General features: G+C 42.9%; 1 protein-coding gene across 2 annotated transcripts; it reads left to right on the top strand.

The window, feature by feature from the left end:
- Window positions 1–16,593: 16,593 nt before the first annotated feature.
- Window positions 16,594–59,854, top strand: TMIGD2 (transmembrane and immunoglobulin domain containing 2). 2 transcript variants are annotated; one of them, XM_077279162.1, is made up of 5 exons: window positions 16,594–16,731; window positions 26,118–26,498; window positions 47,224–47,325; window positions 55,658–55,756; window positions 59,191–59,854. In XM_077279162.1, exons 1-5 carry the CDS (start codon window positions 16,689–16,691, stop codon window positions 59,214–59,216), a joined length of 651 nt encoding a protein of 216 aa, XP_077135277.1. In that variant the 5' UTR covers window positions 16,594–16,688; the 3' UTR covers window positions 59,217–59,854. The 2 variants fall into 2 exon arrangements, with proteins under 2 accessions (XP_077135277.1, XP_077135295.1); XM_077279180.1 differs by having other exon boundaries at window positions 47,236–47,325; window positions 59,191–59,363.
- The last annotated feature ends 12,235 nt before the right edge of the window (window positions 59,855–72,089 follow it).

The raw sequence follows: 72,089 nt of genomic DNA, 5'->3' as shown, positions 1-72,089 counted from the left end.
TGAAAAAAATTAAAAAAGTTGGGACAAATATAACAATTTCAATCACCCCTCCATTTTCCTTCATAAAAACCAAATACATAAATAGGCACATTTTATATCACCGCATCCATAAGTCAGGCTTATCAAAATATAAATTTAATTAACTAGTATGGTAAACACCATAAAGAGAAAAATGCCAGAATTCCAGTTTTTCAGTCACCACATCTCCCTAAAAAATGCAATAAAAAGCAATCAAAATGTTATAATCCAATGAAACCATCTGCTTGTTTTGCCAAAAAACAAGACCTTATATATCTTAACTGAGAATTCAAAATGGCGGAAACAAACCCAAAATGGCTGTACAAACCCCAATTTTTTTTTTTTACGACCTTCTGTATTATTTTTACCATTTAAATACCAAACTTGCATACACTTTTTTTTTTTTTTTTTCAATGTAATGGTACTGAATTTAGAAATGTTGCCAGGTGATTTTTAGCATAAAATGTATCTCGGGAAAAAAAATAAGCGATAGTGGTGGGGTATTTTTTAGCAAAAATGTATAATTTTTATTGTACCATAAATGGTAAAATGCATAGTATCATTCAAAACTACAACTTGTCCCACAGAAAACAAGCCCTTGTAAGTCTTTGTCAATAGAAAGATAAAACAAAATTATGACTCTTAGGGTACGTTCACACAGGACTTTTTCGCTGCTTTTTTTTGCTGCGTTTTTTTATGCTAATTTTCAGTTGCTTTTTACAGTACCAGTAAAGCCTATGAGATTTCAGAAATCTCATGCACACACGTTGGTTTTTTGTTTGATCAGTATTTTCTGCTTTGCTGCTTTTTTTGGACATAGGGCATGTCACTTCTTTCAGCGTTTTTGCTGCGTTTTTGCAGCGTTTTTTCACCCATTGACTTGAATGGGTGATGAAAAAACGCTGCAAAAACGCATGTAGCATTATTTGCTGAGTTTTTTGTGCAGAAAATCATGGCCAGCAGGAAGGGATCTCACAGCCAAGAGCTTAGGGGTGTGGTTAGTGAGGTGTGAAGAGCCATTGTGAGCCATTGTGAGGTGTGAAGAGCCATTGTGAGGTGTCCTGATTGTGATCTATTGTGAGGGAGTTCCTGGTAGTAAGGGTACCTTTACACAGTGCAATTTTGATCGCTACGACGGCACGATTCGTGACGTTGCAGCGTCGTATGATTATCGCTCCAGCGTCGTAGACTGCGGTCACACGTTGCAATACACAGCGCTGGAGCGATAATTTCATGACGTATTTGCGATGTAGAAGCCGTTGGTTACTGTGCGCACATCGTATACAACCTGTGTCACACGATGCAATCATGCCGCCACAGCGGGACACTAGACGACGAAAGAAAGTTTCAAACGATCTGCTACGACGTACGATTCTCAGCGGGGATCCGGATCGCAGTAGCGTGTCAGACACAACGATATCGTAAATGCATCGCTGGAACGTCACAAATCGTGCCGTCGTAGCGATCAAAATTGCACTGTGTAAAGGTACCCTAAGGTGTGAAGAGCCATTGTGAGGTGTGAAGAGCCATTGTGAGGTGTCCTAGCAGCTGAAAATTGGCATAAAAAAAGCAGCAAAAATCTGCAGCAAAAAAGTCCTGTGTGAACGTACCCAAAAAAAGCACCAAATACGCACCAAAAAAACGCACCAAATTAGCATAAAAAAACGCAGCAAAAAAAAGCAGCAAAAAAGTCCTGTGTGAACGTACCCTTAGAATAAGGCGGTGGGCTCAAAGCACAAAAACGAAAATTGATTGCTAAAGCAAGAGGCTGATGGCTTGAAAGTAGTGATCCACATTATAAATGTGGTAAAATATCATTGAAGTTTGGAAATTATATTTTGTGAAAAGATGAAGCTACTTAAAAAGCACATTATGAAATAACAGATTAAACTATATACTATTATCAGCTATAGAAAGGATAAAGGAGAAAGGGAATACACTGCACCAGAAAATGGAAAGGAGAACGAGGGAAGAGAGATGGCACGGCATACAGTGAATGAAAACAAGAGGAAGGTGTTTGGTGAGGGGAATTAGAGGGAAGAAATAAAAGGCTTCAACTGACCAATATAAAAAAATGAGAAAGGTAACTGTGAAGCTGGCCATGGTCATTTCTCACAAACAAGCCATGAGGCAGGAGAGTTGAGAAGTCCGAGGCAAATATATCAGTGTACATCAAAGGCAGAGGGGCAAGACAAAAGCATAAACTGGTCACAGTCCAAAGTCAGCAGTCCAAAAAAGTGCGGATAGAGACAAAGGGTCTAGGCAAACAAATAGTCAAAGGCAAGATGTGAAGTCGGGCATCAAAACATTAAAAGATTAGAACATTAAATCACAAGGCACAAAGTCCACCAAGCAAAGGTACAACTGGCAATGGTCTGACCATTTGCCAGGCGATTACTCTGAAAGAATGACATCTGGAGGAAGTCCAGCAGTCCCAGTCTGTGATTAGGCTGCTGGGCAATCCTAAACATGCATAGATGCCAGCTGGAGAGAATTCTTCACCTATCCTTATTACCAGTGGCCAAAAATTCTTCCATGTGCATAATATTGTACCCACTGTGCTGTGGTAGGGGTTGTGAAAGTCTTCGGACAATCAACCTCATGGCCATCAGAAAATGCCTAAGTTGTCTCTTCTGAGTGGATGGAAATTATGCCAGAAGCTTAGATAGGAGAATTTACTACCCAACCCTTGAAAATGGAAGCAAAGAATAAAGATAATGATCATGTATGATAGGACTAGCATATAACTTGTGGAGCACAGTGCCTTGATCATTGGATCATTTCCTGCATCATGCGGAAACCAAAGAAACTTTCACATGAAATTTTTTGTGCCATCTGGAGAGAATTTTCTGTATAGTCTCCTATGTTGATGTCTGTAAAGCACTGTAAGTGAATAAAAAAGTATAAAAATGATTGGTAAGAAACTAAAGTGAAGCTCAAGGGATGTTGGGGCTCATGTCAAAGAAGTGGAACTTGGAACTGTGTATCACAAAGCTGAGGTCTGCCAGGGCGTTTGTTCTCTTATATTGGTTTTGTAGTTAAGTATTTAAGAATTTAGGACATGCAACTGTGCAAAGTACTTATACAATGTGGTTAGTACCACATTTGCCTGCCAATACAGTTGATTTCTTTTTCTATATACGCAGAATTACATAAATGGTCCATAGTTCTTTGTTACTGGCCAGAAGTTGTCCAGCGAGAGGATCTTGTGTATAGCCCCCTCAAAACTACAGGATCTCATTTTTTTGAGACTTGTGTGATCTGGAGGCTTCTGGTGTGGTGGGAGGTTGCCCTGCTCTCAGGCTTGATATTTCAGATTAATATGGAGGGTGTACTTTAAAATTTCGAAAGTGACTACATATTTTTGTGGCTTCCTGTGCCAGAAACACTGTAACCACAACTGTATTAGTGTCACTAATATATACCAAAATGTGCATCATCTAACAAGCGTAACATCGTTTGTTTTTTTTGCTATGTGTTAAAACCAAATGTTCCACAATTAATGTCAGGGTAATTTTCCATCCATAAGGACTTGAGGAGTACAAAAATGGCACCTTTTTGCTTTGATGACCTAGAGCAGAGGTGTCAAACTGCATTCCTCGAGGGCCGCAAACAGGTCATGTTTTCAGGATTTCCTTGTATTGCACAGGTGATAATTTAATCACCTGCACAGAATGATTCCAGCACCTTGTGGAATGCTAAGGAAATCTTGAAAACACTCATGGTTTGAGGCCCTCAAGAAATGCAGTTTGACACCTCTGACCTAGAGGACACAGAGGTTGCTGCAAAATTTGTTTCCTCTTTAAAAAAAAAAAAAAATTGTATATATCGTATATATTCCACCAAAAACTTAATGACCTATAGAACTCAAAATGACATAAAGTAAGATAGCTCCTCCTTCTGCCTCACTCAATGGTCTTCTGCAGCCACTCACAAACATGGTCACACACTGGACTTCATCTTCACCCACCTCTGCTCCCTATCTAACCTCTCTAACTCACCTCTTCCTCTTTCTGACCACAATCTACTCACATTCTCCTCCCTCTCCACTCCTTGTCTACAATCTCCACCCCACAAACTTGCACACCCTCACAGAAATCTTAAACACCTTGATCTACACTCACTCTCTGTATCCCTCCTCCCTCTCACAGATGACACGGCCGCTCAGTATAACACCACAATGGCTGTAGCTTTGGAATCTCTTGCCCTTCTCACACATACCAAAGCTCGCAAAATCAACTGGCACACCAGCCTGACCAAAGAACTGAGGCGAGCTTCCAGGGCTGCTGAGCGGAGATGGAAAAGATCCCACTCCAATGAGCACTTCATCGCATTCAAACAGTCCCTCACTGCTTTCAAGACCACACTCGTCACAGCAAAACAAACCTACTTCTCATCGCTCATATCCTCCCTGACTCACAACCCTAAACAGTTATTCAACGCCTTCAATTCTCTCCTCCATCCCCCAGCACCTCCTCCCTCCCCACTCATCTCAGCTGAAGACTTTGCCTCATTTTGTCAAGCAGAAGATTGAGAACATCAGAGACAGTTTAAGCTGACAACCCCCAGAGCCCTTCCTCCCAACTACCCAGCCCTCCACCTCCAAAACCAACTTCTCCACCATTACAGAAGATCGACTCTCCACTCTACTCTCAAGATCACATCTCACCACCTGTGCACTTGACCCGATTCCTTCCCACTTCATCCCAAACCTGGCCACAGTCTTCATCCCAACCCTAACCCATCTCTTCAACCTATCACTCACAACTGGTGTTTTCCCCTCCAGCTTTAAACATGCCTCAATCACACCTATCCTCAAAAAGCCCTCTCGACCCATCCTCTGTATCTAGCTATCACCCTACATCCCCTATGCCTCAAAACTACTGGAACAACACATCCATCTTCAACTGTCCTCCCATCTATCTTCCTGCTCCCTCTTCGACTGCTTACAATCAAGGTTCTGGTCACACCACTCCACTGAAACTGCCCTAACTAAGGTCACCAATTACCTTTTAACCGCCAAGAGCAAGCGACACTACTCTATCCTCCTACTCTGCCTTTGACACAGTGGACCATTCCCTGATGCTGCGGACCCTCTCATCCCTTGGCATCATAGACTTGGCCCTATCTTGGATCTCATCATACCTAACTGACCGGACATTCAGCATCTCCCACTCACACACCACCTCCTCACCTCGCTCCCTATCTGTTGGAGTCCCGCAAGGTTCAGTCCTTGGGCCCCTGCTCTTCTCCATTTACACTTTTGGACTGGGACAGCTCATAGAATCTCACGGTTTTCAGTATCATCTCTATGCTGACAACACATAGATCTACATCTCTGGACCAGATATCACCACCCTACTAACCAGAATCCCTCAATATCTATCTGCTATTTCATCCTTCTCCACTAGATTTCTAAAACTTAACATGGACAAAACAGAATTCATCATCTTTCCCCCATCTCACGTGACCCCCCCCAATGAACCTATCCATTACAGTAAACGGCTGCCCACTCTCCCCAGTCCCACAAGCTCACTGTCTCTGGGTAATCCTTGACACTGATCTCTACTTCAAACCACATATCCAAGCCCTTTCCACTTCCTGCCACCTTCAACTCAAAAATATATCACGGATCTGTACATTCCTAAACCAAGAACCTGCAAAAACCCTAGTCCATGCCCTCATCATCTCCCGCCTCGACTACTGTAACCACCTGCTCTGTGGCCTCCCCTCTAACACTCTAGCACCCCTCCAATCTATTCTAAACTCAGCTGCCCGAATAATCCACCTGTCCCCCCGCTATTCCCTGGCCTCTCCTCTGTCAATCCCTTCACTGGCTCCCCATTACCCAGAGACTCCAGTACAAAAGCCTAACCATGACGTACAAAGCCATCCACAAACAGTCTCCTCCATACACCTGTGACCTCGTCTCCCGGTACTTTCCTGCACACAATCTCCGATCCTCACAAGATCTCCTTCTCTACTCCCCTCTTATCTCCTCTTCCCACAATCGTATACAAGATTTCTCTCACGTATCACCCCTACTCTGGAACTCTCTACCACAACATATCAGACTCTCACCTACCATCGAAACCTTCAAAAAGAACCTGAAGACCCACCTCTTCCGACAAGCCTTGTATTTATTATGTATACCCCTCCTCACATGTAAAGCGCCATGGAATAAATGGCATAATAATAATAATAATAATAGCTACCTTTAAAAAAAAAAAAGACTTAAAGTGTATGCCTTTGGAGTGTGGGAGGAAACCAAAGAACCCTAAGGAACATACAAACTCCTGGCAGATGTTGTCCTTGGTGGAATTTTAACACAGGACCCCAGCGCTGCAAGGCTGCAGTGCTTATTACTAGCCATCATGCTGCTGCCCTACGTTGTAAGTTGTACTTTTGAATAACACAATTCATTTTACCACATAGTGTACTAGAGAACAGGGGGGAAAAAAAAGTGGAAAAAACCCACAATTCTGACATTGTATATTGGGAATTGTTTTTATGATGTAAAATTTGTGATTAAACTGACCGTGCATTATGATTTTCCTTATCAATACGATTACGGCAATAACAAAAATGTCCAGTTTTATTGTTTTAGTGGTAAAAAAAAATCTCAAATTTGCAAACAAATTTTTTTGGAGTTGTTGCCATTTTCCGAGACCCGTGACATTTTTACATGTTGTTTTATGGAGCTGTGTGATGGTTATTTTTTGAGGGATGAGACAACGTATTTATTAGTACCATTTTGGGACACGTATGAATTTTTTTTTTCGCTTGTTACAGCATCTTTTGTGGAATTGTGGCGTCCAAAAAAAAGGTACATTTTTGCGTTCTTGAATTTTTTTCATTTATGGTGTCTACTGATCAGGTTAATTGTTTTTATATTTTGCTAGATCGGACTTTTCTGGACGGGGATGCCAAATATGTTCTTTCTTTTTTTTGTTTCTTTCTTTTTTTTTTGTAGTAGTAGTATCCTTATTTTCAATGAGAGGAAAAAGGGGTGATTTGAACTTTTTATTTTTCAGATTTTGTAAAACATTTTTTTTACTGATTTTGTTAGACCCCTAAGCTTGAAGATGCGATCATATGATCGCTTGTGCTATATATAGTGATACCCCAGCATCGCTGCATATAGCAGAAATCAGTCTGCTTTGTAGCCAGGCCACAGGCAGGGTTTTAAAGGAGTATTGTAATAACAGTCATTGGGGTCATCAGATGATCCCTGCGTTCATGACAACCCATGGGCAACCCGCGATCACGTCACAGGCGCGCCGATGGGCAGAAGTAAAGACGCGAGTTACATGCCACTGCCAGAGTTTGGCAGTAACTTTTAACAGGTGAACAGGTGGAGCTCTGTACACCCGCTTCCGACATGCGCCATATAAATACGCCGCATGTCATGTTGGGGTTAAAGAGGAAAAAAAAAGTTCAAACAATAATTTTTTTTTTATTCGATTTTTTTTTTCATTGACAAAAATAAATACAACCTTAGATGGATTTGCTGCATCTAGAACATTTTTAACTATTAAAATACAATTTTTTTCTAAGGTTAGGGTCACATTGCTTTAGGGCAATCCGTTAAGCGCATAGCGCTAGCGGATTGCGCTAACGCAATGCTTCTCTAGGGTCCGCGTTCGGCATCCCCGCTAGCGCAGATCCCCGATCTGCACTAGCGAGGAACGGACCTCGGGTGCAAGCAGCGTCCGAGGTCCATCACTCAAATGACGCGACATCGCTAGCGCACGCCCAATGTGGGCGGGCGCTAGCGACGCGCTCACCATTATAGGCTATGGTGGCGTTAACGGACTACGTTAACACCGAGTTATGCCGCGGTGTAACATAGTCCGTTAAAGGGAACCTGTCACCACGTTTTTGGAAGATGGGATAAAAATAGCGTTAAATAGGGGCAGAGGTGGGCATTACATTAGTGTGTTTGTTATGCGTTTATTACCCACCTAAGTTGCCGAAATACCTTTGCAAAGTCTCTGTTTTCGCCTGTCAATCAGGCTGGTCTGGTCAAAAGGGCGTTGTCTTCCCCCAGATTTTGCGTAGTTTTCCGTTGGTGGCGTAGTGGTGTGCGCATGCCCAAGGTCCCGAATCCTCTGCCAGGGGATTTAAAAGAGCGCGCTGTTCGTTTTCATTGGTGATCGGTGGGCGCGGCCATCTTCCTTTGGCCGCGCGTGCGCAGAAGCGGCGCTCTGCTGGCCGCGGCTTCAGGAAAATGGCCGCGGGATGCCGCGCGTGCGCAGATGGATATCGCGGCGGCCATTTTCCTGAAGCCGCGGCCAGCAGAGCGCCGCTTCTGCACACGCGCGGCCAAAGGAAGATGGCCGCGCCCACCGATCACCAATGAAAACGAACAGCGCGCTCTTTTAAATCCCCTGGCAGAGGATTCAGGACCTTGGGCATGCGCACACCACTACGCCACCAACGGAAAACTACGCAAAATCTGGGGGAAGACAACGCCCTTTTGACCAGACCAGCCTGATTGACAGGCGAAAACGGAGACTTTGCAAAGGTATTTCGGCAACTTAGGTGGGTAATAAACGCATAACAAACACACTAATGTAACGCCCACCTCTGCCCCTATTTAACGCTATTTTTATCCCATCTTCCAAAAACGTGGTGACAGGTTCCCTTTAAACGCGGTCACATAACACAATGTGACCCTAGCCTTATCCTTTATGGTGAACATCATAAAAGAAAAAACAACAGAATTACTTTATATAATTTTTTGATGAACCTCCTTCCCCAAAAACTGTGAAATAAAAATGATCAAAGTCATATGTACCCGATTATGCCACCAATAAAATTTACAGCTAAATTACAGCTTGGACTGTATTAAAAAAAAAAAAACAGTCCTCAAACAGCTCCATTGATGGAAACATGTCCTGACTTTTTTTAAGTCACTTTATGTACACTGCGCACTGTCAGGATTTTCCGACGTTGGGAGCAGATAGTCAAATAATCACAGGTATTCGATCACGCGCCAGCTAGATATATGCAGCTGGAAGCACCTAGTTGGAATGTGGCTGGAAGTATTAAAATTTGAATACTTGACCACCTGCTCCCAACACTGGAGAGCCATGACGGCACACATAATACTGGTTTCCAATCTGGCTCTAGGACAAATCTGGTAGAACCACGAATTAGCTACATGAATGGGAATTTTTTTTTTTGCATGCAACATTCACTGAGAAAAGTATGGGGATCAAATGAAATTTTTTTTGGGATGCCTCAGGTGTTATGCTTGATTTTTAGGTATATTAAGTCATCTGAATCCGTATAGGCCAATCATTTTTTTTTTTTTTTTGTAGCAGCTTTACTTTTTGAGATAATGTACAGTTTCTCACACAAGAACTTGGGATTTATTCCTGGACGGGGGTATTAATTATAGAATCAAAGATGGTCTGTAAGGTATATGACAAATACTTGAATATTTATGCAATGGACATTCAAATAATTATTAAGGTATCAGTCAAATACATAGGGTATATCACATCTCATTAACTAGAGCTGATAGAAGAAAAATATGGGCACATTTAGAATCTGCTACAAAAACTGACCTAAAAACAGGTTAGAAATCTCAGGCACTAATTTTCTTGTTCCCCATTTTGAAAATGGACATTTTGACTTTGCACCTTTTTTTCACCATGTTGTCTTTCCATTGAATCAGTGATAAAATATTAAAGGTCCTGATTCTTTATTGCATTTGTTCTTTTTTTTTTCTTTTGTCTAGTTTTGGGTGCTTTAGCCTGCTTTTAGATTATTCAACAAATTCTTATTTTAATTTCCACTTTCTTTGAAGTCTATTTTCTGTGTATTCACAAGTGTGTTTTTGTTTTTTTTATTTTCCTATCCATAATTATGGGTGGGTTTGTGTTCTAGAGGTTTTTGGATGATTCAGTTTTGAAAAGGTCACAAAACATTTTTTGCACAAATAACCTTTAGGGTGAATTAATTAATGCCTGAAATTTGTATGTAATTTTTGCAATATTTTAGCAGATCATGTATTTTTTTTATTTCTCTAAGGTGATGTACAAAAGAAAACAGGTGAAACTAATGTGCGTTTTTTTATTTTGCGCAAAATCTATTAACCATGTCGACAATTTTGAAGAACTTGGCACAAAAACAAATGCTACAAAACAAAAAAGAAAAATGACGTAAAAAGAAACCATACAGTATATGATGAATCTGGGTCCAAAATCCCTGCAAGAATGTCACTATTTACATGCAATGAAAACTGTTGAAGGAAATTGTGTCTTATCTGGGAAGGTTAAAAGGTTAATCTATAAGATTGCACTCAGCAGATGTAGCTGAGTTGAAGCATTGAAAGGATTCGCTGCAGCAGATCCCCGAGTCCAGGAAGGACCAGCCGTTAGATACAGATTGGGAAAATTGTGGTAAATTTCTGACTGCTGAATCACTAAAATTCCAGAGTTATTAGTACATGTGGCTTCTACGCGTTTCAGAGTTCAAGACTCCATCAGGAAACACCACAGGAACACATGTGGAGTGAAGCAGAAATAAATTATTATTATACATTTTTATAGCACCATTTATTCCATGGCGCTTTACATGTGAAAAAGGGGCAAATATAGACAAATACATTAAACATGAGTAAAAAACAAGGCACATGGGTACATAAGGAGGGAGGACCCTGCCCACGAGGGCTCACAGTCTGCAGGGGATGGGTGAGGATACACTAGGAGAGGGTAGAGCTGGTTGTGCGGCGGTTCAGTAGATTGAGGCTCACTGCAGGCTGTAGGCTTGTTGGAAGAGGTGGGTCTTCAGGTTCTTTTTGAAGGTTTCTATGGCAGCCAAGAGTCTGATGTGATGGGGTAGAGAGTTCCAGAGTATGGGGGAAGCACGGGAGAAGTCTTGGATGCGGTTCTGGGAAGAAGAGATGAGAGGGGAGTAGAGAAGGAGATCTTGAGAGGATTGGAGGTTGGGTGTAGGTAAGTATCGGGAGACCATGTCACAGATCTATGGAAGAGACAGGTTGTATGTCATTGTAAGGGTTTTGAACTGGAGTCTCTGGGCAATAGGAAGCCAGTGAAGGGCTTGGCATAGGGGAGAGGCTGGGGAATAGCGGGGAGACGGGTAGATTTGTTGGGCAGCAGAGTGTAGGATGGATTGGGTGATGCCAGAGTGCTAGAGGGGAGGCCAGAGAGTAGGAGGTTGCAGTAGTCAAGGCGGGAGATAAGGGCATGCACTAGTGTTTTTGTGGTGTCGCGGTCAAGGAATGTGCGGATCCGGGAAATATTTTTGAGTTTGAGATGGCAGGAGGAGGCAAGGGCTTGGATATGTGGCTTGAAAGAGAGGGCAGAGTCGAGGATCACCCCGAGGCACCGGGTGTGTGGGACTGGGGAAAGTGAGCAGCCATTGACTTTGATGGATAGGTCTGGTGGAGGGGTAGAGTGAGATGGGGGAAAGATGATGAATTCTGTTTTGTCCATGTTCAGTTTTAGAAAGCGAGCAGACAAGAAGGCCAAGACAGCAGTCAGACCGTGTGGGATTTTGGTAAGTAAGGAGGTGAGGTCAGGTCCCGAGAGGTAGATCTGCGTGTCATCGGCGTAGAGATGATACTGCATACCATGGGATTCTATGAGCTGTCCCATGCGAAGGTGTATATGGAGAGGAGTAGGGGTCCTAGAACAGAGCCTTGAGGAGCACCGACAGACAAGGGACGAAGTGAGGTGGCATGGGGGAGGGAGACACTGAATGTTCAGTCTGTCAGATATGATGAGATCCGGGATAGGGCCAAGTCTGTGTTGCCAATAGATGAGAGGAAGGGAGTGGTCCACAGTGTCAAAGGCAGAAGACAGGTCCAGGAGAAGGTGGATAGAGTAGTGTCGCTTGCTCTTGGCAGTTAGTAGGTCATTGGTGACTTTAGTTAGGGCAGTTTCAGTTGAGTGATGGGGTCGGAAGCCAGATTGTAACCGGTCAAAGAGGGAGCAGGAGGAGAGGTGGGAGGACAGTTCAAGATGGACGTGTTGTTCCAGTAATTTTGTGGCATAAGGGAGAAGAGATATTGGGCGATAGCTAGACACAGAGGATGGGTCGAGGGAGGGCTTTTTGAGGATGGGTGTGATCTTGGCATGTTTGAAGGCTGAGGGGAAGACACCTGTTGTGAGTGAGACATTGAAGAGTTGTGTTAGGGTTGGGATAAAGACCGTGGCAAGGTTAGGGATGAGGTGGGACGTGAGCGGGTCAAGCGTGCAGGTGGTGAGGTGTGATCTTGACAGGAGGGTGAAGAGCTGATCTTCTGCCATGGTGGAGAAGCTGGTTTTGGATGAACAGGGTTGAGCAGCTAAGAGGGGCGTTGGACACTGTGGGCCAAAGCTTTCTCTGATCGTATCGATCTTCCTATTGCTGTTTTTTGCTTTTTTAATTTGAAGATTAGGTACCGTATATATTTAAAGATGTGATATTTTTATTTTTTTCTTTTAATTAAGTTTGTTTTAGTTTTTCTTAGCATTCGAGGTATAGGAACAAAAATACCTTTGTGGTAAATGTGTTATTTTCTGCATTCTATAGAGCAAATAACTGTCAGGAAATGCAGCTTCACCAGCCTGCTCATATATGTAGTCTATAGAGGAAATTAGGAACCATATTTATTTATTTTTTTTTTTAATATAAAAAATGTTGTGTTTTTTTGTTTTTTTTTACTTATTTTAACCCCTTCACGACCTTGGGCGTACTTAGTACCTGGTCATCAGCTGGTACTTACAGATCTTGGATGTACTGACTGGCCATAACTTACTGGTCACTACATTGGCAGTTTGCAATTTACTCAGTAACATCCACAGCCTCATGTTTCTGGAAAACGCCCATGGAGTCAAAATCGTCACTACACCTGTAGATACATTCCCAAAGCGGTATAATTTCCAAAATGGGGGTAACTTGAGTTGGAATTCTGCTCTTCTAGCACTTAGGGGCTTTATATATGGAGTCCTCAAACTATTCTAGGAAAATCTGGGCTTCAGGAGGCAAATAGCGCTCTGTCCCTCCCGAGTCTCGCCGTATAGCTAAGCAGTACTGTACAGCCACATATGGGGTATTTCTACATTATGCAGAAATTGTGGGACAAATTTTGGTCCCATTTTTATCCATTTCTCTTTGTGAAAATATAAAATCTGGGTCTAAAACAACAACATTTTAGTGGTAACAATGTAATTAGTTTTTCTTCATTGTCCAATCGTACACATTTTTGTGACACCTGTGGTGCCAAGATAATTACTGCACCCCTAAATTAATTCATCATGAGGTTTAGTGTGTAAAATGGGTTCACATATGAGGAGTTCTTGTGTTCTGGCACCTCAGGGGCTCTCCAGTAGGTCATGGCACCATCAACCCATAACAATAAAATCTGCACTATATGACGCTCCTTCCTTTTGAGCTTTGCACTTTGCCTGAAAAGTATTTCCCGTTTACATGTAGGGTATTGGTGCACTCAGGAGAAATTTTTACAACAGACAAGTACATTTTTTCCTATTAGCCCTTAAAAGAAATTAAAAACTTGGGGCTAAAACAACATTTTAGTGGTAAAACTATAATTATTCTTTCTTCAACGCCCAATAGTATAAAATTCTGTGAAGCACACATGGTGCCAATATGATCACTGCACCCCAACCAGGATAATTTTTGTATCACCCCATGTGAAAAAGCCAAGGATTCTTCCGTTTGCACCACATGTCTATAAATACCATCATGGCAAGCATCTACCACTCAAAAAAGGGTAGCTTTTGCACCGTTTGTACAATCTAAGTAGTCTAATACTATAGTGTGTGAAATAGTTTCCACCTAGCCAAATGGGTTGAGATGAGGTCACTTGGACATTTAATAAAGCTGTGTTGGCATTTTCAGGGCAGTTCAACCTTTGGATTATTGTGACTTGCAGCAAAGTTATTTGCCTTTGTCACGTACCCATTTCTCAGCACGTGACTTGGGGTTGCACCTGCAAGGGTTAATCTATCTCCTCTCCTTCAGTCCAGCATTCAACCTCTGTCCTATGCTGCAATGGGAGCATAATTCACACCCCCACACAGTCCACACCCCGCTCATACACGCTGCCACCATTCACGGAACACATGGGCGATGAGTCCCGGAAATATTACTACTACTGTCTGCCAATCACTAAGGTCACACGCGCTAAGGCTATGGATTCTTTAGAGCATACAAGGTTCAAACTTATTAAAGTTTTAAGCTTTAATAGAAAAGGTACACTGCTTACAATAAAACGTATAAAATATGGAAATAAAAAGTGACATACAAATATGGAAAACAGTTATAAAATAATAAAAGGGATAAAACTTACAGAAATATCGAACCTTGCAGTCTGGTATTCTGCCCCTGAGGGAGGGGGAAATATGGAATGGAACACAGCAGCTTGGCTGCCCTCACTGTGAACATCTTTCTATGTGTAAATGCCTAATTTATAGAGTCAACCTGGGGGTCAGATTTCCAGACCAGCCTCTCAGGTTAATAATACTCCAATCCTTGGTTTGTCACTGGATCCAGGCTATTTTACCAATGAATACATTATTTTTCTTTGAACACGATTTGTGTGACCTTCCCATAGTAAATTGAACAGACACGCCAATTGCAGCATGATACTAAGGAGTCAGAAGGTGTGAAGTGTTTCCAATTCTGTGTGTTCTCAGCAAGGCCCCTTGGAGTGAGACTGGAGACCAGGAGACTGCCTTTCTCAAGATAACATAGGTTATGACCTTTGTGAAGAGCTGCAGTCTCAGGACAGATGTTAATTTACTGCTGGTCATACATCCATACATATTTCACTACAGCCTTTAATCAAATTTTTAGGTAAAATTCGGCAATCATGGCTGATTCGAATTTCAAACATCTTTTTCCACGACTCCCTGCAGAAGGTCATCCATCCAAACTGAGCCATTTGGTGAGAACTTGGACAAGAAGGTGACCAAGAACCCATTAATTCCTCTGAAAAATCTCAACAGTTCAATCTAGAAGAACAAACATCTCTACAGTACTCCACTGATCAATTCCTAATGGTAGAGAGGCCAAAAATATTGAAAGATACTCCTCTGTATAATGTCTTTGGTATGAGGAAATAAAGATTGAATTATTTGTCATAAATGCCAAACACGTCTGAAGGATTGACACGGCAGGAGTAGGCTGGTATACAGATGGACACTGGCAGGTGCAGGCTGGTACAACTAATATGCAGACAGGCGGACATGACTGATAGAGAGGCAGGTGAGTACGGCTGAAATACAGGGACACAAGGAAAGTACTGGCAGACAGGTACTATACTGGAAGACTGGTTAGTACTGCTGACATGACAACTAGCGTTGGCTGGGGACACTTTAGGATGGCGCGCATGGTGCCTTTAAGAAGGAGGGAGCGCTCATGTTCTAAGCACAGTCCATGGGGATCTACGCTTCAGTCCCGGGCAGCAGCTGGAAAAGGGGAGAAGGAAGTGTTGGACAGGGCCGTGGCAGTGAGTGAGCCGGCGTCCCTTCCTGGGGAGGGGAGAAACGTGCAGGGATGCCGGTGCCACACTTCCAATAGGAGCCATTAGAGTCCCAGTAATCTTTCTCTCTGTAGAGACTAATTCCCAGAGGAACAGTGCATGACACACAAGTCTCATTACTCCAAATCTGCACTCTCCACAAGTAAAAACTTTACCTCTTAGAACGCCTGTCAGAGGCTTCTCACCCATCCAACCAGTTCTCCTTTTTACACTGATGAGGGGCAACACTCCAAAACATGTCTGCAAATGGAGTGTTGGGTTTGGCTGCTTATCCAAATTCGTATGACAATGCCATTTTAGGCTATGTTCACACTAGGCATTTTTCAGCGTTTTTTTCTAATGCAAATTTTCATCAGCGTTTTACAGTACCAGCAAAGTCTGAGATTTCAGAAATCTCATGCACACAGCTTGTTTTTTTCTGTCATCACTATTTTGTGCCTTTGCTTCTTTTTTTTTTGCAGAACAGAGCATGTCGATTCTTTCATTGTTTTTTTCAGCGTATTTCACACACTAAAAGTAATGGGTGGTGAAAAAACAAAGATATCAGGTTTTGCAGTGGTTTTTTTTTTTGTGCCAAAACCTGATGAAATACAATCAGATTTTATTTTTGCACTTATCTTTATTAGCATGCACAAGAAACAAATGTAGCATGGCAAAAACACAGCAAAAACCACTACAAAAATAAGCAAAACCTGTTTTTTTCTGCAGCTTCTTTTCAGAAAAAAATGCTGAAAAAACAACTAGTGTGAACATAGCCTTAAGCTTCCTAGTCCCATTAACTGGCACTAGAGTTCCTGATCTCTTCGTCTCTGAAGAGGCTACCTGCATAGATGAAAGGGACCATTAATTCAGTATCAAGGAAATTTTTCAATTTCAGATACATTGGAGCAATAGAAAATGTTTGTGCAAGACTGGATGGACCCTTTCATTCTAGACAGAAATGACCTATACTGTTATTATATCCCTGTATAGTGATGAAACATAGGAGAAAATACTCTTCTACTAAATAGAATTGTTCAAATATATGACAAATCAAGAAAAGGAAAGAAAGCCGTGTATGACAGCAGGAAGGAGGTGGTTACGGGAGTTCATCTGAGCTGCACTATACTTCTGCATAGAGAAGACTGAAAAGTGGCGTCCTCTCATCATGGTCCCTTGGATTTATGCTGCTTTTTACCTTTTTCTCCATAGTGAGTATTTTATTTTGCGTTTCCTGATCGTTCTCATTTATAATGATTGTCGGTCTGATGAGACAGTTTCACGTGATCTTTATGGTTCTATATGATTTCTGAATGTTTATACTTTACATGGGCCTATTGTCGGCAAGAGTCAAATCCGACATGCTTGTAATATGTGTGTACCTGTTCTGTCATGTTTTTTCTGTTTTAATCACTGATATTGCACATGCCAGCCATGTCTGATTGATGAGGGTCTGACAGCTCTGAGACAGGTCCAGACACTGAGAACTTATTTTATTTATTTTGCTTTGCTTATATAGCTCCATTAATTCATACACATACACTCACAATCTAGATTCCCTATCAGGATGTCTTTGGAGTGTGGAAGGAAACCGGAGAACCCGGAGGAAACCCACGCAAACACGGGGAGAACATACAAACTCCACATAGATGTTGTCCTTGGTGGGGTTTGAACCCAGGACCCCAGCGCTGCGATGCTAACCACTGAGCCACCGTGCTTCCCTATGATATGCAGTCAGTGTCATACTATCAGGGGTGCAATTTCTGGGACCTCTGCTGTTCGTAAGAACAAATGTGAATGGGGCTGTGGTTATACAGTAGCACATTCCACATCCTTCCACAGACATCGACATTGTGACTCACAATCTAATTCCACATCATTAGGTCTTTTGAAGTGTGGAAGGAAACCCACGCAAACACGCGATATTTTCCGAATTTGGACCAGAACCCAGTAATGCAAACCATTGAGCCACTGTGCTGACCTTAACAGGTTATATAGATGTAAACCCTAGAATATAAAATAAAATAAAAAAACAAACAAAACAAAAAAATGTAGTAAAAAACTGCAAAATGTTTATTAACAGAGGTGTTCAATTTTCAGTATAAATCAAAGTTCGAGTTTCTCTTTAACCAGTTCATGACCCAGCCATTTACCAACGAAATCCTCCCCGTTCCTGACCAGGCACATTTTTTTTTCTTTTATTAATATTATTATTATTATTATTATTATTATTATTATTAGATTTGGTTTAAAAGCTTTAAAGGATTTTCTTGCTTGGATATTCAAATGACATTTGCAGAATTTTTTTTTTTGTGATACATGGGGCTTAATTTTTATGTAATTTTCATCCTCTCTCTTTAATTTTTTAATTGTCGATATCCATCGGAAAATAAAGGAAATGTGTGTCGGTTTTTCACATTTAGTTTTTTTATGACCATCAAGGATCGCCAAAATGCGTTTTTAAAATTTGTTCCCCTTTTTATATACTGAATAAGGTTTTTTTTTCCAACGGGGGCGGGGCTAGTAAAAGCTATTTGAATTGGCAATGGCTTTTTTATTTATCCTTTCATTTTTTTACCTGATTATAATTATTTTTTTTGTTATATATATATTTTTGTTATACATTTTAATATTTAAATATGTCTTTCTTTAGCGCCTTAACCCCCGGTGGTATTTTCGTTTTTTGCATTTTCGTTTTTCGCTCCACTTCTTCCCAGAGCCATAACTTTTTAACTTTTCTGTCAATATAGCCGTGTGAGGACTTGTTTTTTGAGGGAAGAGTTGTACTTTTGAAAGACACCATTGGTTTTACCATGTCATGTACTAGAAAACGGTAAAAAAAAATTCCAAGCGCAGTGAAATTGCAAAAAAGTGCAATCCGACATTTGTTTTTTGTTTGACTTTTTTACTAGGTTCACTAAATGCTAAAACTGACCTGCCATTATGATTCTCCAGGTCAGTACGAGTTCATAGACACCTAACATGTCTAGGGTCTTTCTAAGTGGTAAAAAAATTCCAAACTTTGTTAAAAAAAATAATGTTCCATTTTCCGATACCCGTATTGTCTCCATTTTTCGTGATCTGGGGTCGGGTGATGGCTTATTTTTTGCGTGCCGAGCTGACGTTTTTAATCATACCATTTTGGTGCAGCTACGGTCTTTTGATCACCCGTTATTGCATTTTAATGCAATGTCGCGGTTACCAAAACAACTCGGTATTCTGGCGTTTTTACTTTTTTTCTCGCTACGCCGTTTAGCAATCAGGTTAATCCTTTCTTTTATTGATAGATCGGGCGATTGTGAACTCGGTGATACCAAATATGTGTATGTTGATTTTCAATGGGGCGAAAGGGGGGCGAAAGGGGGGTGATTTGAACTTTTATATATATATATTTTTAAAACTTGTTTTACCTTTTGGCATGCTTTGAAGCTACCATAATTCAATCAGCTCTGCTACACACAGGCAATGATCAGATCACCTGTATGTAGCAGAATTGCTGACTTGCTATAAGCGCCGACCACCAGGCGGTGCTCATAGCAATCCGGCACTGACAACCGTAAACGTCTCCAGGAGACCTCTGGTTGTCATGCTAACTCACTGGTGACCCGCGATCACGTAATCGGGGTCACCAGTGGGCGGATTTCCAGCGCGATTGCTGGAAGCGCATTTTAAATGCTGATGTCAGCGTTTGACAGGGGCAGGTGGATCACGATTCTATTAGATGATAAAGTTAATATATACTTTGTTAATTTAAACCTGCATTGTGCAAAAGTGTCCATAATCTGCTCAATAGTCTGCAAATACATGTACAATATGATACACCAACCTTAATGTTTCCTCAATTAAAGGTTTCATTATGCAGTTTGCATAATTAACTACGCAGTTTGCAGAAAAAGAAAGTTCCCTTCCGTGGCTTCCATAGTCTGTGCAATATACTGGACACATGCAATACTTCTAGGGAAACCTTGCTAGTTTAGAATGGTCTATTTTTACATATTTGGCAGTCATTTTTTTTTCTGAAAGATTCCATATACTGTAAATCCATATGAACCTCCATGTGCATTTGCGTAAAATGTAGACGCACTTCAGATAACATGAATCCAAATTGTTTTATGCATACAGTACAGACCAAAAGTTTGGACACACCTTCTCATTTAAAGATTTTTCTGTATTTTCATGACTATGAAAATTGTACATTCACACTGAAGGCATCAAAACTATGAATTAACACATGTGGAATTATATACCGTATTTTTCGGCATATAAGACGCACCGGACCATAAGACGCACCCCAAATTTGGCGTGAAAATTGCAGAAAAAAAGATTTTTTATAAGATGGGGGTCCGTCTTATTGTCCGAATTTACAGTATCTTACCTGTGGGCTGGTGGTGGCAGAGCAGGGTCACAGGAGGCATGGTGTCGGCAGAGGTGGGGTGAGGCGGTACGGCGTGCACCTGAGCAGGGTCCCTTCCTGCTTAGGTGGGCGACGCCACGGCCTGGTGTCCATGGGAGGGTGGCAGCAGTGGTTACCGGCAGAGGTGTTGGGATGAGGAGGCACAGTGAGAGGTATGGCGTGAGAGGGGTCCCTTTCCCCGGTGAAGTGATGCAGCAGCCCGGTAATGCAGCAGAGCCGGGTGAATCCTGTTGTTACCGCGGTGGCAGAGGTGTGGAGATGAGGAGGCGCAGTGAGCGGGGTCCCTTTCCCCGGTGAGGTGATGCAGCAGCCCCGGTAATGCAGCAGAGCCGGGTGAATCCTGTTGTTATCGGTGCGCGCGGCCATCTTCCTGAGGCCGCGCGTTCGCAGATGGAGCTCTGCTGCCCGGGGCTTCAGGAAAATGGCCGCCGCGATCCCCATCTGCGCACGCGCGGCATCCTGCGGCCATTTTCCTGAAGCCCCGGGCAGCAGAGACCTCCATCTGCGCACGCGTGGCCTCAGGAAGATGGCCGCGCGCACCGATAACAACAGGATTCACCCGGCTCTGCTGCATTACCGGGGCTGCTGCATCACCTCACTGGGGAAAGGGACCCCGCTCACTGCGCCTCCTCATCTCCACACCTCTGCCGCCCCACCTCTGCCGCCACGGTCCACGGTAAGCCTGCATTGCGAATATAAGACGCACCCCCCATTTTCCCCCCTTTTTTTGGGGGGAAAAAGTGCGTCTTATATGCCAAAAAATACGGTACTTAACAAAAAGGTGTGAAACAAATGAAATTATGTCTTATATTCTAGGTTCTTCAAAGTAGCCACCTTTTGCTTTGATGACTGCTTTCCACACTCTTGGCATTCTCTTGATGAGCTTCAAGAGGTAGTCACCGGGAATGGTCTTCCAACAATCTTGAAGGAGTTCCCAGAGATGCTTAGCACTTGTTGGCCCTTTTGCCTTCACTCTGCGGTCCAGCTCACCCCAAACCATCTCGATTGGGTTCAGGTTTGGTGACTGTGGAGGCCAGCTCATCTGGCATAGCACCCCATCACTCTCCTTCTTGGTCAAATAGCTCTTACACAGCCTGGAGGTGTGTTTGAGGTCATTGTCCTGTTAAAAAATAAATGATGGTCCAACTAAACACAAACCGGATGGAATAGCATGCCGCTGCAAGATGCTGTGGTAGCCATGCTGGTTCAGTATGCCTTCAATTTTGAATATATCCCCAACAGTGTCACCAGCAAAACACCCCCACACCATCACACCTCCTCCTCCATGCTTCACGGTGGGAACCAGGCATGTAGAGTCCATCCGTTCACCTTTTCTGCATCTTACAAAGGCACGGTGGTTGGAACCAAAGATCTCAAATTTGGACTCATCAGACCAAAGCACAGATTTCCACTGGTCTAATGTCCATTCCTTGTGTTCTTTAGCCCAAACAAGTCTCTTCTGCTTGTCGCCTGTCCTTAGCAGTGGTTTCCTAGCAGCTATTTTACCATGAAGGCCTGCTGCACAAAGTCTCCTCTCAACAGTTATTGTAGAGATGTGTCTGCTGCTAGAACTCTGTGTGGCATTGACCTGGTCTCTAATCTGAGCTGCTGCTAACATGCGATTTCTGAGGCTGGTCACTCGGATAAACTTATCCTCAGAAGCAGAGGTGACTCTTGGTCTTCCTTTCCTGGGGCGGTCCTCATGTGAGCCAGTTTCTTTGTAGCGCTTGATGGTTTTTGCAACTGCACTTGGGGACACTTTCAAAGTTTTCCCAATTTTTCAGACTGACTGACCTTCATTTCTTAAAGTAATGATGGCCACTCGTTTTTATTTATTTAGCTGCCTTTTTCTTGCCATAATACAAATTCTAAGTCTATTCAGTAGGACTATCAGCTGTGTATCCACCAGACTTCTGCTCAACACAACTGATGGTCCCAACCCCATTTATAAGGCAAGAAATCCCACTTATTAAACCTAACAGGGCACACCTGTGAAGTGAAAACCATTTCCGGTGACTCAGAGGCGTAGCTAGGGTTTTGGTCCAGGGGGGGCGAAGCTTCTGAGTGGGCCCCTAACCAGGTAACCTTCATTACAATTCGGTGATGCCCCCTAATAGTGGAGGAGAACCTCAGCAGATGACCACGCTGTTACTGAAGATAATCTCTATATAAAGACCAACACTGATATTACCGCCATATGGTCAGTGGTAGATACCAGCCCTACAGAACATATAACAGATCACTGCACAGTTACAGATAATGACTTACCTCTGACGTTCTTTCTGATAGAATTGTTCATTTTTCCCGTCTGCGCCATCTGGCCCAGAGCGACATGACAACTTCTTCCAGCTACAACTCATCTGCAGAGAATACAACAAAAACACGTTTCACTTCTCACATTCCAGCCCTATCACCATCTATTCCCAACCTGCACAACCTCCTCATCCTGCTGATACCCCAATACAGAGCCGCTGCTGCCGTATGTGTCCCTATTACTGCCCCTGATACCCCAATACTGAGCCACTGCTGCCGTATGTGTCCCTATTACTGCACCTGATACCCCAATACTGAGCCGCTGCTGCCGTGTGTGTCCCTATTACTGCACCTGATACCCCGATACTGAGCCGCTGCTGCCGTATGTGTCCCTATTACTGCCCTTGATACCCCAATACTAAGCCGCTGCTGCCGTATGTGTCCCTATTACTGCACCTGATACCCCAATACTGAGCCGCTGCTGCCATATGTGTCCCTATTACTGCTCCTGACACCCCAATACTGAGCCGCTGCTGCCATATGTGTCCCTATTACTGCTCCTGACACCCCAATACTGAGCCGCTGCTGCCGTATGTGTCCCTATTACTGCACCTGATACCCCAATACTGAGCCGCTGCTGCCATATGTGTCCCTATTACTGCACCTGCTGTGTGGTTCTCTGTGCCCTCTAAATTCTAAAGCACCCCTCTATAATATAGTAATGCCAGGTGCAAGTGCCCTAGAAAACAGTGCCCACATTTTGTCCCCTAGAAAGTAATAATGCCCTCTGTGTGTGACCCTTTGATAGTCACAGTAAGCTGAGTTCCCCTGTAAGAATAAGTGCCCACTTTACATTTAATAAAGTCCCGAGTCTCCCCCACTGTACAGCTCCCCTATACACAGTATGATGCCCCCTCACTGTATATACTGACCCCTTAATATCCCCCAAACTGGCTCCAACACTGTATGATGGCCCCGTAGCTGTAATCTCCACACTGAATGATGGCCCTCTAGATAGCCTCCATATAGCATAATACACCAGATAGTCCTCAATATGGTATAATACATTCCCCATAGGCCTCCATATAGTATCATGCACTCCCCATAGGTAGACCCTATAGTATAATGCCCTTCACATAGGAAGACTATATAGTATAATGCAGCTCCCATAGGCAGCCTCTATAAGGAAGGCTGTAAATGTGTCCCCAATCCCCTCCGCAAGGCATAAAAATGACCTCTCATTATACTCACCAATGGCGCTCACCAAGGCATAGCTGGTCTTGACTTAAGATCGCCATCCTCCATTACTGCTTAATCTGGATGACACATCCTACGTCATCCACACAGTGTCACCCATCGTGCTACTGTGCAGGCGCACTTCTCTCTAGGCTGCTGAAAGCAGAGCCAGGTACTGTAGTGCATGTGCGCTGGGAAAGGCCAAAGGGTGCTGATGGCCTGGAAATAAAGCCGGCGCATGCGCACTACAATACTGTGCTCTGACTTCAACAGGGCAAAGAGAAGTGCGCCTGCATGGGAGTGCGACAGAGGACACTGAATGCATGATGTAGGACGCATCTTCCACACGAAGAGGGACAGCGATCACAGGAAGAGGGTCGTCGCCGGATCAAGACTAGTGACGCCCGGACCACGCCATCCACGAGTATAATAAAAGCTCCGTTTTGTGCCTTGCATAGAGGATTGGGGACATAGAGAGCGTTCTAGAACACTATGTGAGGGCGTACAGATGCTGGCCGGACCTTATATGGTGACAGGCTCCCACATGTAAAAGCCGTCCTGCAAGATTCCAGCCGCTCGCAAACTTAAGAAAATAATCATTTTCCTTCTCATAAGCTAATCAGCAGTAAATAAACTATGTGCCAAGACACTTATCGATCACATGTCAGTGTTCAGTGTCTGTCCAGATTGCAGGATAAACAAGACATACAAGGTTAGGAACCTTCATTGCTTTATATACTGTGCCTGTATGTATGCATTCAAGGCAACAGATCAGACATATTAAAAAGCAAATGACATGTGCCAAGATCCTCATCATGCTGTGTGGAGAGTGTCCTCTGGTCCTGGGGGCTGCTCCTCAGGCTCCTCCCAGTCAGATGCAGACATCATGTGTAGGCAGTGAGCTCAGGTCACAGTCAGAGGCAGAGTCCCGCTGCGTCCCCGGCTGCTGCTGCTGCTGGAGCTGATCACTTCTCTGCAGCACAGGAGCTTTGAAGCAGAGCGCGCTCAGCCGGGATTGGGTGAGCGGTGAGTGACCTCCCTTCCCCCTCTCCTCCACAGACTGCAGAAGAGCGATCACATGACTCACTCTCTGCACTCTGATTGGAGGCCTTCTCTTCCTTCTCTCTGCTGACCCCCTGTGAGCGTTTGTACCGTGCATGTTACTTTAGCTACATACACAGTACAAACGCAGGGGAAATTAAAGATAAACATTGACCGGAGGCAGGGGCCCCTAACGCCGGCCCTGGCAGTAGCGTAGCTCCGGGTGGGCCTCCTCAGAGCACAGGGCCAGGGGCGACCGCCCCCTCTGCCCCCCTGGTAGCTACGCTACTGCGGTGACTACTTCTTGAAGCTCATCAAGAGAATGCCAAGAGTGTGCAAAGCAGTCATCAAAGCAAAAGGTGGCTACTTTGAAGAACCTAGAATTTAAGACATGTTTTCAGTTGTTTCACACTTTTTTGTTAAGTATATAATTCCACATGTGTTAATTCATAGTTTTGATGCCTTCAGTGTGAATTTACAATTTTCATAGTCATGAAAATACAGAAAAATCTTTAAATGAGAAGGTGTGTCCAAACTTTTGGTCTGTACTGTATATTTTATTTTCATAGAATGTTACAGTTGGAAGGGACCTCCAGGGTCATCGTGTCCAACCCTCTGCTCAATGCAGGATTCACTAAACCATCTCAGACAGAGATGTCTATCTGGCCTCTGAAGACTTCCATTGAAGGAGAACTCACCACCTCGCGTGACAGCCTGTTCCACTCATTAATTGATTTTGCTTACTTGTACAGCACCATTAATACCAAAGCACTTAACAGACCTTGTAATCACTGTCCCTATCAAAGCTCACAATCTAGAATCCCTATCAGGATATCTTTGAAGGTTGGGGGAAATCGAAGAACCTAGGGGAAATCTACGCAAACACGGTGAAAACATACAAACCCCTTGCAGATGTTGTCTTTGGTGGAATTTGAACCCTCTGCAAACATACTGTATTAACCACTGAGCCACCGTGCTCCCCCAACATGCCTAAGCTAGGTTTCACTAATTTGATAATCATGGTCCAAGTACTGATCGCGATGTCTGGAATGGCTGCAGGTCTCTTGACCCAAACTCAAAAGTACAATAGTCTTTTTGCCGTCATACAAGATCCTTGCACAAAGCATTGATTATTTTGTGGCGGGCAATTGCTTTTCCTTTTCAAAATCAGCTTTTTTTACGGGTGCCATGCCAAGATGCCAACTCTATAGGAGTTATGGAAACAGCCATGTTAGTCACTCAGTTATACAGGCACTTGTGACTATCTCTCATAGGTGAAATAGGCTTTTCCACTCCAAATTTCTAGTCCTCAAGTGTGGAGATCCATACTAATGTCTAGAACAGAGCTATGAGATGCTGAACCCCATCGCAAGCTTTGGAGTAAAGACGACAACTTCCACCATAGCCTGGTCAATGGTGATGCTAGGAGTTTGGATTGGAAGAACGGTCATAGAAAGTGAATGGGGTGGTGGAGCCTCTGGAGCACGTGTTCTTTGGGCGCTGCCTTCGGAGACTTCTTCTGTAGTTATATTTGTGATACTCTATTCTGGAGCTTGCTGAACTTTGATATCATGACTTCATTATTACTTACTACAAATATTGGAGCTACAACTCTCAAAATAATTTATTCTTTACTTCTTTCTCATTATACAGACATGGTCGTAGGGAAAATAATTACTCAACATCCAGTAATCCTAAATCTGAATAAATCGGACACTGCCAGGATAAGCTGCAACTGGACTAGTGAATATGATCAGCAGGTCCGAGTTGAATGGAGAAAGCAAATCTCAAGTACTGGAGAAGACAACGGGACCTTGTTATGTTCTGTACTGAAGTCCGAGAATAACAGAGGTTCATCAGCGAGAAATAATAAAACTACATGTAATGTAACCAATAATACTACACTGCTGACCATAGAGGGAGTCACAGAGGACGATGGAGGGCGGTATGTCTGTAGAGTTACATGGGAGATACCGACACTGGAAAAAGCAGAAGGAAATGGGACACAATTATATGTCCAGGGTGGTATTAGTGGTAAGTAGACATGATTGTACTATAAATTATACTGTATTAAAGGGGATCTATATTGTGCCGTTTTGATATGTCCTATAGGAACAAATATAGAGGTCATCGAGGTGGTTCCCCAGTTAGGGACCCCTTTCTTTGTGCTTCAGCAGAAAGACCACTAAGTAAGGAGGCTCCTTTATTATGCAGCTGTCAAATTTGAATGAGTGCCATACATTTTGGCATTTGCCTCTCAGTGGTGGCTGCATGGAGCTTATTTCTTTAAAGGTATGTTCCCATGATGAGTTTTTGGCACTGTGTATTTTTGCTGAGCAAAAATTGCAGCATTTTAAAGTTCCTGCAAAGTGGATGGGATTTATAGAAATCTCCTGCCCCATTGTGTTTCTTTTTTTCGCTCGGTGTAAATTGACCTGCGGTGTGTGTTTCAATTCCGAAACATGTCAATTTCTATTGTGGGTACGTGGAGTTTTATATGGGAATTTTCTCAATAGACATAGAGAATACACAGGTAAAAGAACACACATAATCACCATATATCGGTATCAATACAGTTTTGTCAAAGCTTAATAGAAGTGTCAAAAACAAAGCAGCTTTAGGCCGGTTTCACACGTCCAGATAATTCCGGTACCGGAGAAATCTGTTCCGGAGTTATCCGTGTCCGTGTGCTCACGTGGCACATCAGTGTGGCACACGTGTGGCAGCCGTGTGCCGCCCGTGTGCCGCCTGAGGACCACATGGACCGTGCAGGAGAGACAGCGCTACAGTAAGCGCTGTCCCTCCTGCGTGTGGTGCTGAATGCGGCATTCATCTCTTCTCCCCTGCAGGAGAGAAGAGATGAAAGATCACGTTTTTGTTCTTTTTTGTTAAAAATAAAGTTTGCTGGTGACCTCCCGCCTCCCATCCCCAGTGCGCTGCCCGGCCATTTGCAGAGAAATACCCAGCTCCCGCGATGCCTCCTCTCAGCGCCGGCAGCCTGTCCTGTCTGAGCGGTCACGTGGTACCGCTCATTACAGTGATGAATATGCACGTATTCACCACTGTAATGAGCGGTCCCACGTGACCGCTCACACAGGACAAGCTGCCAGCGCTGAGAGGAAACATCGCGGGAGCTGGGTGAGTATTTCTCTGCAAGCAGCCGGGCGGCTCACTGGGAATGGGAGGCGGGAGGTCAGCAGCAAACTTTATTTTTAACAAAAAAGAACAAAAACTTGGTCTTTCATCTCTTCTCTCCTGCAGGGGAGAAGAGATGAATGTCGCATTCAGCACCACAACGGGGGGGACAGCGCTTACTGTAGCGCTGTCTCTCCTGCGGGTGATATGTGCACACGGAGGAGAGTGCACACTGTTCTCCGTGTGCACGTGTGCAGGACATATTGCTGTACATGCTGCCGGAGATAAACAGACATGTCTCTGTGTTTTGCACACGGATACACGGTACATGAAAACACGGAGACATGTGCATAGACCCATTCATTTGAATGGGTCTACGTATGTCAGTGTCTCCGGTACGTGAGAAAACTGTCAGTACACGTACCGGAGACACTGACGTGTGAAAGAGGCCTTACTGAAAGCATGAGATGCCAGAAAGAGATAAAAAGCGCAGCGTACAAAATGTGATTAAAGCGCATGTTAAAAAAAAAGCACAATTACCCGAGTTTACCGAATAGGTGCAGAAAATCGGCAACATAAAATACTCATCGTGGGAATGTAGTGTAGCATGGTTTTCTCATATGTGTCATTTATAGAATGTTCCCAGGTTAACATATAATTGTGTAATAGTTATGGGTCCTCTCGAACAATCAAACTGACTACAATCTCTGTTTTGATATAAAGGGGTTGTCTGGCCTCAGGACAAGACTTCAGTCACTTTGTGACTGCAGTCTTGTGAATCCTCACATCACATGCACTGTGTGCTATTAGGACTCTCTAATACTGACAACGGGAGCGAGCTGTCATGTGACTGAAAGTATGCGATTTGCATACTTCCAATAGTCAGCCACCAATTGTGCAAATTCTCCCACTTAAAAAGATGAGAGAGGCCTGTAATTGACATCATAGGTAGACCACAACTATGAGAGTCAAAATGAGAAAACAAATGCAGAAAATCACCTTGTCTGATATGGCAAGATTTATTTAGCAAATTATGGTGGAAAATAAGTATTTGGTCATTAGCAAAAGTTCATCTCAATATTTTGTTATATATCCTTTGTTGGCAATGACACAGGATAAGTCTTCACAAGGTTGGCGCACACTGTTGGTGGTATGTTGGCCCATTCCACTATGCAGATCTCTAGAGCAGTGATGTTTTGGGCCTGTCGCTAGGCAACACGGACTTTCAACTCTCTCCAAAGGTTTTCTATGGGGTTGAGATCTGGAGACTGGCTATGCCACTCCTGGACCTTTGTATACTTCTTACGAAGCCACTCCTTTTTTGCCATGGCGGTGTGCTTGGGATCATTATACTGAAAGATCCATCCACGTTTCATTTTCAAATCCCTTGCTGATGGAACGAGGTTTGCACTCAAGATCACACGATACATGGCCCCATTCATTCTTTCATGTATACGGATCAGTCGTCCTGGTCCCTTTGCAGAGAAACAGCCCCAAAACATGATGTTGCCACCCCATGCTTCACATTAGGTATGGTGCTCTTTGGATGCAACTCTGTCTCCTCCAAACACGATGAGTTTAGTTTCTACCAAACAGTTCTACTTTTGTTTCATCAGACCATATGACATTCTCCCAATACTCTTCTGGATAATCCAAATGCTCTCTAGCAAACTTCAGACGGACCTGGACATGTACTGGCTTAAGCAGGGGGACACGTCTGGCACTGCCGGATCTGAGTCCATGGCGGCATAGTGTGTTACTGATGGTAGCCTTTGTTACATTGGTCCCAGCTCTATGCAGGTCATTCACTAGGTCCAACCGTGTGGTTCTGGAATTTTTGCTCACCGTTCTTGTCATCATTTTGACCTCAAGGGGATAGATCTTGTGTGAAGCCCCAGATTGAGGGAGATTATCACTGGTCTTGTATGCCTTCCATTTTCTTATTATTGCTCCCAGAGTTGATTTCATCACACCAAGCTGCTTGCCTATTGCAGATTCAGTCTTCCCAGCCTGGTGCAGGGCTACAATTTTGTTTCTGCTGTCCTTCCACAGCTCTTTGGTCTTCACCATAGTGGAGTTTGGATTGTGACTGTTTGAGGTTGTGGACAGGTGTCTTTTATACTGATAACGAGTTCAAACAGGTGCCATTACTACAGGTAATGAGTGGAGGACAGAGGAGCCTCTTAAAGAAAATGTTACAGGTCTGTGAGAGGCAGAAATCTTGCATGTTTTTAGGTTGCTAATGACTTATTTTCCACCATAATATGCAAAATAAATCTTGCCAAATGAGACAAGGTGATTTTCTGGATTTGTTTTCTCAATTTTGATTATCATAGTTGTGGTCTACCTATGATGTCGATTACAGGCCTCTATCATCTTTTTAAGTGGGAGAACTTGCCCAATTGGTGGCTGACTAAATACTTTTTCCCCCCACTGTATATGCCTGATCCTGGGCTCATACAGAATGAACTGGATTGGTCTATTTAACCCTTCACCCCCGAAGCTTTTTCAGCTTTGCATTTTCGTTTTCCGCTCCCCTTCTTCCCAGAGCTATAACTTTTTTTTTTCAGTCAATATGGCCACTTGAGGGCTTATTTTTGCAGGACGAGTTGTACTTTTGAACGACTCTATTGGTTTTACCATGTCGTGTACTAGAAAACGGGAAAAAAATTCCAAGTGCGGTGAAATTGTAAAAAAAAGAGCAAGCCGACACTTGTTTTTTGTTTGGCTTTTTTACTAGATTCACTAAATGTTAAAACTGACCTTCCGTTATGATTCTCCAGGTGGTGGTGACAAAAAGTTCCAAACTTTGCTAAAATATAAAAAATAAATAAAAAATTGTGCCATATTCCGATACCCATAGCATCTCCATTTTTCGTGATCTCTGATTGGGTGAGGGCTTATTTTTTGTGCCAAGCTGATGTTTTTAATGACACCATATTGGTGCAGATACGTTCTTTTGATCGCCTGTTATTGCATTTTAATGCAATGTCGTGGCGACCAAAAAAAACGTAATTCTGGGGTTTTTGATTTTTTTTTTTTAGCGCTACGCCGTTTAGCGATCAGGTTAATCTTTTTTTTATTGATAGATCGGGTGATTCTGAACGTGACTATACCAAATATGTGTATGTTTGATTTTTTTTTTTGTTTTATCTTGAATGGGGCAAATGGGGGTGATTTGAACTTTTGTATTTTTTTTATATTTTTAAAAACATTTTTCTTTAACTTTCTTTAGCCCGATTGGTTCTGCTACATAGAGGCGATGGTCAGATCGCCTCTATGTAGCTGATATACTGACTTGCTATGAGCGCCGACCACTGGGTGGTGCTCATAGCAATCCGGCACTGACAACCATAGACGTCTCAAGGAGACCTCTGGTTGTTATGTCGACAATCCGATGACCCCCGATCATGGGTCACCGGTGCGCTTATTTCCGGCCCGATGTCCGGAATCGCGATTTAAATGCTGCTGTCAGAGTTTGACAGTGGCATTTAACTAGTTAATAGCTGCGGGTGGATTGCGATTCCACGCGCGGCTATTGCGGGCACATGTCAGCTGTTCACCGCTGGAGCCCACATCAAAGCAGGGGATACCAACATCGGCGTACTATTAGGCTGGAGTCACACTCAGCGTAAGACAATACGGTCCAATTTTTACGGCCGTAATACGGCCGTAATACGGTGAAATGTTCCCAAAATAGTTGTCCGTATGTCCTCCGTAGTCAGGGTGTGTCAGCATATTTTGCGCATGGCATCTTCCGTATGTAATCCGTATGGTATCCGTACTGCGAGATTTTCTCGCAGGCTTGCAAAACCGACATCTAATGGATTTATGTGCTCAAATGTTCGGTAAAACATATATACAGTATATATATATATATATATATATATATATATATATATATATATATATATATATATATATATATGTATATATATGTCATTGAGACACATATATATATATTCTGTATTTATATTTCATTCAGCGCGATATCTGTGAAAAGCCGGTAATTCAATTGCCGGCTTTTCATTTCTCCTGCACAAACCCGACAGGATATGAGACATGGTTTACATACAGTAAACCATCTCATATCCCCTTTTTTTTTGCATATTCCACACTACTAATGTTAGTAGTGTGTATGTGCAAAATGCGGGCGCTGTAGCTGCGAAAATAAAGGGTTAAATGGCGGAAAAAATTGGCGTGGGCTCCCGCGCAATTTTCTCCGCCAGAATGGTAAAGCCAGTGACTGAGGGCAGATATTAATAGCCAGGAGAGGGTCCATGGTTATTGGCCCCCCCGTGGCTACAAACATCTGCCCCCAGCCACCCCAGAAAAGGCACATCTGGAAGATGCGCCTATTCTGGCACTTGGCCACTCTCTTCCCACTCCCGTGTAGCGGTGGGATATGGGGTAATGAAGGGTTAATGCCACCTTGCTATTGTAAGGTGGCATTAAGCCAGATTAATAATGGAGAGGCGTCAATTATGACACCTATCTATTATTAATCCAATAGTACGAAATGGTTAATAAAACACACACACATTATTAAAAAGTATTTTAATGAAATAAACACACAGGTTGTTTTAATATTTTATTGCTCTCTCAATCCATTTGCAAACCCTCGCTTGGCAAAATAATAAACGCACAAGATACATACCCTCAGATGAACCGTCACGTCCCACGAGGTAATCCATCTGAAGGGGTTAATTATTTTACAGCCATGAGCTGTGCTAATGCACTCGCTCGTGGTTGTAATCCCCGGGGAATGAAGGAAATCTGAGTGATCTGTACTTACATTGAGTTGCGGTGATGCGCCCTCTGGTGGATGAACTCATATGAACTCGAGCGTGGGAACTTTTCCAAGGCTGCAGTTCATGAGAACATCCACCAGAGGGCGCCTCACCGCAACTCAATGTAAGTACAGATCACTCAGATTTCCTTCATTCCCCGGGGATTACAACCACGAGCGAGTGCATTAGCGCAGCTCCTGCCTGTAAAATAATTAACCCCTTCAGATGGATTACCTCGTGGGTAGTGTTGAGCGATACCGTCCGATACTTGAAAGTATCGGTATCGGAAAGTATCGGCCGATACCGGCAAAGTATCGGATCTAATCCGATACCGATACCCGATACCAATACAAGTCAATGGGACTCAAGTATCGGACGGTATCCCTGATGGTTCCCAGGGTCTGAAGGAGAGGAAACTCTCCTTCAGGCCCTGGGAACCATATTAATGTGTAAAATAAAGAATTAAAATAAAAAATATTGCTATACTCACCTCACCGAGGGAACCGGCAGTGTTGTTTGCTTAAAATGCGCGCTTTTCCTTCCTTCCGTGACGTCACGGCTTCTGATTGGTCGCGTGCCGCCCATGTGGCCGCGACGCGACCAATCACAGCAAGCCGTGACGTAATTTTCAGGTCCTTCTAGGCATTCAGTATTTTAAAATTACGTTCCGGCTTTGTGATTGGTCGCGTCGCGGTCACATGGGCGACGCGACCAATCACAAGCCGTGACGTCACGGGAGGCAGGAGACGCACGCATTTTAAAATGCGCGCGTGTCCAGCCTCCCGTGACGTCACGGCTTGTGATTGGTCGCGTCGCCCATGTGGCCGCGACGCAACCAATCACAGCAAGCCGTGACGTAATTTCAGGTCCTTCAGGATTTTAAAATTACGTTCTGGCTTGTGATTGGTCGCGTCGCGGTCACATTGGCGACGCGACCAATCACAAGCCGTGACGTCACGGGAGGCAGGAGACGCGCGCATTTTAAAATGCGCGCGTGTCCAGCCTCCCGTGACGTCACGGCTTGTGATTGGTCGCATCGCCAATGTGACCGCGACGCGACCAATCACAAAGCCGGGACGTAATTTTAAAATACTGAATGCCTAGAAGGACCTGAAAATTACGTCACGGCTTGCTGTGATTGGTCGCGTCGCGGCCACATGGGCGGCACGCGACCAATCAGAAGCCGTGACGTCACGGAAGGAAGGAAAAGCGCGCATTTTAAGCAAACAACGCTGCCGGTTCCCTCGGTGAGGTCCAGGCTGCGTCGGAGAGGTGAGTATAGCAATATTTTTTATTTTAATTCTTTCTTTTACACCTTAATGTTGTTTCGATACCGATACCCGATACCACAAAAGTATCGGATCTCGGTATCGGAATTCCGATACAGCAAATATCGGCCGATACCCGATACTTGCGGTATCGGAATGCTCAACACTACTCGTGGGACGTGACGGTTCATCTGAGGGTATGTATCTTGTGCTTTTATTATTTTATCCAAGCGAGGGTTTGCAAATGGATTGAGAGAGCAATAAAATATTAAAACAACCTGTGTGTTTATTTCATTAAAATACTTTTTAATAATGTGTGTGTGTTTTATTAACCATTTCGTACTATTGGATTAATAATGGATAGGTGTCATAATTGACGCCTCTCCATTATTAATCTGGCTTAATGTCACCTTACAATAGCAAGGTGGCATTAACCCTTCATTACCCCATATCCCACCGCTACAGGGAGTGGGAAGAGAGTGGCCAAGTGCCAGAATAGGCGCATCTTCCAGATGTGCCTTTTCTGGGGTGGCTGGGGGCAGATGTTTTTAGCCACGGGGGGCCAATAACCATGGACCCTCTCCTGGCTATTAATATCTGCCCTCAGTCACTGGCTTTACCATTCTGGCGGAGAAAATTGCGCGGGAGCCCACGCCAATTTTTTCCGCCATTTAACCCTTTATTTTCGCAGCTACAGCGCTGAAATTTTGCACATACACACTACTAACATTAGTAGTGTGGAATATGCAATAAAAAAAGGGGATATGAGATGGTTAACTGTATGTAAACCATGTCTCATATCATGTCGGGTTTAGGCAGGAGAAATGAAAAGCCGGCAATTGAATTACCGACTTTTCACTAACACCGCTGCGTATTTCTCGCAAGTCACACTGCTGGTCCGTGTGGAATCCGTATTTTTCTCGCACCCATAGACTTTCATTGGCGATTTTTTTGCGCAATACGCTGACAAACGCAGCATGCTGCGATTTTGTACGACCGTAGAAAGCCGTATAATACTGAACCGTAATATACGGCTGATAGGAGCAGCCCCATTGAGAATAATTGTGCCGTTTATTTGGCGAGTTTTACGGACGTATTTTCTGCGCTCTTACGTCCGTAAAACTCGCTAGTGTGACGCCGGCCTTATGCCCCATGTCGGTAAGGGGTCAAAATTTGCTGTTTGTGTCTGGACAATGGGTTAATTAAGGGCCTTGCATTTCAAATATCCTTTGACTGCCCCACTCCTCTCTATGCAATAAATAGGAAATATTCTGCTTAGTCACAGTCCATTTGTTTCCTTTGAAGCTCAGGGTCCAGAAGTTGAAGTGACATGTTTGACAATTCCAGTGAAAGCACCTTTGTGGTTGTAATACTGGTAAATCCATTTTCCACCTTTTGTCAGCTAAATGTAATTCTACTGCTGTTAGACTTTTCTCTTATTGATTACATATTTCCTTCACAATTTAGTATCACCATAACACATTATTTAGACCACAAGGTAAATGTTAAAAGGTTACACATGTGAAATTTCAAGAACAGAAAGTTTGTCGTGTGAAAACGGAAAGATTTTAGTTTTTTTTATGTGATATATAGTAACGTGGAAAATTGAAAAAAGAAGAAAAACATTACCAGTCTATGACATTACAAACATTTTTGAAAATAACATTCAACATAAAGACCTGATTTAAGCATTAGGTCTTTTTTGATGACACAACCTCGTTAACCCCTTTCTGACATTTGCATTTCATCTGCTCAGGCCAGGAGCAGGAGAATGGAGCAAACTCAGAGCCCGAGTCAACCCTACTCTCAGCAGATCATGGCTGTATTATTAAGCCATCATCTGCCTCTAAAAGCCGCCGTTATTATCCAAAAAAAAAAAAAAAATTAAAAGTAAACATATTTATTTATCACTTCAAAAACTGCGGTCTAAAAAAATATAAAATGAATCAATCTGATTGGTAGAAACCGTAAAATGAAAAAAAATTGAAGCAAGGTTTTTTGGTCACTTCAACTCTATAAAAAAAAATGCAATAAGACGTGATGAAAATATCATATTTATATCAAAATGGTATCAATAAAGTCCAATCGATGGAAAAACAAAAATGTTGAGTGTTCGGAAAATGTAGACAAAAACTTAGGGGTTTTTTTTTCAAATTTCCCCATAATTCCCTATAATTTTCACCACTAAAATAAACAAAGTGGACATGTTTGGTATTATCGTAATTGTAGTGACCTCAAGAGTCATGATGTCTAATTTTTACCATACAATGAACACCATAAAAATTAAATCCCCCCTTCCAAAAAAAAAATGCGGTAATTGCTGTTTTTTTATTTTTACAATTTTACCTTAATTGGAATTATTTTCCTAGTTTTCCATTAGATTGTATAGTAAAATGAATAGAGTCAATTAAGAGTAATAATAATTTATAATAATTAATAATAATAATAATAATAATTTTATTTATATAGCGCCAACATATTCCGCAGCGCTTTAAGTATAACTTGTCCCACAAAAATAAAGCCCTAATACAGTTATATTGACCAAAAACTAGAAAAAATTATGGACCTTGGAAGAAGTGGAGGAAAAAAACGAAAACACAAAAACAAAAATTAGCTGCTTATGGAAACGGTAGATAAAATTCAACCAATAAAAAGACCCCAAATGGGGACATTGAAAATTACATGTAAAACAAGTTCTCATTTAGCTGGAATAACAGAAAAATTAAGTTATGGCTTTTTGAATGTGCAGATGGAAAAAAAAGAAAAACACTCTCTTCATTTATAAAGGAGTTGTCCACTACTTTTATATTGATGATATATCTATAGGATATGGACACCGACACTGCTAACCCCACCAATCAGCTCTTTCCTGTGTTGCCATCAGTTGTGATCACTTGCATAGCAGCACAGCTCTGTTAACAGTATAGTGGCCGCAACAGGGCTAGTTTCACCCATTTGAGCATGGACTAATGGCTGCAAAGCTGAGTCAAATGTTTTAATTTTTTTCAATCTCTATTGCAAAGATATTGGTTTGTAAAGTTTAGTTTAGAGGACCTGTCACCCTCCCCTTGAAAAGACCAAAAAAATTGGCACTAGATAAAAAGGCCATATCTCTGGAACCGTATTTAAGATTTTAAAATAATAAAATATTCGGGAGAAGCAGGGAATAACAGGAGAAAAACTGAAAAACTAGTTACTTATGACGTGGTGACAGCTCCACTTTAAGTCCAAAGTATGTTACCAGAGATTTTTCAATGGAGGTGTGTACTTCTTCACCTGTACGGGGTTGACCAATCATAATCAGGCAGCAATTTAAGGATGAAAAAGAACACGCCCCCACAATAGCTTAGGGTTTCTAAGATTTCTTACTGTAAAAGATATTTGTATTGTTTATTTTGTAATCTTTGAAATCTAATAGATTTTGAGGAAAGGGAGTGATGAACATGGTAAGAATTATAGAGGGGACTAGAAGGTAGGTAATAGAGATCAAGTGGTGAGGGATAGGGAAGTAAACTATCATAAGCAATGACTAAACCTGTATCAAAGGAATGCCAATTTCTTAATTATAACAATTACCGATAATATGATACAAAACCAGTAACATGTTATTTGATGAAAAACATGGGCATATATGTGCTCTACCACTAATGGAATCAGTGCAGCACGCTACATTACATAAGTGTGAGCTTTAGTATGTAGCCCAGATCCCAGAAATATTTGCTATATTAGGACTGAATTACCAACAAGCATAATATCTAAAATGGTAAAAAAGACAAACGAAGAAACCCCCATGAGGCCCAAAATATGGTCAATTGAATAGTTCGGTAACATATGGCTTTAAAGGGAAACCAATTTTCTAATTTTCTTATTAGTTGAGTCTTATCTATTGTTGTAATAACTGGAGCATGACTTTTGTGATTACCTGCTTCAGTATTGATATTTTATTTATTTTCAGTCTCATCTAATGTTTTTTCTCAGTCAAATGAGATTGAGTGTCGGAGGTTCCTTCTTGTTGGAAATAATTCTTTGTACCATACATGTTAGCTCCATTTCATATATACAGATATTTCTTACTGAAAAGATATATTCATAATTTTTTTGATGTGAGACTTTTTCAATAATGTTTAATATTGTGGGTATTTTTCATTGTCCCCAATGTGAGGCAATAAGGATTTTCGTGGCTATCAAAATCTGAATAGGGATGTAGATAGCCTTTGTGGGTATAGCTGATGATTTTAATGAAAATTAAGCAGGTTTGGGAGACAGTGGAATTTGCATCTGTCTTACTCTTTGTATTAAGTCTAATGCTTCTTGAATAATTGGACATTTGTAAAAGATTTTACCTACTTTTTTACAGTTCCTCCACCATAGTGGATGTCTTAGTGGTACAAAATAACTCCTGCATATTAATTTAAAGTAGGTTTCTTGTAGGGATGCTGATTTGGTAGCTGTATATGAAGGTGTTCTGTCCTCACTAAATGAGGCAGGCTCATTGTAGCTATCCAGTCAGCTAAACCGCTATACCGGGTCCAATAAGGAGACTGTGGTTGAGTCTGTGCTTTATTAAACGTAGTGGTATATTGATGCGGTGAAACTGTGAACAATGATATACATGGAATCAGTACATGGTATAGAACAAATACATACTACACATGATAAACGTTATGCATTACATTTAGAAGGCTAGTAACTGAACTAGGAGAGCAACTGGTTAAGCTAGGCTAATATAGAGCAGAAATATCTACAGAGAGCATAAAGACATACCGGCAATGCAATCGCAAGGGGGATGAAGTGCAAGCGTCTTTCCTGGAGAGCAAACTGGAAGTGAAAGGATAATGGAGGGAAATGTAGGCTGAGCTACCATAATGCATTGCAAGGGAGAATCAGACATAAAAAATACATAACAGAAAAATAGAACAGTCAACATATCTCTGACCGCTAGAGGGAGCCAAAGCACTACAAATAAAGGTATGAATATATCAAGTCCTGTATACTGGCTGAGAAACTGCAAATTATGCAAACAGATAATCGGAGGTAACAAATTATATGGCGGATACAGAACACTCCCCGTCTGACATCAACGGATGTCACTAATCCTTTCTTCCGAAGGCAACAATAGGACCAGTTCAGATACCGGTCTGGAAAATGTCTTAGGTTCATTCCCTTTGGTCATCCTTAGTTCAACTTTGCGGACGTTGCCGTCCTTGCTCGGGAACGTTGCGGTAACTAGACCAAGTGGCCACTGGTTCCGGTGAATTTGACAGTCTTTCACAAGAACAAGGTCACCTACGTTCAGATTAGGTTTAGTAGATTGCCACTTCGTACGTGGCTGCAGGGTAGACAAATATTGTTTGCGCCACCTGTCCCAGAAAGTATTTGCAAGACTTTGTACCTGTCTCCATTGGCGCTTGTAGAGGTCCTTAGCGTCAAATCCTCCTGGAGGGGCACTGGACAGTCCCGTTTTCTGGGTAAGTAGAGTAGCTGGAGTCAATAACAAGGGCTCCTCAGGGTCGTTAGGAACTGGAACCAAGGGTCTTGCGTTGATTATAGCTGCAGCTTCTGCCATGAAGGTGATTAGGCTTTCATGGGTAAGCCTCACTGCTCCTTCTTGAAGAAGAGTGGAGTCAAGAATTCTCCGTACTAGACCAATCATTCGCTCCCAAGATCCTCCCATATGTGAAGAATGAGGTGGGTTGCATGACCATGTGCAACTTTGGTCACTGAGGAACCGCTCAAGAGTCTTATAGTCTAGATTTGAAGGTATTCCCAATTCCTTTGCTGCACCGACAAAGTTGGTACCTCTGTCTGAGCGTATGTGCTTGATAGGACCACGGATGGCAATAAAGCGTCTTAAGGCATTGATGAAGCTTGACGTGTCGAGGGACTCGATGACCTCTATGTGGACGGCTCTGATTGACATGCAAGTGAACATGACTGCCCAACGTTTACTATTGGCTTGGCCGCCTCTCGTACGATGTGTAACAACTGACCAAGGCCCAAACACATCGAGACCAACGCTGGTAAAGGGAGGGTCTGAGCTGAGTCTATCTGCTGGTAGGTCGGCCATCTTTTGGGTTTGAGTCGAACCACGAAGCTTACGGCAGGTAATACATTTGTAGATGACACTACTGATGAGTCTCTTTGCACCAATGATCCACACGCCAGCAGATCTGATGGCTCCTTCTGTAAATAGTCTTCCTTGGTGCTTGACCAGATTGTGGTAATGTTGTACGATTAGGTAGGCAACATGACATTTTCCAGGAAGTATAAGAGGGAATTTCTCCACAAACTCCATCTCAGCTTCTTTGAGTCGGCCTCCTACTCTCAGTAGGCCACTGTTGTCGATGAATGGGTCGAGTTTTCTCAATACGCTGCTCACTGGTATTGGAGCTTTGTTAATGAGACATTGGATTTCTGCAAAGTAGGTTTCTCTTTGAACAGTGAGGATGATGTGATTTCTAGAGAACTCTAAGTCAGAGGTAACATATGTATCTTTACAAAGATGCCAACCTTTACATTTTTCTGTGCCACAAGTTCTGGTGGTCCTGAATGAGCGAGCTATATGAGTCAGGCAGGTAATGGCTCGAGTAAGTGACTTCCAACTTGAGAATCTGTCGAACCTGCAAGATCCAAGCTGGAAAACAGAGGTCATTGTATGAAGTGTAGACACCTGAGGGTGGATTTCAGCATCTGAGTCCTCTCCTACTAGTTCAAAGGTGTCTGGAAAACATTCCTCAACGTACAATAGTTTTGGTCCTGAGAGCCACGTTGTGCTTCCTAGTCGACTTGCGTCAACTGCTCTAGTTGCATGATCTGCGGGATTCTGGTCCGTGGGTATGTAATGCCACTGCTTTGGATGAACTGCTCTCCTGATTCGTAGCACTCTGTTATTGACATAAACGTAGAATCGCCTGGTTTCGTTGTGGATATATCCCAAGACTACTTTGCTGTCTGAGTAGAACTTGGCCTGTGTCAGGTCGATATCCATTTCAGATGTGATGAACTCTGCTAACTCAACGGCTAGGACTGCGGCACAAAGCTCTAACCTGGGTATAGTGTGCTCTGGTTGTGGTGCGAGTTTGGCCTTTCCCATAATGAAACCAATGTGGCACTGACATTTGGAGTCTACAGTTTTGAGGTAGGCAACAGCGGCAATTGCTTTGACGGAAGCATCTGCAAATACGTACAGTCTTTGGCTCTGTATCTCCGTAGATTGCACAGGGGCGTATGGTCTTGGCACATTCAGGTTGGAGAGTGCCGCTAACGAGTTCTTCCACTCTTCTCACTGGATCCTCTTTTCAGGTGGCAGAGGTGCATCCCAGTCAGATGTTTCCCTAGTTAAGTCTCTTAGTAGGGCCTTGCCTTGTATAGTAACAGGAGCTGCAAAACCCAAGGGATCGTACAGACTGTTGATGGTAGACAGGACGCCTCTACATGTGAAAGGCCTTTCTTCCTGGTTGACCTGAAAGGTGAAAGTGTCTGACTGTAGATTCCAGAGAAGCCCAAGGCTGCGTTGCATTGGTGCGGGGTCTGACCCCAGGTCCAGGCCTCTGAGACCATTACATAGGTCCTGAGAAGGGAATGCTTCCATGAGTTCTTGGCTGTTTGAGGCTATTTTATGAAGCCTAAGGTTCGAGCAGGCAAGCATGTCCTGGGCTCTCCTGAGAAGACTGATGGCAGTCTCATTTGAAGGCATGGCTTTTAGACAGTCGTCGACATAAAAGTCCTTTTCTATGAATTGTCTGACATCTGCTCCGTATTCTGCTTCTCCTTCCCGAGCCGACCTTTTGAGTCCATAAATGGCGACTGCAGGGGAAGGACTGTTGCCAAAGATGTGCACTCTCATGCGATACTCTGTGACTTCTTTATAGGGATCATTGTCTCTGTACCAGAAGAATCTTAGGAAGTTCCTGTCTCTCTCTCTCACAAGGAAACAATGGAACATTTGCTGGATGTCAGCGATGAAGGCAATGGAATCCTTACGGAAGCGCATAAGTACTCCCAGCAGTTTGTTATTGAGGTCTGGTCCTGTCAGTAGAACGTCATTCAGGGAGACATCATTGAATTTGGCACTGGAATCGAACACGACTCTGATCTGGCCTGGTTTTTTAGGGTGGTATACTCCGAACATGGGTAGAAACCAGCATTCTTTAGAGTCTTTGAGAGTGGGAGCTAGTTCTGCGTGACAGTTTTCGAAAATCTTTGACATGAAGGAGAAAAAGTGATCTTTCATCTCTGGTTTCTTTTGTAGATTATGTTTGAGAGAGGAGAAACGTTGTAATGCCTGATTTCTGTTGTTCGGTAGACGTGGTCTGTGGGTTTTGAAGGGAAGAGGTGCGACCCAGCTGTTGGTCTCATCTTTAACGAGTCCCTTGTCCATTACCTCTAAGAACAACTTGTCCTCTACCGACATTGCCACTTGGTTGTCCTGCTTAGTTCTCTGGAAGACTGTGCACCCTAACTGATCCTCATAGCTTCCCGACACTATGCTGCTGTCGTGAGTAAAGTCTATTAAATGATTGGGCAGTTGGATGCTGTGTGGCAGTTCCCTGACATGGAACTCATTGTTACAAGGTTGAAACAGAGATGGTCGTCCTTTCTCCAATGTATTTGTCAGCATGCTTGTCACAGAAGATGGGGCGTGCATGCGTCCCAAGCATACGTTGCCAATTATGACCCATCCTAGGTCTAGCTTTTGGGCATAGGGAGCATTGTGGAGTCCATTGATATGACGTCTCACTTTATGAACATGCAGGATATCTCTCCCCAACAGCAGAATTATCTGGGCCTGATGGTCGAGTTCTGGTATAAGGTGTGCTATTCGCTTTAAGTGAGCGTGATGGATTGCTACATCTGGCTTAGGGATTTCAGATCTGTTGTCTGGGATCTGGTTACATTCGATGATCGTAGGTAGCGGTAGGCAGAATTGTCCGTCTAATGACTCGATTTGGTAGTCAGTAGCTTTCCTGCCTGCTGTTGTCACAGTACCTGCACACGTCTTTAATGAGTAGGGAGTGCTTGGCCCTTTGATGTTGAATAGGTCAAAGAATGTTGATCTTGCCAAGGATCGATTACTTTGATCATCCAAGATAGCATACAGTCTTACAGCCTGGTCTCTATGGCCTTTTGGGTATACTCTGACAAGGCATATTTTTGAACAGGACCTACTGTCTATTGTCCCTTTGCAGACCTCGGTACATTGTGAAGTGATCTCTGGCGTAGCTGTATCAGTGTTCCTTTCCCTCCCCGCCATGCTCACTGTCAGCTGGCGTGTTTTGTGCACTCCATGGAGCCGGGCCAGGGTGTAGAGCAGTGTTATGGTCTGTGGTGCCACATTCTGTGCATTTTACACTGACCTTGCAATCCTTGGCGAGATGAGTTGTGGACGAGCAGCACTTGTAGCAGATACCGTTCTCTTTCAGGAAGCTTCTGCGGTCTGGCATAGATTTTCCTCTGAAGGCTCTGCATTTCAGGAGAGGATGAGGCTTCTGATGAAGTGGGCACTGCTTGTCAGGGTCCTGCACCTTTGTCTCTGATTGGGAGCAGCCAGCAGACCTGTAATTAGAACCTGGAGAAGAAACATAAGTCTTGTGTACTGCCACAGATGTTCTGCGTGGATTTGCAGGTGGTGACGGTGTGGCATATGGCATCGCAAAGTCAAAGCTGGGATCGTTTCTAATTCTCGCTTGTTGGTGTATAAAGTCTACAAAAACGGAGAAGGGAGGAAATGGAACACTGTGTTTGTATTTGTACGTGGAACCATGTGTGAGCCACCTCTCCTGTAGATTGTAGGGCAACTTCTGGACTATAGGGTTAACACCTCTGGCTGTGTCGAGAAATGCAAGTCCCTGTAGGTCGTCCTCGTATTTGGCAACTTGGACTTCCTTTAGTAGGTCGCTTAGCTCTCTAAGTTTCTGGAGACCTTTGTTAGAAATTTTAGGGAAGTCATCGATTCTTTTGAACAAGGCCTTTTCTATTACTTCTGCTGAGCCGTAACACTCATTCAGCCTCTTCCAGATCTCTTTGAGGCCAGTCTCAGGGCGGTTTATATTAATGTCTCTGATCCTTACTGCGTGTTTGACTGACTCTTCTCCCAGGTATTTGACTAACAGGTCTATCTCTTCCCTGTGTTGTAGCCCCAAGTCTCTAATGACATTTTGGAAGGAAGCTTTCCAAGCTCTGTAACCTTCAGCTTGGTCAGTGAATTTCATGAGTCCCTTGGCAACCAGTTCACGTCGTGTGAAGAACTTGGCAAATTCTGTTGTGAACCGGTTGTCAGTGGAGTACACTGGTGATGGATCGTCCTGATATTGATGTGAGGTGCGTTCATACCTGTTAGTGTCCTCAGAGTGGCGCCAGCCGGTGTCGTATTGCTTCGGTCTGACCGATGGTGTGTCAGCAGGGTGATCCACATTGGTTACCTGGTTACCTCGCTCACTTCGCTGGAGACGTCGTATTCTTGTTTTGGTACTGATTCAGGGTTATAGTTTGGATCAGGAAGTTTATTAACAAACTGAGATGTGCGTTGTGGTGAGTCTTGTAGTGGAAACTCCAGACTCGACGTACTGCTTTGGCTATGCAGCTTGGGACTTTGCGCGGCTTCTAGCGATTCCGCTTCAGCGAGGGCTGCGGCAGCTTCCCTTTTTGCTGCTAGGCTTTCTAAGGCGGCATCCACGCGTGCCTTTTCTAACTGCATCCTTCTCTCTTGGTCTGCTCTCTCATGATCTATGCGTGCCTTTTCTAACTGCATCCTTCTCTCTTGGTCGGCTCTCTCTAAGCGTGACCTTCTCTCTTCGTCATCTAGGCGTGCCTTTTCTAATTTAAGTTGCATCTCTTGGTCAGCAAAGCTCGCTCGTATTTTGGCGGCTTCAGCATTTGCGCGGGCAATGGCGACCGCGCTGCTGATGGATGTTGTCTTTGAGGAGACGGAAGTAACAGATCTTGTTCTATGCGATTTGTGAGACATGGTGTCTTGGGAAAGTGCTTGGCTGTGCAGAGATTGCTGTAGCTGTATTTAGTCTCTCTGTAGCCGGTGACTTGAATCCCACTAGATGGATGGCTGCCGTTTCACTGCTCTGTCCTCACTAAATGAGGCAGGCTCATTGTAGCTATCCAGTCAGCTAAACCGCTATACCGGGTCCAATAAGGAGACTGTGGTTGAGTCTGTGCTTTATTAAACGTAGTGGTATATTGATGCGGTGAAACTGTGAACAATGATATACATGGAATCAGTACATGGTATAGAACAAATACATACTACACATGATAAACGTTATGCATTACATTTAGAAGGCTAGTAACTGAACTAGGAGAGCAACTGGTTAAGCTAGGCTAATATAGAGCAGAAATATCTACAGAGAGCATAAAGACATACCGGCAATGCAATCGCAAGGGGGATGAAGTGCAAGCGTCTTTCCTGGAGAGCAAACTGGAAGTGAAAGGATAATGGAGGGAAATGTAGGCTGAGCTACCATAATGCATTGCAAGGGAGAATCAGACATAAAAAATACATAACAGAAAAATAGAACAGTCAACATATCTCTGACCGCTAGAGGGAGCCAAAGCACTACAAATAAAGGTATGAATATATCAAGTCCTGTATACTGGCTGAGAAACTGCAAATTATGCAAACAGATAATCGGAGGTAACAAATTAGATGGCGGAGACAGAACAGAAGGTTTTAAGTCATTCTTCCATTGAGCAGATGTAAAGTTATTATCTAGATCTTTTTCCCCATTTTATTAGGTTAATATTTTTGGTTAGGTGATTATCTAAAGGTAATTTAGAATATAGTTTGCTAGTTTCTATATGATTTTATTTGATGGGTTAATGATAAGGTTAATCAGTTCTTTAGGTAAAAAGGGGAATTGATATTTTTTGAGCATATAGGTTCGAATTCCTGAAAATAAGGTTTCATATGTAGTGACAGTCTGCTCTCCTTATTGCTCTCACTGCAGAGCTGTGTGTTTACAAGAGGTTAGAGCAGAGCTGAGTGTCATTACATACACCTTTTACCTTTCATCTAATGGCAGGGGGTGGAGCAGTACGGCAGAGCTGTGTTTTGTTTCATTACAAACACCTCTGCAGCTGCAACTCTCTTCTAATAGTGTTGTCAGCTCTTTTGCACTTCCCCTCCCTCACACTAACTGTTATAAAATTACAGCTGAAAGTTGTATGTATTCACATTCATCTCTGTTCTACTTCTGGCACTTTGTACTAATCACACTCAGTTCTGAAGTGAGGAAAGCAGACTGTCTCACATAGGAGAAAACCTATTCTAAACAATTGTGGGTGGGTGTTTTATCCCCTGTACACTGCTGCCTGCTTATGATTAGTCAAGCTCATGCAGGGAGAAAAGAACACACCCCCAGTGAAAAATTTCTGATAATACTTCTTCCCCTGGACTTAACTTAAATTATGAACACAACTTAACAAGCTAATATCTCCGCAATGGAGAGTAGAAATTAAAAAATAAAAATTGTTTTATTCAGCTCTACAGCCACTATTCCGTATTTTGGCCAAACTGGTAAAATGTCCTGTTTAAGGGTCAGAACATGTTTTTAAGAGGTTAAATGAGTTTCGTAGGCAAAAAAAATAAATCTTAAATTGTGAATTATAGTAGTTACTAATGTAGTTCTGTTAGGCTAGGTGCCACAATCCTTTAGTAGCTGCTCCATCCCAGGTCCTAGGAGACAACATTACATCTGTGGGCACATAGCCAGAGCAGTAAATAAAGGGGGCTGGCTTAACTACTGAAATATGAAGTCAACCATCTCCGTTCACACACTCCTGTGTTGCGCACAAACCAAGTTGCGAGAACTCTGATCACACAGCTAGCTACAAGATGAATAGAACTATATTAGTCAGTTATACGGTTTACAATTTAAAACTCTTGTATGAATATTTTATGTTACCTAAAAACATCTTTCAAGCTTTATATATAAATATTTTGGCACTTGGTTATTTACCTCCTGAAAGTAGTTTGTAGTGCGTAAATTATAACCTAAAAATGGAACAGACTGTGAAACATATGCAGGACCTCCAAACTATCACACATCATGTTTATACTGCTCTCTGAATATGGTGTAACCTCTGCATCCTCTATACTTATACTTCTGGATAACCTATACGGGGGAGGCACGGGTACGCCTTTTAGGCAAAGGATGATTAGTTCTATATAATATTTTATTCTAAAGTCATTTCTATCTGCTCCTGAATCAGGAATGCCCTAAATACGAAGACCGTTTCACCGTGTAAATTGATATGTAAATATTCTCCTCAGAGAGGAAGAAGACTTGGACTCTAGTGCCACCTATTGGATGTATCAATCCTAAAACGTTAATGGGTCGATATTGACTTTTAGGATCGTTATTTCCAATAAGCGACACTAGAGTCCCGTTCTCTTTCTCTTTGAAGAGACAATTTGCATATTTGAATTCGCATGGCCTTTAAGTCTCCTTAAGCTGACTTGACGCTCTCCAAAAGGCGATACGTTCCCCCTAGGACATTGTGTGTATTAGAATGTGTTATTATTATATTTCTGTAATTAACAGTAAAATGCTTCAGCTTTTGTTCTAGATATCCGATTTTTGTACCTGACTACCCTTCTCATTATCCCCATACTGTTAATCGTATACTGCCTGTACTGCAAGAGGAAGAAGAAAAAAGGTAACTACTAACTGTAAATTTCTATTTAATCTGCATTGTCAGTATATGGGAATTGTCTTATGAACAGTGCGGACCCTATTGTCCTAAGTATCAAAACCTAATGTATAAGGGGAGCCGCCATAATAAGTCCCCTGTCTTCTGTCTATGTACGAGCACTACTTTACTATTACTCTATTGCTGAATGTACATGGCTTCTTGTGGGTTTTTCAACATTTTGGTAATTCACAAAACATCGACAATTTTCATAAGAATTTGTTCAGAGATGACTCTGCTGCAGGTGATTGTAACCGAGCATTAATACATTGCAAAACGCTGGTCAGTATAACGTGCTCAAACATGTAACCGCTAGATAACCACAGGTGTAAGAGCATAGCGGTCACTACACATCATGTTCGATGCACGGACGCACGTTACTTGGACAGATCAGCAAGAAGTTCAAGTTTTTGTGGTTTATATAGCACAAAGGTTGTAGGGAACACTGGGGACATCAGAGACTCACAAACGTGATATATAACATTTTCTCTCTTTTATTTATCTATTATTTGTTTATTGTTGTGAGAGAACATAAGCAGTTTTTTTTTTTGTGTGCAAATTTCTTCATTTTTTTTTTCACTACTTAAATAATAAAAACCCTATGCATTTTGGTATCTCCATAATTGCACTGAACTAGAGAATCATATTGTTGGGTAATTTTTACTGTATAATGAACACTGGAAATAACTACTCCCCCCATAAAAAAAACATTGTGGATTTTCACTTTTTGTTTGCAATTTCGCCACACTTGGAATTCATTTTTTTTCGTTTTCCAGGACATCACATAATACAATAAATGGTGTCATTCAAAAGTACAGTTCATTCTACAAAATAGAAACCTTCATGAGGCTCTGTAGATAGAAAAATAAAAAATGAATGGCTCTTGGTAGAAGGATTGGAAAAATAGCCATGTCGGAAAGGGGTTAAAGGGCCTTGTCTTATGACTTAGACACTAACTTGGTGCTCTACAGAAGGAGAAACTTTAACCTTTAAAGCTTCTTTCAAAAGTCTCTCACCCAGCCAATTATTCTGCTTTGCACTGATGAAGGACAACACCCTATAAACACGTGTCTGCAAATGGAGGGCCTGGTTTGGCTTCTGATTCTAAGTCACGTGGCAAGGCCCTTTAACTCCTTGGCATTGTAACATGGAGCATGGCAGTAGCCGTAGGCAAGATACTCATCTCTTACATCTCGGCACGTTATATGAAGGTGGAGGTCCTGGATGGGTGTGTGGACTTTGTCTGTAGGGGTGCTACGCCTTTGCAGGCCGCATGTTGCCAATGACTTGTGTTGGCCAGAACCTGATGTTGAGGACTTCAATGAGGAGGACCACCAGTAAAAGTAAACTTTTCACTGAATGATAATTTGATGTGGATTATGTACAAAAGATCGCAGGTACATATCTTAATGAACGTTTCCGTCAACACAGGGAGCATTTTCACACACAGTCTCAGTTCCTTTCTATTAACTCGCTTGGTTTCTGTCTCCATTAGTTCACCTGCTTCACTACAACCCAGAACAGTACCTACAATCTAGTAAGCAAGAATCCTATTCACAACCCGCGGTTCCGTGTCCTCTTCCCTCTTAAGAGAACTAGCTTGCCAATATGTCCAGTACTTAGCTTCTCAGCTTGCTCACTCTTTGGACTCCCTCCCAGGGTACTCTCATCATCTCACATTCTCTGTTCCATCCTGTCCCGTTACCTCTTTGTTATAAACTCAGGGGTGTACTAATAGGCTTCCTGTCCTTTACTCAGGATCACGCTATCCACTACCTCGGTCTCCACTCACTTCAGGGACAGCTATGCTTTTACTGCACGATTGACCCTATCTGACTCACTACTAGAAAGTCAATCTTGCTACGTAGCCTCTCCCCCTCTGGGCTAGTCCCAACTCTTAACTCTGATAATTCCTACTCACTATCTGTTGCTGGGCAGATTACAATACCAACACCAATAACGCATACCACAATACACATTATACATCCTAACAGTACCCGGTATCTTCAAGGGGGAACGTGTGCAGTATGTCCATCTCCTTACAGCCAGTTTTTGCCTTTATGCCAGGACATTTTTTTGTATTTCTATTGTCGCATTCAAGGAGCTATAATGTTTTTATGTTTTTGGCAACATAGACACAGGAGTTTTTTTTTTTACTGGATGAGTTGCATTTGTCAGTGGCACAAATGATTATTAACGCTTTAACGGGAATGAATTCAAACAAAACAATAATTCTGCCACTGTTTTTATCCATTTAAACTTTATGCTATTCGCCATGCTGCATAGTGTTACCTTTAATCTGTGGGTCAGTATGAATATGGCAATTTATATATTTTTATTTATTTTTTTTATTACTTTTGTACAATTAATACCCTCTCTGAAAACAATTGTTTTCGTGTTGCCATATTCTGAGAGCCTTAAGTATAACAATTTTCCATCAGCAGAGCTGTATGAAGGCTCAAGATGTAGCTTTCATCAGTGACATTTTGTGGTACATGTGACTTTATGATCACTTTTTATTATATGACACACTGTTATCTTTGGTAGCTAGAATGAACAAAAAAAACTGCAATTATGGCCCCGATTAATCATTTACATTTTTTCTTAACTCACTTTCCTTTTTTATCTTCCTAAATTTAGTTGCCATTTTGTTTATGCCCAATTCAGGAAAATGGGGCATGTGACTCATGAATTTGTCGCACAGTCAAAAAATGGACTTTTTTCCTGTCTTGAACTGCCTTCTGTCACGATGTAGGGAGCAATATCTAATTTATTTGACAGACAGACTATCATTTCCTGCCCCTGTGAGATCTGAGTGGCTGTTGCCATAGTAACCCATTGGCCGATGAGCTGGGAGTGATCTTCCATTGTTAAACTCCTCACATACTGCTGTCACTAGTGACAGTGGCAGCTGGGATCGGTACAATGTCCAGTCTCGGCACATGCCATAGTAGCATGGTTGCGGGCTCAGTCAGGCGTCATATTTTCCATGAACGAGAAAAAAGGGCCAATTTTTTTTTTTTTTATCAGGGTGTAGTCGGTTTGGAGAAGAAAAAAAAAGTTTCTCCACCTTTCTGACAATCCGAGTGTGAATTTCATCCAAGTGTGGTCTGATTTTATCATGGCCCCATAGACTTGCATTGCTGATTTGGTCCAACCCTCGGATCAAAATCCGACATGTGAGCAGCCCCATAGACTATCATATGTACGAGTGCTGTCTGTGAAAAACTCAGATAGCACTCGTATGAGAAAAACTGATGTGCGAACGATGCCTTAGCCAGTATATCCATATTTTAGTTGGATAGTTTACAATTATGAGCGAAGGACTCGAGTGTCACTACTGCACCCTTAGTCCTACCTAGTGTGTTTAGCTTCTAATAGCCTCCTTATGCGCCCAGGGTTTACAGGGTTGAGGCATTTTGAACACCATTATTACATGTGCCATATAACACAACAGTGGCATAAACTAATACTTATAGGCAATTATCTTGAAAAAATTAAATTATATGTGCCATAAAATACACCAGTGGCTGTAATAAATAAGAGATCTGTAAAAATAAGAAACATTCTAATTATAATACTTCTAATTCTATCTATTATATAAGTACAGATTGATACATGGACCTATCATATACTAGCGATAGTGTGGATAATACTATGGGATGGATAGTGCTAGTGTTAGAGGTTCTTGGTAGCGCTCGTCCGTTGAACCATCTTTTACACTCTATCCCCAATACAGAGGGATATATTGGACTATAGACTGAAAAACTTTCTACTACAGTGGATTATAGTTTTAATATTTTAAATGGATTAATAAAATTTTATTTTTGAAAAAATGTTTTTCTCATTTTTCTCATTCACTATTATGAGTGGTCCAAAGAAGGGGTGGTCCACTACAATGTATATTGTGCACATCGATTTAAACCTTTCAAATAAGTATTTTTGCAAATATCTAATGTTGACATATTTGACTGTGAGCGGCGCTATCGCTACTTGCTCAGTCCCGATCGATTGACCCCAACTTCAGCCGCCTCTGACATCCAGTGATGTCACATCAATGACCGGACTCTGGAAGTTGACCTTGCGTCACCAAGGCGTGGCCCAGTCTCACGCACTCCTCCTGATTGCCTGGGCTGTGGGCAATATTTCACTGCACGTCACATCACAGTATCGAGGTACGCTTGCGGGACTCTGCTAATGAAAGCAAAAGAGAGAGGGAAAACTTGTAGAGTACATGCTGGATACTGGGATGTGACGTGCGGTGAAACATTGCCCACAGCCCTATCAATCAGGAGGAGTGCGTAAGACTGTGTCATGCCTCGGTGATGCAAGGTCAACTTCCAGAGTCTGGAAGTTGATGTGATATCACTGGATGTCAGCGGCGGCTGCAGCCGGAGGTCACGTGATCGAGACTGAGCGAGCAGCGATAGTGTCGCTCAGAGGAAAATATGTGGAGAAAGCAAGCTGACCAGCAAGATGAGCAAGGCTCAAGTTGCCCTCCTTTCTCACCTCATGATTGTCTGTCTGCACCTGCAAGTAGTGGCTTGTCAATGTCATCAGGCCCATCACCATTCTCAGCCACCGCTTTCCATACACTTCCGCCTCTACCTCCATTGCATCGTCAGTTCACCTTTTGTGTGGCCAAAAAACATGTTCAATCATCCAATTACATGGAAATTGTATTTCTATATGTCCAAGTTCACCATAACGGATGCTAGACTATCAGGATTGTACTGCCTTTTGTGAAAGATTCACATGCAGTCAGGCTCAATGGAAGATAATTGGTTGCCATTAATTATTGCACTTGAAAGCCATCTCTGCCAGGTTTAGGCACAAAATGCTAATTTTTTTTTCAGCAACAAAATTTATCGTGTTACATGCATCAATTTTTAGATACCACTAATTTTTTTCATTTTAGATGAAATTCAATCTTATTGTGACTGCATCTGGAGTGAATTTTCTGGCAACAACCTGATCAGGATTGTGAGAATGGGCAAAATTGTTGAAAGTTATGAAACCAAAATTCTTTGAGTTCCATAAGTGAAATTTTTTTTTTAAAAGTATTTTATTCCAGCATTGAAAATACATTTTTAAGTTGGGGGAATTGGCATATTACACATTGCACATTGGATGGCTTCCGACCACATGAATCAGTAGGTGACGACAATATGAACCCTGCAGAGTCAGAACTTTCTGGTGTGTGGCCCCGATGTAGGGGAGAACAGAAAGGGAAAATTTGTCAAAGTTGTTTAGCCCCTTCTTGACTTGGCAGATTTCTGTTTTTGCACTTTTGTTTTTTCATCCCCATCTGCAAAGAGCCATAACGTTTTATTTTTTTTGTCCACATAGAGGTGTGAGGGCTTGTTTTTTGCAGGATGAGTTGTGCTTTTGAATGACACCATTCATTTTCCAACATATTGTGCTGATGAAACTGCAAAAATAACATAATTCTGACATTTTCTTTTTGGGAATTGCTTTTATGATCTACTTTGTATGCTAAACATGACCTCGCAGTATGATTCTCCTTTTTAGTAGGGTTACGGCGACACCAAATACAGTATGTCCAGTTTTTATTATTATTTTAGTGCTGAAAAAAAATTAGAAGTTTGAAAATCATTTTTGGGGGTATTGTGTTGCCATTTTCCAAGACCCATAATGTTTTCATTTTTTAGTCGAAGAAGCTGTGTGAGTGCTTATTTTTTTGCATGGCAGGACCACATTTTTATTGATAGCGTTTTGGGATAGATATGATATTTTCACAGCATTTTTTGTGGTATTGTACCAACCAAAAAACATAATTTTAACGTTTTACATTTTTTTATGTTTACGGTGTCTATCAATTGGGTTGATTATTTTTATATTTTAATAGATCAGACTTTTCGCAATGCGGTGACACCAAATATGTTTTTCTCATTATCTCGATATTTAATATTGGGAAAAGGAGAGTGTTTTTCCCCAATAAAGCACATTATCAGAATACCAGTGACATCACTTACGGGGCTGGCACTTGTTTCTGTACTCCAGATATTCTGACAATTTGCTCTGTTGCTGGCTCATTATTGCTGATCTGATCTGGCAACAGAGAGTGCACTGTCATTGTGCTTATGGTTCAGTGCATATCATGCAAGGACTAGCCCAGCCCCTGAAATGAGCATCACTGATGACACTTCGTTTCAGGGTGGGCGCAGGGGCTACAGCAGTGACTGCAACCTCTGCCCTCTGATGAAGCTTCGTTTGGATATCCCAGCATATAACTGGTACTCTCAAACGGGGCGCCATCAAAAAGAAACTGAGAAAAAAACAGAAAAATAGTTAATGCAGTTAGGGAACAGTACGGATTTTATTTAATTTATATTAGAAAATAGCTTAGATTATGGCACTAAATGGAAAGGGATTTAAGAGGAAAATGACTTTGGACTTCAGACAAACCCCTTTAATTGGAATCTAACAGCAGCATTTCACCACTCCCCCCTCAATAAATAATTAAAATGCGAATGTAGCTCTTTTAAAGATAAAACTAGTAATACCGTTGCATGGCCAGTCTGTTCCTCAGTTACTGAGAAATCATCATTTCAAATTAAATGCTAATGAGGCTAATTATCTATTTGTATATCTGAAGCCTCTGTCACTCCAGCTCTACTTCCTGTCCGATGCTGCCACCTCCTGCTTGACTGAGAGCATCTATGCTGTGTGACTTCAGGTAAAGGAGCCATCAGACAAGCAGGAGCAGGCAGTGTTGGGCATGGAATAGAGCTGGAGTGACAGAGGCTTCAGATCTACAAATAACTCTCCAATCTCATTTGCATAGCAATTCAGACGTTGATTTCTCAACAACGGAAGAATGGACTGGCAATGTGAAGGTAATGCAGGACTTGTCTTTGAAAGAGATACATGCACATATTAATAGTTTAGGATGTGAAATCCTGCTGTCACAAATGTGTCATATCATCCTGAGAGATCTGATGGTAGAAGATCACTGTGAATTGTGATTTGTGGATTTTCCATTTAGCCTGTGTGTTTGGGTCCCACATTAAATAAATTTGGTTTCCTTTGGTGATGAAGAGGTTATCGACCCTTTCTATGGTGGTCAGAAACTTGCAGATCCATTTTCAACTGTTTTTGATTGGGTCATTACTTGTCCCTAAAAAACTTGGCCAGACCCTCTCTGTCTTGCGAGTGACAGCTCCTTGGAGATGCTGTGCATAGACATTGAAGACTTTGCTGCTACTGGAGATTGTTGCATGCTGTTTTGGGTGTATGCTTTCCATATTTTCCCATTTGGTTGGTGCATTCCTATCCTTCCCTTAATACCTCTCTGCCTTTGGTGAGTGTTTGCATGTTTGTTGCTTTCTTTTACCCCTGTCTGTCTTATGTGTTGATACACCAACTTTCCTGTCCCAGGCCTCCTGGGTGAGGGGACACCTTTGTGAATTACAGGAGATCAGTAAGGTCGGAGACTTGGGCCTCTCCACCATCAAGAGTACCCACGGGAATAGTTAGGGTCACAGTTTCAGGGATAGCTTGAGGTCCCCTCCCTTACTGAAGATCCATCACAGCGTGACACCTGCTAATAGATTCCTTTTAAAGTAGAATGTAGAGAATAATTTACATGAGTTTTTCCAGTCAAGCATCCTATTGAGAATACGTTTATTGTGTAACTTTTCTTAAGCTGTTTTCACTAATTTACTGTATTTAAGCATGAGCTATTGGTAGTGATCAATATACAACACATATACAGTATACACACATGGATGTGATGGGGTTTCGTCATGATATTTTTTAGTTTTGATTAGAGCTATTGAATGCTTTTAAAATTCTATGGAGGGAAGAGGAGTGAGGAGTTGGAAGCAGATACGCACATTTTGCTGCAAGTTCTCCTGAAATGACAATTACAGTTCTCCATAGAATTTTATGAGTATCAACTATTATTATGTTATGTGTAGATTTGAAGTTAAAGAAGATAGATAGCGGCATTCACCACTGACATTTCCATAAAAATCAGTTTATTCAGTCATCTGATGCAATGCAGAGACTGGTATCTCGTATCTCAGTATTGGGAAAATCTGGAATCACTGAATACAAATTTTCCATGTGAACTGAAAATTGGAGAATGAATGATCTACCGAGGTGAAGAAATTCAATATTTCTCTAATAATATATATTACAATGTTTTCTATTTTGATGTGTACTATTTGGTTTATGAAATAAAATTAAAATAACCATTCTTCAACACAATCTAACTTGATTACATTTAGTACTAAATGGAATGAATGTCATTGAAAATATTCTCTGTTTTTAGAACTTTTTCTTGATCACATCTATGGAAATGTTAAAAGAAACACATCAAGGACAAGTAAACAGACAAGTAAAAAGACACGTAAAAAGAAGACTAGCAAAAGTAAGTGATCACCTATCCATAACCATTTTTTTGTTAAGTCCAAAAGCCACTAAAATAAGTAACTAAGCAACATTACAAATAGTCTTGACTAAGAATATCCTAGTATTTTGTGTCCATCCATCAACAGAATTATTTAATTAGTGGTCATAGCTTAAAAGGGATTGTCCACTACTCGAACAACCTCTTCTCAATCCCTGTGTTTGCCCCCCAGTAAACTGATAATAACACTTATGCTCATCTCAGTGAATGTGCCTACAGAGTCATATAAAGGTTTGGGAACCCCTGGTCAAAATTACTGTTATTGTGAACAGTTAAGCAAGTTGAAGATGAAATCATTTCTAACAGGCGTAAAGTTAAAGATGACACATTTCCTTTGTATTGTCTGCAAAAAAAACAAATATAGTCATTTTTTTTCATTTTAACAATTACAAAAAGGAAAATGGTCCGATGAAAAAGATTGGGCATGGAGACTTGTGTGCACAGATAACTTTGACCAACGTTTCAGACCTTAATTACCCTACTAGGGTTATGGCTTGTTCACTATCATGGTAAGGATGATGCCCAACCTTCTCTAACCTTGTGCCAAAAAATGGTAGCTATAAGTTGTTCTAAGCCACTGCCTAGCACTCTGAAAATAAAAATGATGGAGGCCCAGAAAGCAGGAGAAGGCTATAGGAAGACAGCAAAGCGTTTTCAAGTTGCCCTTTCTTACTTCGAAGTGTAGTTAAGAAATGGTAGTTAACAGGAACAGTGGAGGTCAAGATAATGTCTGGAAGACCAAGCAAAATTTCAATGAGTGCTGCTTATAGGAATGCTAGAGAGACAAATCAGAACCACTGCTTGAATGTAAAAGACCTTCATCAAGATTTAGCAGACTCTGTAGTTGTAGTACATTGTTCTACTGTCCAGAGACACCTGCACAAATATGAAAGAGTCATCAGAAGAAAACCTCTCTTGCATCCTCACCATAAAATTCAGCATCAGAACTATGCAAAATAACATCTAAACAAGCCTGATGCATTTTGGAAACAAGTCCTGTGGACCATTGAGGTTAAAATAGAACTTTTTGGCCATAATGATCAAATGTATGTTTGGAGAAAAAAGCCCTCAGAATTTTAGGAAAAGAATACCTTGACAGTCATTAAGCATGGGGATGGATCAATCATGCTTTGGGGTTATGTTGCAGCCAATAGCTGTGGAACATTTCACAGGTAGAGGGAAGAATGGATTCAGTGAAATGCAAACATAACACTATCTGTAAAAAAGCTGAAGTTGAAAAGGGGATGGCCTCTACAAATGGATAACAACCCTAAACACACATCAAAATCCATAATAGATTACATCAAAAGGCGCAAGCTATAGGTTTTACAATGGCCCTCACAGTCCCTAATCTGAAGATCATTGAAAATCTGTGGTTAGATCTCAAAAGAGCAGTGCAAGATGACCTAGGAATTTCACAGAAATTGAACAATTTTCCAAGGAAGAATGGATGAAATCCCTCTAAACAAGAATTAAAAGACTCTTGTCTGGCTACAAAAAGCATATACAAGCTATGAGACTTTCATAAAGATATGCTACTATGTACTAATCATGCAAGATGCCCAAACTTTTTCATAGGTCCATTTTCCTTTTTGTAATTTTTAAAATGTAAAAACGAAAAAATATATAATTTTTCCTAAAATACAAAGGAAATGTGTCATCTGTAACTTTAGGCCTTTTAGAGACCATTTCATCTTCAACTTGCTCAACTGTTCACAATAACAGTAATTTTGTCCAGGGGTGTCCAAATTTTTACATACCACTTTATGTGATTTGTCCGTGTGTCTGAAGGAGGGGAGAGTGAAGCCAGTGCTAATTGACCGCAGGGATTGTGTGACATAACACTGTTATGTGATCCCCGTGAGAGCCAGTGCCAGCAACGCTGGAATGGTACCAGCGTCGGATGTGAGCATAGGTTTTATTATTTTATTGAGGGCAAATATGGGGATTGAGAAGGGGTTGTCCAATAAGTGGACAACCCATTTAAAGAAGACAGTCCTTAACTGGGGTTGGGGACCTACCAGGTCAGATTGTGAGGCTTGAAACTCGTTGTCTTCCTCAGTATCTCTGTGTTTCTTTTCTTTATGCTTGGCTATAGTCTACAAACCACTTACTCATCTTCTGTATAGTACAAATGCTGTGCTCTAATGCCACACATAACATAAGGAGTGGAAGTGCAGTAATACAACCCTACTGGTGACACCAGTGGAGTGGATTCCTGGACCTCTGCCACTAACTGTATCTCCCAGAGATATTCTCATTATATCCAGTCTGCACACCATCAATGCTGGGGCAGCCATCTCCTTGTGTAGCAACTTCTCAGAAATCATAAAGCCAAACTTGCACAGTAACACAATAAAACAGACAGCGGCACTAAGGGAGCCAAGAATGATGTATTAAGGTAACATATATTGTGGGGTTGTTATGCTTGCTGATGTCCTGAGAACACATTCTTGGACACCTTACTGCCTATCTAAGACAGATAGAGTGTGTGAGACATGTCTTAACCAAAAAAATACCTATCAGAGAAAGATGTCACTTGTAACTAGTGTCACAGGAGGAAAACTCAGAGGAGATGAGAAACTGACAAGAAATCTCACTTGTGACCACTTAGTCCTTCCTCCTGTTTCGGAAGTTTGCATTGGAACTTGAAGTTACTGGACACGACCGTATCCTCTAACAATTGGATAAGGAAGATTTGAAAACATCTCTCATGTCTCATGGTGAAATCAGTTTCAAAGTTATTACAGTAGAAAAGAGTTTAAAAAATAAGTAAAGGGAATCTCAGCAGGTTTTTGCTATATAATCCGAGGGCAATATAACAAACAGAAACCCTGTCAGAAATTCTGATTTGCGATGTGGTTTCAATACAGTGTTTTATCATGTCTGTTGTACCTGGCACCAGTCATTGACCGCTCCTGCCAGAGATTCAGCTACCCGCTGTCAACAGAGCAGCAGTTTCTCTTCCTGTTGGCAGGATGGGACTACAGGTGTCATGCTGATTGTCAGCTAGCTCTCCGCTGCCTAACTGGAGGAAGCCAATTGTCAATCCACATGACACCTCTAGTCTCGCCCTGTCAACAGGAAGAGAAACTACTGCTTTCTTAACAGCGGGTAGCTGAATCTCTGACAGGAGCGGTCAATGACAGGCACTGGGTACAACAGGTAGATAGTTTCCTCTGTTAGCAACTACATGCCTTTTTTTAAGTCTTGGATATCCTCTTTAAAATAAGAACCTCATGTTCAGTTTTGCTAATTTTTGCTTAGTGGCATTAGATCAACGTATGAATTTTAGATGTGCGGTCCATATCTTTTCTACAGTTCAGCATATTACATGTTAAAATATGTTAAAATCTTGTCTTGAGATCATTGTTCTTTTTTTCATGTTTTTACAGGGGACAAAAAGAAGACATCGGTATAAAGATGTCACCATAAAATCGAATTAACTGGTTATCCCAGTTTACACCAGTTTGTGCTTTAACACTCACCGACTTATACATAGGACATAACTACTAACGTCACAGCTTGTACTGTGCAAGCATCGAGTGTCCTGGAAAAGGAAGCAATTTGTTATTCCTAAATGTATAAAAAGGGCAAACAATAGTCGGAGAATTGAGGCGTTAGTCTCCAATTATACATCAATAGTTTTTCACCAGTATTTATTAAGCGGATATAAGGTGGCAGTAATGAGTAAACTACTTTTGGGCAAAATGGATTGGTGTCTCTGGATACTTTTGGATCAATCACCACTGCATCTGAATGATGGTTCTTCTTTAATGTCAATATTTATAAAGCGCTGTCTTCCAAAAATGCAGAAAACGTAAAAGAGGGTGGTAGGTAATAAAACAGAAAGCAACGATACTGTGCATGAGGATGACATTAGCCACGTGTTCATAAAGAAGATACTGACTATCCCAGACTATAATGCCAGATTGGCTGGAGCTTTTCATTTCATACAAATAATTTTCCTTACATGGAAATTAACATAAATGTGACCTTTTATATGAAATTTGGATTGGAGATAAAATAAAATAATAAATAAACAAGATACTATTAAATATTATCGATGTCGACTTTCACTGTAATTCTGCCTGTGATGATAATGAGATTAGTTTTGAGAAGTGATCATTACAGAACAGGTTGTATCAGACTTTTGAAGTCTCGGTGATCGGTATAAGGACTAATATTCCATGATTATTTTAAATATATTGTATAAAAAATAAAAATAACATATTTTTTAAATAAGTTAATCTTAAAAACTTTATTTCAACCCCAAATAATTTTCAGATGATACATTCCCTTCAGTTTGATATATGTGAGGCTGAAAAAAAAGTTTTTTCTTGTACCTCTTTATTTTACTTCCCGTATTTTATGTAAAGTCTTTACAAGTTCTCATGATACCCCATAAAAATAATGCCACCATTCTGTATGGCAACATAAAACTGAAAATGCAAATGAATAAGGCTTCCATACTGTACACATAAATAGTGCCGTTATAGCTTATGATGAAATAATTCCACCATTCTTTTAATATTGATAGTGTTATAGTATGCACATTATTCAATAAGCCATGAGATTAGGAGCTCTATTAAAGCTGCAGAGTTAGTAATCTAGCCTCCCTGTAAATATTGGTGTCTTTAAAAATTATTTCACATTACAATTTTATCACTTCCACACACACTGGGCGAGGTACGCATCTCTTGCTCCCCGGCACGTTACATAAATGTGAGGGTCCTGGCTGGGTGTATGGACTTGTGTTATGGAGGTGCTGTGCCCTTGCATCATGTTACTGATGACTTGGGTTTTCCAAGACCAGATATTATACAGTTAAATGAGGGAGACCACCAGTCAAAAATAAACTTTTTACTGAGCGATAAATTGGTGGGGATTATATAGATTATGTAGCGGGTGCACAACTTTTCCTTCACAATATGGAGCATTTTTCACACAAAGTTCAAATTCCTTCATCTTTACTTGCTTGTTCTCTATCTTCACTGTTTCACTTTACTTTGCCACAATCCAACTCGGTACTACAGTCCAGTTAGCAAAAGTCCTATTCTCAACCCGCGGAACAGTCTTCTTTTCCCTCAAGAGAACTATGTTGCCAATATGGTCAGTACTTGGCTTCTCTGCTACTGACGATCTGGAACTCCCGCTTGGAGCACTCTCTCTTTGTCTTGCTTTCTCTGTCTCTTCATGGCCCGTTACCTCTTCGAGTTGTGAACTCAGGGCCGTACTGCTAGTCATCCTCTTCTGTGACCCATCTCCGATTAACCACTCTGTCCTTCCATCGGCTCTCCTTTATTTATTGGCTCCAGTTCCTGCTTACCGCCGTGTTGGTCTCCCCTCACTTCAGGACACACACATCATGCGGCACTGCTACTATTTAGACCTTACGTCCTCTTCAGAACCACACTGGGCTCTATCTGGCGTCCTGACAGGAAACTGTCTCTGACCCGTCACCTTAGCACTTCCCACTCTGGGCTAGTGCCAATCTTTAACTCTAACTCTCCATACCATAGGGCAACAACATAACCCCATTAACGCATGTCACAGTTCACATTACACAACACAACAATACACTTGTTTCTCAAGGCGGAACGTGAGCAGTATGTCCTTCTCCTTACACAAGAACTAAAAGCGTTAGACATTTTTCAGATCCAACAGTAATCCATGCCAATTATATACTCTCAGTATGTTGTTATAAATTATATGAGTTTGCAACCTACAATACACATACCGAGCTTGTTACAAGCACAGAGTCCTTCAGCCCAAACCACAATGCTTGACCTCACAATTGTTTTATAATTTGTGCTGGTACCCAATATATGTAGATAGTCACTCTACATGTGGTCGATGTCCTAGATTTCCTGTAACAGGAAACCACTGAAAAAAAAAAGTTATATTCATTGCTTCATTTAACACATTGCCTTGATATATCTCATAGCTAAGACAGTAATAAATGATTTTTGCTATTAAGAAAACTTATAACGAGTCAAACCTTACTACTAGTGATGAGCGTATATACTCGTTACTCGAGATTTCCCAAGCATGCTCGGGGGTCCTCCGAGTGTTTTTTAGTGCTCGGAGATTTCGTTTTTCTTGCCGCAGCTGAATGATTTACATCTGATAGCCAGCATAAGTACATGTGGGGATTCCCTAGCAACCAGGCAACCCCCACATGTATTTATGCTGGCTAACAGATGTAAATCATTCAGCTGCGGCGAAGAAAACTAAATCTCCGTGCACTAAAAAAATACTCGGAGGACCCCCGAGCATGCTTGGGAAATCTCAAGTAATGAGTATATTCGCTCATCACTACTTACTATCCTTTGCCGGTGAGACTGACCAATAAATGTGTCTACTGAATAAATCTGTAATCTTGTGTATGTAATTCAATGTATAATGATATATTCTGTTATATAAACTGCTGTCACAATTGTAGCTGGAATTGGAGTATAAAATGAAACTTCGCTAAAATCCAACCTCATTTAAATGGAATGTGTCATCAGAAAATGAACTATTCTTTAAATCAGGTTCTTGTGTTAAATGTATTTTTTTCTCATTTTTGCAGTGATTTTTTCCAAATCAGGATTGTATTAACCCCTTAAGCCCCAAGGGTGGTTTGCACGTTAACCCATTATCTACCAATGTCCTATTTTTGGGATGCCTAATCTTTAGCATCTAGCAACTAAGATTTTATCATTTTTATAATTAGGTCCAATTTTTTGTGTTGTGTTTGTAAAATGAATGTTTACAAAATAGGAAATCATGTCACTGTTATTTTTAATTGAATATTGGGACGCCCTTTTCTGAAAAATCCGTGCTTGAAAAAATTCTGCAAATTATGTTTCTGATTCATTAGGACCCAAATCATTAAAAATCTGTCATTAAAAAAAAAAAAAGAAAATTGCTAATTTGGCAAGTAATGGGTTAATGACCGGGCCAATTTTACAATTCTGACCACTGTCCCTTTATGAGGTTATAACTCTGGAATGTTTTAACGGATCCTGATGATTCTGACACTGTTTTCTCGCGACATATTGTACTTCATGATAGTGGTAAAATTTATTTGATATTACCTGCATTTATTTGTGAAAAAAACGGAAATTTGGCAAAAAATTAGAAAATTTAGCAATTTTCCAACTTTGAATTTTTATGCCCTTAAATCACAGAGATATGTCACACAAAATACTTAATAAGTAACATTTCCCACATTAAATAAATCAAATCTATAAACCAAATTAGCAGTGTGCATGTCATGACTGTTGATTCTGTTGGTTGCCAATTACTCGCCTACACCTAGTCATTCATTTTTTCCGATGTTGTATGATCTTGTGTGGGAGGTGGGCGGTCTTTCATTGCTGCTCATGTGACCTCTGTAAACTACATTTCCGACAATCCCATTCTTCTTCTCCAGGCACTTCCATCTGCTCTGTGATCTGCTCGTGGCTACAGAGGAGGAAACATGGTGCTGTGATTTAATATCAAATGTATAGTAAATCTTGTTTTCCCTTCCACCGTGTGTAAAAGATTTAGAATCAACCTTCCTCCAAACGTTGGGCTCTCCATGCATGTGCTGTGACAGCGACACATGCAGCTGCGTTGCCGGACAGCTGATCCGCCAGTGCGCTCCATGTATCCGGGTTCCCTCTGCAGCTTATACAGCAAGCGCTATAGCTTGCCGAATAAGCAGGGAACAGATCAAATTCACTCTAGACCTGTATGCTGGACCAGAGACCCATGACCGCGTATAGCCCATCTGGACCGTTTTTTCCCCCCCCCCACCCCCAGACCAAATTCTGCCACCCCGTCTCATGCTACATATGCACAAAAAACATGACACATTAAATTCTTTGGAAATTTTTTGGCCACAGCGGCCAGTTTATTAACAAACAACAGTTAAAACATTATAACCATACAGAATTATCTGAAAAACCTGAGGGGGAGGGTTCTTGGAGCTAAAAGATCTGGCATTATATATATATATATATATATATATATATATATATATATATATGGGCAAAACCCAACACTTTTTTACCCTCAGCCGTGACAACCAGCTCGAGGGCACCATGTAACCCTATTTCAGGGCAGACCAAAAACCCGAAAGCTCCCGAGGACAATCCCCGTCCAGAGCGCGTAACCACAAGCCAGATCCACCCCCATCCTTTTAATTGACCTTCCTCCAATAAACATCACCAACTCCAAGAACCCCGCCCCCCCGCCACACTTGCCACTGTGACAATGAGAACTCGTAAAAGTAACAAAACACCGACCTCACCTACTAATTAATTGCATTACATACCCTAAACAACAGCCCTGCTCGATGCCCCTGCAAGCAAAGGGAGGGTGGGTGGGCTTTCTCTATTGCCTTCCTCCTCGTGACTGGACTTCTTCCTGCACTTTTTCCCCTAACCAATAATACCCAGCCCCCAGCTCCTCCCCCCCCCCTTTTCCCCCAGCCAATCCCTTTCACTAATTCAAACCTGATATGGGAAAAAACCCTCCCATGGCAACTCAGTCATGGGGGGCTTTCATCTAGCTCTGCCCATTCCAGCCCCCCCCTTGACCGCGTATAGCCCATCTGGACCGTTTTTTTCCCCCCCCACCCCCAGACCAAATTCTGCCACCCCGTCTCATGCTACATATGCACAAAAAACATGACACATTAAATTCTTTGGAAATTTTTTGGCCACAGCGGCCAGTTTATTAACAAACAACAGTTAAAACATTATAACCATACAGAATTATCTGAAAAACCTGAGGGGGAGGGTTCTTGGAGCTAAAAGATCTGGCATTATATATATATATATATATATATATATATATATATATATATATATATATATAGGCAAAACCCAACACTTTTTTACCCTCAGCCGTGACAACCAGCTCGAGGGCACCATGTAACCCTATTTCAGGGCAGACCAAAAACCCGAAAGCTCCCGAGGACAATCCCCGTCCAGAGCGCGTAACCACAAGCCAGATCCACCCCCATCCTTTTAATTGACCTTCCTCCAATAAACATCACCAACTCCAAGAACCCCGCCCCCCACCAACCACAAACAGCCCTGACCACCTCAGGCTCGTGAGTGCCCCACCACCGCCAACGCTCTTTCCACACCCTCCTGTATGGCAAGCGCCCACAAGTCTACACCGATATCGTTTAGGTGCACACCATCCTCTCTCCAAAAGTTACCGACCCCGGCCTCCAACTCAAAGTGCCTCACTGCAATTCCTCCATTCCTGGATACAAACTTCCCCACAGCCCTATTAAGTTTGATCCTGGCCCTATTAATGCCTGTCACAGACCGAGCCAACCTCCACCGTTTCCTGGGCACAATGTCGGACCAAACCGTCGTAACTCCTGGATAAGAGACCCACAATCTCAAAAAATCGAAGCGGATGTCCCTGATCAGTTCCCTAACCGGCTTCGTACCCAAATCATTCCCCCCTATGTGCACCAGCAAGATATCGGGCGCTCTATCCAGACGAACCGCCCGGGAAAATTCGGGCAACACCCGGTTCCATAACATACCCCGGAACCCCAACCATCGAATCACTACCGTGTCGCGGCAAAAACCCAACTGTCTGCCGTCCGGTCTCGCGTCAGCCCGCGCCGCACCCCAATACACGAATGAATGTCCGAAAATCCATGTCAATAACGGGGGCCGACCTGAAAAACAAAACAATAATTAAATGAACCAGAAAGCTACATGGCCCCACACCGACTAATGCCGTATATAAGTCAAATAACGATTAGAACTCCAGCGCCCGATTCGTTTAATCACATCGGACCCTAAACCCAAACCATCCGCAACCGTTGCCGCCCCAATTCTAAAAGAATGAGACCCGTATGACTGGGGATCCAGTCCCAACTCGACTAAAACCTTTTTTAAAACCGCCGAGAATTGAAAACGTGACAAGAAAGTCCCGTCCTGGTGGCAAAGTAACGGGCCAGACCTAACCGACCACAAACCCCAGTATTCCTCCAAACATCGCTGCGGACACATCAAACATCCATTTACCCTCCCTAAAGCCACCCGCTTACCCTTTCCGAACCTGTCAGTCTTCGACCTCCGAATCAAAAAGGAAATACCTCCCACCCAAAAATCAACATCCTCTGCTGACAAACCTCCCGCCTTAGCCTTGTTAGGGGACACCAGCTCACCCAATCTCAAGGCCCCAAAAAACGCCCAAGAATATGCCAACCTAAACAAGGCAACTTCAAACTGAGAACCACAAATTCTCCCAACTGCATCTCCTAACCTTACTAACAAACTAAAAGAAATGGGTCTACGCTTGTCAACACTAGTATTCCCGCTACGAAAACCCCGCAGGGCCTGAACTACGAGAAAATTCTTGGTAACATCGACCGACCCCTGCAGCTTGAAACCAAAGGCCAAACCCGCCATAAATTTATTCAACTTCGATACTGACCAATTCCACTCAGCTGCCTTGCCCACCAAAAACAATACCGCCATTGTCCTATCACTGTCCGATTCAGCCACTCCCCATTGACCAGACCAACTCTCCCAGATTTCCCAAGCCGATTTGTAAGCCAGCCACGTCGACCTCGAGACCGAGGATTGAATCAACCTTCCTCCTCGTCCGCAACAATTTTCCACAAACGTGAAGGGCATACCACTCCTGAGGCGTCCGCATCTGGGGCCAACTCCCGGAAACGTTCCAACTGTGAACGAGACAAAGCATCCGCTAAAGAATTTTGTACCCCCGGTACATGTACTGCAGAAATGTATGCATTTAACTCCAAGCAGCGCAACACAAGTTCCCTAACCAGCCTAATCACCGGGGGGGAGGAAGAGGTTAAACTATTGATAATAGCAACCACACTTAAATTATCGCAATGAAACCTGACCTTCCGATTTTGAAAAATGTCACCCCAAATCGCAACCGACACCACAATTGGGAACAGTTCTAAGAGTGCAAGATTCTTAGTTAAACCCTGCTTCCGCCATACTTCCGGCCACACCTCCGCACTCCATCGACCTGCACAAAACGCGCCGTATCCAACCGAACCGGCCGCATCTGTGTAAATTTCACAATCAAAATCATCCACGGCTTCCAACTGAATCAAAGAGCGACCATTATAATTTGACAAAAAACGCTGCCAAACGACCAAATCTTCCCTATGCTCCTTGGTTAAACGAACAAAATGATGCGCCGCCCTAACTCCGGCCGTTGCCAACGACAACCTTCGGCAAAAGATTCGGCCAATGGGCATAATCCGGCACGCGAAATTCAAACGCCCCAAAAGGGACTGAAATTCTTTCAACGTCACCTTACGCAAGTGACCAATCCTGCGTACCTCATGTACCAGCAACGAAAGTTTGTCCTCAGGTAACCTACATTCCATCTTCTCCGAATCGATAAGGATACCCAAAAAACTCAGAACCTTAAAGGTCCCTCCGTCTTCTCCTTCGCCAACGGTACTCCAAACAACCCTGCCATCCACTCCATAGTAGCCAACAAATTCCTGCATACGGCTGAATCAGGGGGGCCAGTAAACAAAAAATCATCCAAATAGTGGATGGCGGAAGGAACACCGGACACATCCCTGATAACCCATTCCAGAAACGTGCTAAACATCTCAAACAGTGAACAAGAAATCGAACATCCCATAGGCAAACATCTGTCCAGATAAAAGCCACCTTTCCAACTACAACCCAACAAAGGAATGCTATCCGGGTGCACAGGGAGCAACCGAAAAGCCGATTCAATATCTGTCTTGGCCAGTAAAGCCCCCTCGCCATACCGCCGTACCCATTGCACTGCCGTATCAAACGAGGTGTACACCACTGAACAAAGCTCTCCATCTATGCCATCGTTAACTGACCTCCCTTTCGGATACGACAAATGTTGGATCAACCGAAACTTGTTCGGGTCCTTCTTGGGCACCACCCCCAAAGGTGAAAGGACCATGCCTTCAATGGGCAATGAACTGAATGGCCCAGCCATCCTACCCAGTTCCACCTCCTTCACCAACTTACTGCTAACTACCTCAGCATGCAAATCCGCTGACCTCAAATTCTTAGTAGTAAAGGGAACCACGTGATTAGGGGCCGGGATCCGAAAACCCTCAGAAAAACCCCGTAAAAGAATTCCCGCCTTATCTTGATCAGGGTATCTATTTAGATAAGGGACCATCCCTTGAAGCCTCACCGGTGTCTCCCCTTTGACTACTACCCATTCCTGGCTTACCCTTGGCTTTTTTGAAACATTTGGATGCTCCATGGGAGCTCCCGTTGCAATGGGAACAAACGTGCTTAAATTTGCAGGAGTTCCCGTACTTACATTGGCCATCATTGAACTGCCAACAAGTACCGGACTTCTCTTTCCCGCCCTGTGCCCCCTGGCCTCCGCTGGCATGTCCTGATTGCTGAGTGCTGTTGCCCCCGCTACCCTGAAAGGACTGCCCATATCTCACCGGAGCCATGACTTTCAACCAGAGCCCGATGTCCTTTTGGTCCCATTTGATTTCGGGCCTGACTGCCTTCCTCTGATGGAACTGCTCGTCATAACGGAGCCACGCCTGCCCCCCATAAGTCCGATGTGCCTCACCTATCGAGTCAAAGTAACAAAACAGGCCCGAACAGTTATCTGGAAATTTCTCACCTATGACACTAGCCAGTATCGCAAAAGCCTGCTGCCAATTAACGAAAGTCTGCGGAATCAACCGCCACCTACGCTTCTCCTCCTCCTCTTTTTTGCTGTCCTCCTTCTTACTCTTGTCCAAATTAAATTTTTCCAAAGGGAGTAGGGAGAAAATCTCCACATACTCATCCTTCCAAATCCTCCCCTTCACTTCCTTCTTTAAATGCGCCCCCAGCGGGCCCTCGAAGCAGACGTATACCTCCCCCTTTGCCCTGTCGTCCAATTTTACTTTATCCCCTTTATCCTTCTCAGTCTGTACCGACACCGATACACCGGCGGACGATGCCTGTGCTGACCCCCCAGAGCTAGTCGCATCACTAGCCAACCGCGATCCCGCCCTCACACCCTGTAACCAGGCTCCAAGGGGGGAACCCCCATCCCCCTCCGCAACTCCCCCTTCCAGACTTTTCAAAAAATGTGACACCCCAGCCAAAATATCACTAATTCCCGACATCCCAGAGCCCCCTACCCCCGCTATAGAGCTAATAACGGATGCCGTACCCCCGATACCCCCAACCCCCCTTAAACTACCCCCTAAATGAGACAGACTAGACGTGGACGTATACTCACGGGGCTGCGCGGGTGCTGTGTCCCCGCCAGCCGGACATCCAGACTCCTGCCGAGTTCCATCCTCCAATTGTTTGCTCCCCGACTCGCTCCTGGTGTCGTAGCCCTGCCTCTCCAGGCCCGCGCCCCTGGCCTCCTCGTCACCAGGGGGGACCGGAGCGGGGGATATGTGGCGCTCCCTAGACCGTCTGCCGGATCTGGATCTGGCGTCAGCCGCCGTCGCTTGCAGCCTGCTGTCTCTTCCTGTGCCACTGTTGTCCCCAGCCTGGGAGTCCTGAGGCTGTCTGCCCTGCAGCCTGCTCTGCCGGCCTCTCCACGTGTCGGACGCCCGCCCTCCTGCAACACCGTGGGCGCCTGGATCCTCCGCAATCGCTCCGCTTCCTCCTGCAGCCGTCCCAGCTGCCTGGCGCCTCTGCTCCGCTGCTGCCCGAGCCGTGCACACCGGCGCCACGCCGCTCCGTACTCTCCCCGGCTGCCCCGAACTCCGGCGCGCAGGCGCAGGCCTCACTTCCGGTGCGGCCTGTGGTAAAGGGGAAGCGCGCCCAGCCGCCGCGCTCCTGGTCTCCATAGTGCGGCGCCGCGCTGCGCCGGCAGGTCGGGGGCCAGGATTCCTGCCGGAGGCGGCGCCGGGCGAAGCAGCCGCGCCGGGGCACCGAGCCTCCGCAGGGTCCCGAGTGGGGCTCCGCGGCCTCCTCCTGCCGCGCGTACCCATCTCCGGCGACAGGCGCTCCGGTGGCCTGGTCCTCCTCGTCCTGGTGCCGCTCGGCTCCGCAGTCCCCAGCAAGGTGGCCAGCTGCTCCTGCAGCCATCCGTCCCTGCGCGATCTCGCCATCTCCCGAAGCCGATCCATCATGCCGTCCACGGAATCCATCTTCTCCAGGTAACGGATTGCAGTGAGTAGAGGGGGTCTTTCTCTATTGCCTTCCTCCTCGTGACTGGACTTCTTCCCGCACTTTTTCCCCTATCCAATAATACCCAGCCCCCAGCTCCTCCCCCCCCCTTTTCCCCCAGCCAATCCCTTTCACTAATTCAAACCTGATATGGGAAAAAACCCTCCCATGGCAACTCAGTCATGGGGGACTTTCATCTAGCTCTGCCCATTCCAGCCCCCCCCCTTGAATCTATTTGCTCATCTGTTGCCCAACTGTCCCAGACACTGTGGACAGTCCTGGATTTGGATCTGCACCCTGCAGTCTCAAGCGTCTGCTGAACTTCCCTCACTGCCTGCACCTCTCTGATATCTCATCTTGCCGGGGGGAGAAAGAAATAGTAAATGGGTGTGAATTGGGGTGTGGCCAGGGGCATGACCAAAATTTTATGCTGCGCACTTAGCGTGCCGCATGAGCTGTCCCTCATTCTGTTCTTCAAAAGTTGGGAGGTATGAGTATAGTACTTTCTTCTGCTCAGTAACAGAGAACTGCTTCCTGCCATGAGGCTTAGCCACACACTACCTTACTACCTGAAACACAGCCCTGTATGAAGTAAAACCATTTTTAGAAGACCACACAAAACTGTTTTGAAAAATGGGAGGAGGGGAGTTAGAGTTCTTAAAATATATGGCCAGTATTCTATTGCTATGTACATGTGGATTTCGTTAAACAACAGGAAGTATGAGTCTAAAATACCACCAGTTGCCAGTGTGAAAATTGCAAGATATCTAGTTTGGATTTTTAACCCCTTAATCCCATATGACGTACTATCCCGTTGAGGTGGGGTGGGCCCGTATGACCACCGACAGGATAGTGCGTCATATGCGATTGGCCGCGCTCATGGGGGGAGCGCGGCCGATCGCGGCTGGGTGTCAGCTATCACAGCTGACATCCAGCACTATATGGCAGGAGCGGTCACGGACCGCTCCTGGCACATTAACCCCCGGAACACTACGATCAAACATGATCGCAGCGTTCCGGCGGTACAGGGAAGCATCGCGCAGGGAGGGTGCTCCCTGCGTGCTTCCCTGAGACCCTCGGTACAAGGCGATGTGCTCACCTTGTACAGAGTGGCTCCTCCCTGCAGGCCCCGGATCCAATCTGGCTGCGGGACTACATCCGGGTCCTGCAGGGAGGTGGCTTACCAGCGCCTGCTCAGAGCAAGCGCTGGTAAGCCTGCCACCCTGCAGTCGCTGATCTGACACAGTGCTCTGCAAAGTGTCAGATCAGGGATCTGACCCTATAACATGATGCCCTCCCCCCAGAGCAATGTTGTAAAGTTAAAAAAAAAATATTCACATGTGTAAAAAAATCCTAAATAAAGGGAAAAAAAAATATTGTTCCCATAAATACATTTTTTTATCTAAATAATAAAAAAAACAATAAAAGTACACATATTTAGTATGGCCGCGTCCGTAACGACCCCACCTATAAAACTATCCCGCTACTTAACCCCTTAAGTGAACGCAGTAAAAAAAAAAAAGAGGCAAAAAACAACGCTTTATTATCATACCGCCGAAGAAAAAGTGGAACAACACGCGATCAAAAAGACAGATTTAAATAACCATGATACTGCTGAAAAAGTCATCTTGTCCCGCAAAAAATGAGCTGCCATACAGCATCATCAGCGAAAAAATAAAAAAGTTATAGTCCTCAGAATAAAGCGATGCAAAAAGAATTATTTTTTCTATAAAATAGATTTTATAGTATAAAAGCGCCAAAACATAAAAGAGATAAATGAGGTATCGCTGTAATCGTACTGACCCGAAGAATAAAACTGCTTTATCAAGTTTACCAAACGTGGAATGGTATAAACGCCCCCCCAAAAGAATTTCATGAATAGCTGCTGTTATGATCCCAGTGGCTTAGGATCACAAATTTAACCAGCTAAGTCAGAGATAATAGGACAAGCTCTGGGGATGTGGTAACTGGACTGACCGCAAACCTGATCCTAACCAAACACACTAAAGGTAGCCGTGGAACGTTTCCTGAAATCCTAGACATCTCTTCACGGCCTGAGAAACTGACTACCCCTAGAGATAAAGTAAGACCTCACTTGCCTCAGAGAAATAACCCCAAAGATATAGAACAGCCCCCACAAATAATAACGGTGAGTTAAG

The sequence above is a fragment of the Ranitomeya variabilis genome, chromosome 1 (genome assembly GCF_051348905.1).
Source record: "Ranitomeya variabilis isolate aRanVar5 chromosome 1, aRanVar5.hap1, whole genome shotgun sequence".
Lineage (NCBI taxonomy): Eukaryota > Metazoa > Chordata > Amphibia > Anura > Dendrobatidae > Ranitomeya > Ranitomeya variabilis.
Note: the sequence above shows the minus strand (reverse complement) of the source record. Positions and strands in the feature narration are given on the sequence as shown.

What these genes read in the sequence shown, in the direction of transcription:
- TMIGD2 (XM_077279162.1), top strand. Translation starts at nt 16,689, where the DNA reads ATGGTCCCTTGGATTTATGCTGCTTTTTACCTTTTTCTCCATA. An exon ending in CAAGAGGAAGAAGAAAAAAG is followed by an intron (nt 47,326 to 55,657) that starts GTAACTACTAAC and finishes CTCTGTTTTTAG; the next exon opens with AACTTTTTCTTGATCACATC. An exon ending in TAAAAAGAAGACTAGCAAAA is followed by an intron (nt 55,757 to 59,190) that starts GTAAGTGATCAC and finishes ATGTTTTTACAG; the next exon opens with GGGACAAAAAGAAGACATCG.